A 57,281-nucleotide genomic window follows, 5' to 3' on the forward strand; every position below is an offset into this window, starting at 1 on the left:
GTCTCACGCATTTGTCAGTAAACTGTAAACAATCTCCATTTTGTTTGACCCTATAATGTTGCAAAATATTAAAATGCATATTAAAACATTTTCTTTTTTTGGGTCAACCTTACACAGTATGCTTCACACTCAGCATTAAAGGGGAAGCTCAGCATTTAACAACTTCATGTAAGATGGTTCCTCACCGTGAAAGTAGCCAAGACAAAATGTAATCCATTGGTCGGTTTTCTCTAAACAGGAACTACAGACTTCAGCTAACTTTAGCCACATCTATCTAAAAATCATCTATGGGAATGCTAGGGGCAATCATGCAATTCTCATTGCCAAAAAAACTCTATATTTGGTTTGATGTTACTTAAAAGTGATAAAAAACACTGCACAATTGACTTATCATTGATGGTTAGCTATCGGTGGCTAAATTTAGCGTGAATTTGTTTTCCAGACACAGATTAGTCCTGGACTATACAGCTCTATATAGGCCCAAAAAATTATGCACAACATAAATCTTTACATTGCATACAGTACATGGCTGAAAATGGGTGACAATGTTGCACAGGAAGTGATGCATGTCTTTCCCCTAACCAATCAAGTATTTCTGAGATCTTAAACAGCCCACAATTCTTTTCATTTTGTTAGTCAGTCATTCATAGTAACAAAGAAAAACAGTTGTTAAAGCTACAGTCAGTCCATATCAAGATGATCAGAATCTGCCTTCTTTGGGGACTTCTCTCTCAAGTGTGTAAGTGCATGTCCTAATCTCACATAGTACTTTACTGAACAGTAGAATTTAAAATCTAAAAGAATAACAATATCATATTGGAAAGTCATATCTAAAGGTAATGAAATATATTCAGTTTGGACAGCAATGTGACTGATATATCTTCAGACATTTTAAATTGCAGTAGTTTGATGACTTAATTAAGAAAAAACCCTGTTACTCAAAGGTTGAACAATGTCCATTTTCATTTCAAATTGACATCTGATTACATTCACATTTTGGCAGACCTGATTCAGACTGAAGATGCTCCTCAACCAATACCAGTGACTGCTCATCTATTTGGAGACACTGTATCTTTGCCATGTCCTAAAGCAGAATCTGAACAATTCCTGTACTGGTACAGACAAACTGTTGGCCAACTGCCCCATCTTGTCGCATCTGTGTCCTATGCATCAGAACCTGTACTTAAAGGAGAGTTTAAGAACCCACGTTTCCATGTGGAGGAATCTCAATATGGGTATAATCTCATTATCAGAAATATCAGCACATTAGATGAGGCAACATACTTTTGTGGAATTGGGACAATGTATGGGATGGACTATGGACATGCAACATTTTTGGCTGTGAAGGGTAATTTGATTTAAATTACGTATTTCAATATTCATCAAAGGTTTTTGTGTATTGTTATACATACAGTAGATGTACACTGCTTTATACTGTTGATGTTCCGAGAAAGTATAAACAATCTTGCTGCAGTATGCATAGAAAGTGGATATTCATGGATGCGTGTCATAATGGTCAAATGTAAAGACACTTGTCATTTTTGACAGATTTTTGAAATGACAACGTTACGGTATAGCTAGCAAAAGAGTGTAGAAACGGTAGCTAACTAACTTTTACTGTAAACAACTCTTAAGCTGGCTAGCTAAGCATCTTGGCTGACTGTGGGGTGAATAAATTTGAATAATTACTGACAAATAAATAAAAGGTTTACAGTTAATTAGCAATCGCACCACTATTTTCTAGCAAGCAAAGCACTGTTTCCAAAACTGCCGTGTGCCTAAAAGAATGTTTACTATTTAAAATTCTATGACATCTCCACTTTACAAGCATATGAATCATTTTCTAAATGCAATTAAACATTATAGGACACAGTCACCCTACATTGGTGCAGCAACTAGTTTCTGATCCAGTCCATCCAGGAGACTCTGTGATTCTACAGTGTACAGTACTCTCTGAGACCTGTACAGGAGAACACAGTGTGTACTGGTTCAGAGCCGGATCAGGAGAATCCCATCCAGGAGTTATTTACACCCCTGGGAACAGGAGTGATGACTGTGAGAAGAGCCCTGAGACTCCCTCTCCTACACATACCTGTGTCTACAGCCTCTCCAAGAACAACCTCAGTCTCTCTGATGCTGGCACTTACTACTGTGCTGTGGCCACATGTGGGGAGATCCTGTTTGGCAACGGAACAAACCTAAATATTGGTAAGTAATGAATATTATGTCTTATAGTGTATAAATTATAGAAGGTTTAGTAATATTTATGTGGTGCGTATACAGAGTGTACAAAACATTAAGACCATTTCCCTAATATTGAGTTGCACCCCCTTTTGCCCCAGAACAGCCTCAATTCATTGGGGCATGAACTATACAAGTTGTCGAAAGCATTCCATAGGGATGCTGGCCCATGTTGATTCCAATGCTTCCCTCAGTTGTGTCGAGTTGTCTGGATGTCCTTTGGGTGGTGGACCATTCTTGATACACATCAAGAAAACTTTTGAGCAGTTCTTGACACACTAAAACCAGTACGCCTGGCACCTACTACCATAACCCGTTCAAAGGCACTTAAATATTTTGTCTTGTTCATTAACCCTCTGAATGTCACACATACACAATCATGTCTCAATTGTCTCAAGGCTTAAAAATCCTTCTGTAACCTGTCTCCTCCCCTTCATATACACTGGTGGAAACATGTCAAACGAAGTATAGAATCAATCTTTAGGATGTTTTTAACATAAATCTTCAATAATGTTTCAACCGGAGAATTCCTTTGTATGTAGAAATGCGATGGAACGCAGCTAACTCTCACGTGAGCGCACGTGATCAGTTCATGCCACTCGACCAGACCCATGACTCATTCAGCTCTCGTTCCCCCCTCCTTCACATTAGAAGCATCAAAAAAGATTCCAGTGGAAGCCTAGTGGAAGCCTTAGGAAGTGCAATATGACCCCATAGACACTGTATATTCAATCGGCATTGACTTGAAAAACTACAAACCTCAGATTTCCCACTTCCTGGTTGGATTTTTTCTCAGGTTTTTGCCTGCCATATGAGTTCTGTTATACTCACAGACATCATTCAAACAGTTTTAGAAACGTCAGAGCGTTTTCTATCCACCTCTACTAATTATATGCATATCTTAGCTTCTGGGCTTTTAGGACTGAGTAGCAGGCAGTTTACCCTGGGCACCTTTTTTTCCAAGCTACTCAATACTGCCCTTCAGTCCCAAAGACATTAATGACATGGTGATTAAAGAGCTCAGCCATGTGCTTCTTGTTAGTAACAACCACATAATCAACTTTAAAACCTCTTGGGGATAGAGGGCAGAATTTTCACTTTTGGATAAATAGCGTGCCCAATTTCAACTTCCTGCTACTCATGCCAAGAATATAAGATATGCATATTATTAGTAGATTTGGATAGTAAACACTCTGAAGTTTCTAAATCTGTTTGAATCATGTCTGTGAGTATAACAGAACTTATGTAGCAGGCAAAACCCTGAGGACTAACTGTTCAGATTTTTTTTCTTCCATTCTCCGTTGACAACATTGTCTTTGCCATTGGATATTTAATAGGAACCCAGTTTCAGTTTCTACCGCTTCCACACGATGTCGCCAGTCTTCGGAATATGGTTGAGGTTATTCCTTTGTGCATTGAATAAGTAGACCAACTCGGAACTGGGGACACATTTGTGAGTTGCGCAAGACGTTTGGTTTCGTTCCTGTATTGAATACAGATTGCCCCGTCTACAATTTTATCGATTATTAATGTTTAAAAATACCTAACGTTGTATTACAAAAGTAGTTTGAAATATTTTGGCAAAGTTTATAGGCAACTTTTGAAATATTTTGTAGTGACGTTGTGTTTTGGTAAGCTGTTTTTTTCTGGATCAAACACGCTTTATAAATGGACATTTTCAATATATATGGACGGAATTAATCAAACAAAAGAACCAATTGTGATGTTTATGGGACATATTGGAGTGCCAACAAAAGAAGCTCGTCAAAGGTAATGCATATTTTATATTTTATTTCAGCGTTTTGTGTAGCGCCTGCTACGCTAGCTCCTTTGTTTACTGCTGGTGCAGATGGGTGCATGCTATCAGATAATAGCTTCTTATGCTTTCGCGGAAAAGCATTTTTAAAATCGGACATGTTGGCTGGATTCACAACGAGTGTAGCTTTAATTGAGTATCTTACATGTGTGATTTAATGAAAGTTTGAAAAATCTGGCGCTCTGCATTTCCCCTGGCAATTGGCCAGTTGACCCTATCCATATTAAGGGACATGGGCAGCTGTGAGGAGGAGGGTTTATTCTCCAGGTCTTTAACCTTTTTCCAGAACTTCTTGGGGTTAGACCCACAGAGAGAGAACTGCTCCTTAAAGTAACTAACTTTGGCCTTCCTAGCCTGAGTGCACTTATTTCTCATTTGCCTAAATGTCAGCCTGAGTATGCATGTGTCGAGCCTTTCGCCAAATGTAATTCTTGAGGTGGAGTAAGTGTGCCAGATCACGGTCGAACCAGGGGCTGAAACTGTTTTTAATTCTAATTTATTTTCTTTATGGTCTGTGTGTTTGTTAATACCACTGAAAATATCAAAAAAGAAGGTCCAAGCGTCTTTGATGGAGAGGATCAAGCTGATTCTATACCATTTTACAGAGGCCAGTTCATGAAGGAAGGCTTGCTCATTAAATGTTTTTAGCAAGCGTCTATGACAAATCAGGACAGGTCGTTTTACTGAGCAGCCATTACGAACACAGGCTGTAAAACAGTGATTACGAAAACACCAGACTGACACCTATCAGGATTATTTGTGAGGATAACACCAATAAGAGAAGCCTTTTCTGGGTGTTTGAAGTCATACCTTGTGGGATTGGTGATAATCTGAGAAAGGTTTAGGGAGTCCCACATCTTTAGGACTTGGTCAGGTGGTTTAAGCATGTCCCAGTTTAGATAACCTAGCAGGACAATGTTTATCTAACTCTAAATTAAAAAAAAAATGTAAAAACATGCTGAAAAATGCGGGAGCTCATCTGCTAATGACCTCTCTCTCCAGCAGCCAGAAACAAATATATACATATATATATATATATATATATATATATATATATATATGTATATATTTCTTACTATTTTATTGTAATATACATGGTGGTATATATCCCTCTTACTGTTTTATTTTAATATAAGGGTGGTATATATCTCTCTTACTATTTTATTTTAATATAAGGATAGTACATATTTCTTCGTATTTTATTTTAATATACGGGTGGTATATATCTATTTTACAATTTTATTTTAATATAAGGGTGGTATTTATCTATTTGACTATTTTATTTTAATATAATGGTGGTATATATCTCTCTTATTATTTTATTTTGATATACACATATAAGTGTGGTATATATGTTGCATACTATTTTATTTTAATTTAAGGGTGGTATATCTCCCTTACTATATTATTCTAATATAAGGGCTGTATATCTGTACTACCATTTTATTTTAATATTAGGGCTGTATATCTGTACTACCATTTTATTTTAATATGAGGGCTGTATATCTGTCCTACCATGTTATTTTAATATAAGGGCTGTATATCTGTACTACCATTTTATTTTAACATAAGGAATATGTCGACTCTTATTATTAAATTTTTTCTTCCTTTCAGAAAGATCCCTGGAACATGTAATCATTGGACTGGGAGTGACATCAGTTTTCTGCGTGATTGTGATGATTATACTCGTTTTCAGCAGAAATAAAATGACAATTTGTGAACATTATAAAGGTGAGCTCTCTGGTATTACAAACTGTCGATGAACACCTAATACATTTTACACAATACTTGTTATCAAGTAAAATATCTCTGTCTATTACCTATCTTGACTTTTGTCATGTTCATGCTTGTTTTTATTCATGTTAGCAGTGAGTGTTGCTCAGCATATTGGACATGACAACTCAACCACCGAATGTGATCAGGTAAATAAATACAATTGTTATAGTACTGGCCTGTTGGTAGGTGATATCCAATATGATACTAGATAATCTAATTATCTGGATATTATTATGACTACATTTGTATCAAAAACCAACAACATGATGATTATTCACAGGAACAAGACCCAGAGACTCTGAATTATGCTGCATTGCATTTCTCTGAGAGGAAAACTAAAAGAGGAACAAAGAAGAGAGAGACACAACAGGAGAGTGTGTACTCTAATGTCAGGTACTCAGATTGAGACTGAACATTGTTTATGTGCAGAGGAATGGATGTAGTTTAGTAAATACACTGTTCTTAATATACTGTACAATGTGTTTAAACAGTCATGACATTTTAGCCTTACTGATACAGTGATATTTTATATCAAGTAAGACAGTGGCAAAATTGTCCCTATACCCATCATGAGGTTGCCACAACCTAGCCTATGAATGAAAGTTTACAATATAGGTGCACACAGGTCGAGAGAAAGATTTGAGGTGACAGACAGTGACACATGGACAGACAGGGACACATTGCACACTTTTGCCTGCATCTAGCTGATCAGAGCAACACGGTTATGGGACGGCTTGTCCTGTCAGGTAGAGGGCCAAATACCATTGAGGTCTTTAAATCACTCCTAAAAAGTTTGACCTTTAATCTGTGTATTGTTATTTTAGACTTCCTTAGTGATTCTAAGTCCTCCTCTTGTATCGTATCTCTTGTATCTCAGCCCATTGTTTAGACATACTGTTTAACTGTGAGACAACTCATTTTCGACGACACATTCCAGGCAAATAACCCACACAGAACGTGACTTTTCCAGTCATGATTGGTTTTACTGCAATCAACTGGTTTGTTTGTAACACAATCCAGTTGATTGCAGTGAAACCAAACATTTTTATTTTTTTATTTATTTTATTTTTAGTTTGTAACACAATCAAACCTGATGGGCCATTTCGCGGGACGTATTGACTGAAAGAAACCGATTTGAAGACAACAAGTCATGACATCATTGTGCACCAATGATTTGCCCGCTGTTTCGTTGATTGACTGTCTTTTAACCCAATGACCACTGATTGTCTTGAAATCTAGCTGGGTAGATAGCCAATGAGCTGAGCTAAACGGCAATACGCCATGTTTATGTGTTGCAAGACCAACCCATGTAGTAAGCTCCAGCGTAATGTGAGTCATTCACTATTGAAGTTTCATACCGGAAGGAGAAGCACATATTACGCACTGCATTGTTTGGTAAACGCGCAGATTCAGCTGTTTATAGATCAATCATTATGGCGACTACGTCAAGGAAAGCTGAATCTATGTCTAGATATACAGATGTAGACACAATTTTAGAATAAAATGATTGGAAAGGTGAGACAGAGATTGTTGTAGGATGCTTCATTTAGCGATTGTGGAGGAATATTTTTTGAACAGGAGAGGACATCGTTTTGGACTGGTAAGTTCTTATCATGCTAATGCCCTTGTTTGAAATTAATAATATAAAATATTATTTGTGATTTTTTTCTAATTTTAGAAGCAATATATTTAAACATGTAATATCATGCAATGTGAGATGCGTGTGTCTGCAACCCCACCCCAACCCACATGAAATAGCCTATTTGAGGCTGTTGAGGAGAGGGCAGGACCACATCAATGGCCAAAGTGAAATGGAGACAGTAGATACAGCTGGTCTGTTGTAATATAATAAAGACAGTAGATCTAGCTGGTCTGTCATAATATAATAGAGACAGTAGATCTAGCAGGTAATAATAATATAATAATATATTCAACCTAATATACTCAACCTTCAACCTTCAACTCTCTATATATATCTGTTTAATATACCTGTTGATACAGGGCTCAAATGTGAAACTAATCTAACTGAACATTTTCTTTCACAGTGACACTGACTCCGAATGAGAGTCTCATCCGGTGTCCTGTGTGAATTTAAGTATGCTCTCTCTAATTCTCTCTTTCTCTCTCTCGGAGGACCTGAGCCCTAGGACCATGCGTCAGGACTACCTGGCATGATGACTCCTTGCTGTCCCCAGTCCACCTGGCCTTGCCGCTGTTCCAGTTTCAACTGTTCTGCCTGCGGCTATGGAACCCTAAACTGTTCATTTTTACTCTTATGGTGCTGTCCTGTTGCACCCTCTACAACCACTGTGATCTCCACCTGGCACAGCCAGAAGAGGACTGGCCACCCCTCATAGCCTGGTTCTTCTCTAGGTTTCTTCCTTGCCTTTCTAGGGAGTTTTTCCTAGCCACCGTGCTTCTACACCTGCATTGCTTGCTGCTTGGGGTTTTAGGCTGGGGCTATATAAATAGATTTGATTTGATAGAGGACTGAGGGTCTTCCAAATATTGAAAGTGTGTAAATAGTTGCCCATGTTATTTTGTAAATGTATATATATACATTTTTTCATACATTTTTTAATCAATAATCATTTTTTCCCCATATTTGTTTTTTTTTTTTGGGGGGGGGGGGGTGTTAGAATACTATTTTGTTATTTTGTATATAGTTATTTGTTTCAAAATGTATACCTTCACCAATTTTGCCACTTGGGTACATTTGGCTACTTGGGTGACTTCATGATAAATGTCATGTAGCACACTCATTTTGGAAGTTATCATTCTGAAACTTTGCACAAGTACTGTTGCCCTCTTACATTTTTCACTGAAAATGTCCCCATCATCCTATCTGAATGTTTGTTTTATCTTGTTCATTTTAAAGATGATGATACAAAAATACTTTCCATTTCCATTGTTTTATCTATACCAGATCTATTGTGTTATATTCTCCTACATTCAATTCACATGTACACAAACTTCAGAATGTTTTCTTTCAAATGGTACCAAGAATATGCATATCCTTGGTTCTGTGCCTGAGCTACAGGCTGTTAGATTTGGGTATGTCTTCAGGCGGAAATAGGCGGAAGTAGGGGGGAGCTGTAAGAGGTTTTTAATCCACCTGTCGTCTCAGATTTTTAAATTATACTAATAAATGAGTAAATGATAAATGAGCTTCCCTAAGACGGCTTCTGACAGTTTAAGAAGAAATTATTCAGTTGTGCAAACCCACAGATTCATTAGCTGTCTGGGTGATTGGTCTCTGACGAACCCGCAGGTAAAAAAAACGGATGTGGAGGTCCTGGGCTTGTGTGGTTACATGTGGTCTGCTGTTGTGAGGCCGGTTGGACGTACTGCCAAATTCTCTAAAACAGCATTGGAGGCAGCTTATGGTAGAGAAATGAACATTCAATTCTCTGGCAAAAGCTCTCGTGGACATTCCTTCGGTCAGCATGCCAATTGTACGCTCTCTCAAACTTGAGACGTGTGGCATTGTGTGACAAAACTGCACATTTTAGAATGGCCTTTTCTGGTCCCCAGCATGAGGTGCACCTGTTTAATGATTATGCTGTTTCATAAGCATCTTGATATGCCACACCTGTCACTTGGATGGATTATCTTGGCGAAGGAGATTAAGCTCACTAACAGGGATGGAAACAAATTTGTGTACAAAATATGAGAGGAATAAGCTTAATTGATATAGTTAGAATCAGACAAATGTATTTAAAACCTCTCATGGATAGGGGAGACGCTAGCGTCTCAACTGGCCAATTGCCGGGGGAAATGCCAGATTTAAAATAAAATGCTATAAAATTCAAACTTTCATTAAATCACACATGTAAGATACTCAATTAAAGCTACACTCGTTGTGAATCCAGCCAACATGTCAGCTTTTTAAAATGCTTTTCGGCGAAAGCATAAGAAGCTATTATCTGTTAGCCTGCATCATCTGCACCAGCAGTAAACAAAGGAGCTAGCGTAGCAGGCGCTACACAAAACGCTGAAATAAAATATAAAATATGCATTACCTTGGACGAGCTTCTTTTGTTGGCACTCCAATATGTCCCATAAACATCACAATTGGTCCTTTTGTTCGATTAATTCCGTATAAAAAATGTCAATTTATAAAGCGCGTTTGATCCAGAGAAAAACAGCTTACAAAAACGCAACGTCACTACAAAATATTTCAAAAGTTGCCTATGAACTTTGCCAAAATATTTCAAACTACTTTTGTAATACAACGTTAGGTATTTTTAAACGTTAATAATCGATCAAATTGTAGACGGGGCAATCTGTATTCAATACAGGAAAGAAAAGAAACCAGCACTGCTTTTCACGTCTTGCGCAACTCACAAAAGTGTCCCCAGTTCCAAGTTGGCCTACTTCTTCATAGCACAAAGGAATAACCTCAACCATATTCCAAAGACTGGCGACATCCAGTGGAAGCGGTAGGAACTGTGTTATTTCTGTCGCACTGCTTTGCTTTATCTTGGCCAGGTCGCAGTTGTAAATGAGAACTTGTTATCAACTAGCTTACCTGGTTAAATAAAGGTGAAATAAAAAATAAAGAAATTGTCATGCTGAAACAGGAAAGAGACTTCCCCAAACTGTTGCCAGTTTGGAAGCACAGAATCATCTAGAATGTCATTGTATGCAGTAATGTTAAGACTTCCCATCACTAGAACTAAGGGGCTCAGCCCAAACCATGAAAAACAGCCCCAGACCATTATTCCTCTTCCACCAAACTTTACAGTTGGCACTACGCATTGGGGCAGGTAGCATTCTCCTGCTATCTCCCAAACCCAGATTTGTCTGTCGGACTGCAAGATGGTGAAGCGTGATTCATCACTTCATAGAACATGTTTCCACTGTGCTAGAGTCTAATTGTGGTGAGATTTACACCACTCCAGCCGACGCTTGGCTTTGCGCATGGTTATCTTAGGCTTGTGTGTGACTGCTCGGCCATAGAAACCCATTTCATGAAGCTCCCGACTAACAGTGCTGACATTGCTTCCAGATGCAGTTTGGAACTTGGTAGTCAGTGTTGCAACCGAGGACAGACGATTTTTACGCTATGAACTTCAGCACTCGGCGCCCCGTTCTGTGACCTTGTGTAGCCTACCATTTCGCAGGCTAGGCCGTTGTTCTTTGACGTTTCCACTTTAAAATGACAGCACTTACAGTTTACCGGGGCAGCTCTAGCAGGACAGAAACTTAACTAACTGACTTGTTACAAAGGTGGCATCCTATGACAGTGCCATGTTGAAAGTCACTGAGCTCTTCAGTAAAGCAATTTTACTGCCAATGTTTGTCTATGGAGATAGCATGGCTGTGTGCGTTATTTACACACTTGTCAGCAACGGGTTTGGCTGAAATAGCTGAATCCACTAATTTGAAGGGTTGTCCACCTACATTTTTATATATAGTGCATATTTTGGTAGTGCATATTTAAACATGTTAACCCTCGCAAGGCTGCCGGCCCAGACGGCATCCCTAGCCGCGTCCCCAGAGCATGCGCAGAGCAGCTGGCTGGTGTGTTTACGGACATATTCAATCAATCCCTATCCAAGTTTGCTGTTCCCATATGCTTCAAGAGTGCCACCATTGTCCCTTTTCCCAAGAAAGCTAAGGACACTGAGCTAAATTACTATCGCCCCGTAGCGCTCTCTTCCGTCATCATGAAGTGCTTTGAGAAACTAGTCAAGGACCATATCACCTCCACCCTACCTGACACCCTAGACCCACTCCAATTTGCTTACCGCTCCAATAGGTCCACAGACGACGCAATCGCAATCACACTGCACACTGCCCTAACCCATCTGGACAAGAGGAATACCTATGTAAGAATGCTGTTCATCGACTACAGCTCAGTATTTAACACCATAGTACCCTCCAAACTCGTCATTAAGCTTGAGACCCTGGGTCTCGACCTCACCCTGTGCAACTGGGTCCTAGACTTCCTGACGGGCTGCCCCTAGGTGGTGAGGGTAGGAAACAACATCTCCACCCCGCTGATCCTCAACACTGGGCCCCACAAGGGTGCATTCTCAGCCCTCTCCTGTACTCTCTGTTCACCCATGACTGCGTGGCCATGCACGCCTCCAACTCAATCATCAAGTTTGCAGACGACACTACAGTGGGAGGCTTGATTACCAACAATGACGAGAAGGACTACAGGGAGGAGGTGAGGGCCCTCGGAGTGTGGTATCAGGAAAATAACCTCACACTCAACGTCAACAAAACAAAGGAGATGATCTTGGACTTCAGGAAAGAGCAGAGGGAGCAGTCCCCTATCCACATCGACGGGACAGTAGTGGAGAAGGTGGAAAGTTTTAAGTTCCTCGGCGTACACATCACGGTCAAACTGAAATGGTCCACCCACACAGACAGCGTGGCGAACAGCGCCTCTTCTACCTAAGGAGGCTGAAGAAATTTGGCTTGTCACCACAAACACTCACAAACTTTTACAGATGCACAATCGAGAGCATCCTGTTGGACTGTATCACCGCCTGGTATGGTAACTGCTCCGCACACAACCATAAGGCTCTCCAGAGGGTAGCATCACCGGGGGCAAACTACCTGCCCTCCAGGACACCTACTCCACCCGTAGTCACAGGAAGGCCAAAAAGATCATCAAGGACAACAACCACCCGAGCCACTGCCTGATCACCCCGCTATCATCCAGAAGGCGAGGTCAGTACAGGTGCAGACTGGGACCGAGAGACTGAAAAACAGCTTCTATCTCAAGGCCATCAGACTTAAACAGCCATCACTAACCATGAGTGGTTGCTGCCATCATACTGACTCAAATCTCTAGCCACTTTATAATAAAAAATTGATGTAATAAATGTATCACCTGTTAAGCAATGCCACTTTATATAATGTTTACATACCCTACATTACTCATCTCATATGTATATACTGTACTCTATACCATCTACTGCATCTTGCCTATGCTGTTCGGCCATCGCTCATCCATATATTTTTATGTACATATTCTTATTCATTCCTTATACACACTTGTGTGTATAAGGTAATTGTTGTGAAATTGTTAGATTACTTGTTAGATATCACTGCATGGGCGGAACTAGAAGCACAAGCATTTCGCTACACTCGCATTAACATCTGCTAACCATGTGTGAGACAAATAAAATTGTATTTGATTTTATCAACTACTGTATGTAGGTTACAAATGTTTACTGAGGAACATGACAATATGGCAATGACCAATAGACTACCAAGCTAGATGCAAAATAATCTGGTAGCTATTTCTGCATTTGCATTTTATGAGCTATTCACAGAATAAAGATGATTTGATGGGAAAATTTCAAGCTAGCTGATTAGATAGATGATTAGGTTTAGAATACCCAAGCAAATGCTGGCCACGTAGCAAGCCAACTACATAGAGGCTAATGTACATAGCCTGTTGCCTACTGTACATGATTAAGAAATATATTGCCTGTAGCCTACTGTACATGATTAAGGAATATATTGCCTGTTGCCTACTGTACATGGAGGAGGAACGTATTGCCTGTAGTCTACTGTACATGGAGGAGGAACGTATTGCCTGTAGCCTACTGTACATGATTAAGGAATATATTGCCTGTTGCCTACTGTACATGATTAAGGAATATATTGCCTGTTGCCTACTGTACATGATTAAGGAATATATTGCCTGTTGCCTACTGTACATGGAGGAGGAACGTATTGCCTGTAGCCTACTGTACATGATTAAGAAATATATTGCCTGTAGCCTACTGTACATGATTAAGGAATATATTGCCTGTTGCCTAATGTACATGATTAAGGAATATATTGCCTGTAGCCTACTGTACATGATTAAGGAATATATTGCCTGTTGCCTACTGTACATGATTAAGGAATATATTGCCTGGAGCCTACTGTAAATGGAGGAGGAACGTATTGCCTGTAGCCTACTGTACATGGAGGAGGAACGTATTGCCTGTAGCCTACTGTACATGATTAAGAAATATATTGCCTGTAGCCTACTGTACATGATTAAGGAATATATTGCTAGTAGTCTACTGTACATGAGGAGGAGGAACGTATTGCCTGTAGTCTACTGTACATGGAGGAGGAACGTATTACCTGTAGTCTACTATACATGGAGGAGGAACGTATTGCCTGTAGTCTACTATACATGGAGGAGGAACGTATTGCCTGTAGTCTACTATACATGGAGGAGGAATATATTGCCTGTAGTCTACTGTACATGGAGGAGGAACGTATTGCCTGTAGCCTACTATACATGGAGGAGGAATATATTACCTGTAGTCTACTGTACATGGAGGAGGAACGTATTGCCTGTAGCCTACTGTACATGATTAAGAAATATATTGCCTGTAGCCTACTGTACATGATTAAGGAATATATTGCTAGTAGTCTACTGTACATGAGGAGGAGGAACGTATTGCCTGTAGTCTACTGTACATGGAGGAGGAACGTATTACCTGTAGTCTACTATACATGGAGGAGGAACGTATTGCCTGTAGTCTACTATACATGGAGGAGGAACGTATTGCCTGTAGTCTACTATACATGGAGGAGGAATATATTGCCTGTAGTCTACTGTACATGGAGGAGGAACGTATTGCCTGTAGCCTACTATACATGGAGGAGGAATATATTACCTGTAGTCTACTGTACATGGAGGAGGAACGTATTACCTGTAGTCTACTATACATGGAGGAGGAACGTATTGCCTGTAGTCTACTATACATGGAGGAGGAACGTATTGCCTGTAGTCTACTATACATGGAGGAGGAATATATTGCCTGTAGTCTACTGTACATGGAGGAGGAACGTATTGCCTGTAGCCTACTATACATGGAGGAGGAATATATTACCTGTAGTCTACTGTACATGGAGGAGGAACGTATTACCTGTAGCCTACTGTACATGGAGGAGGAACGTATTACCTGTAGTCTACTGTACATGGAGGAGGAATATATTACCTGTAGTCTACTGTACATGAAGGAGGAACGTATTGCCTGTAGTCTACTATACATGGAGGAGGAATATATTGCCTGTAGTCTACTGTACATGGAGGAGGAACGTATTGCCTGTAGTCTACTGTACATGGAGGAGGAACGTATTACCTGTAGTCTACTGTACCTGGAGGAGGAACGTATTACCTGTAGTCTACTGTACATGGAGGAGGAACGTATTGCTTGTAGTCTACTGTACATGGAGGAGGAACGTATTACCTGTAGTCTACTGTACCTGGAGGAGGAACGTATTACCTGTAGTCTACTGTACATGGAGGAGGAATATATTGCCTGTAGTCTACTGTACATGAAGGAGGAACGTATTGCCTGTAGTCTACTATACATGGAGGAGGAATATATTGCCTGTAGTCTACTGTACATGGAGGAGGAATATATTACCTGTAGTCTACTGTACATGGAGGAGGAACGTATTACCTGTAGTCTACTGTACATGGAGGAGGAACGTATTACCTGTAGTCTACTGTACCTGGAGGAGGAACGTATTACCTGTAGTCTACTGTACATGGAGGAGGAATATATTACCTGTAGTCTACTGTACATGGAGGAGGAACGTATTGCCTGTAGTCTACTGTACATGGAGGAGGAACGTATTGCCTGTAGTCTACTGTACATGGAGGAGGAACGTATTGCCTGTAGTCTACTGTACATGGAGGAGGAACGTATTACCTGTAGTCTACTATACATGGAGGAGGAACGTATTGCCTGTAGTCTACTATACATGGAGGAGGAATATATTGCCTGTAGTCTACTGTACATGAAGGAGGAACGTATTACCTGTAGTCTACTATACATGGAGGAGGAACGTATTGCCTGTAGTCTGCTATACATGGAGGAGGAATATATTGCTAGTAGTCTACTGTACATGAGGAGGAGGAACGTATTGCCTGTAGTCTACTGTACATGGAGGAGGAACGTATTACCTGTAGTCTACTATACATGGAGGAGGAACGTATTGCCTGTAGTCTACTACACATGGAGGAGGAATATATTGCCTGTAGTCTACTGTACATGAAGGAGGAACGTATTGCCTGTAGTCTACTGTACATGGAGGAGGAATATATTGCCTGTAGTCTACTGTACATGGAGGAGGAATATCTTACCTGTAGTCTACTGTACATGGAGGAGGAACGTATTGCCTGTAGTCTACTGTACATGGAGGAGGAACGTATTACCTGTAGTCTACTGTACATGGAGGAGGAACGTATTGCCTGTAGTCTACTGTACATGGAGGAGGAATATATTACCTGTAGTCTACTGTACATGGAGGAGGAACGTATTGCCTGTAGTCTACTGTACATGGAGGAGGAACGTATTGCCTGTAGCCTACTGTACATGGAGGAGGAATATATTACCTGTAGTCTACTGTACATGGAGGAGGAACGTATTGCCTGTAGTCTACTATACATGGAGGAGGAACGTATTGCCTGTAGTCTACTGTACATGGAGGAGGAACGTATTGCCTGTAGTCTACTATACATGGAGGAGGAACGTATTGCCTGTAGTCTACTGTACATGGAGGAGGAACGTATTGCCTGTAGTCTACTATACATAATTAAGGAATATTTTACCTTTAGTCTACTGCACATGGAGAGGGACGTATTGCCTGTAGTCTACTATACATGATTAAGGAATATTTTACCTGTAGTCTACTGTACATGGAGGAGGAACGTATTACCTGTAGTCTACTGTACATGGAGGAGGAACGTATTGCCTGTAGTCTACTGTACATGGAGGAGGAATATATTACCTGTAGTCTACTGTACATGGAGGAGGAACGTATTGCCTGTAGTCTACTGCACATGGAGAGGGACGTATTGCCTGTAGTCTACTATACATGATTAAGGAATATTTTACCTGTAGCCTACTGTACATGGAGGAGGGACGTATTACCTGTAGTCTACTGTATATGGAGGAGGAACGTATTACCTGTAGTCTACTATACATAATTAAGGAATATTTTACCTTTAGTCTACTGCACATGGAGAGGGACGTATTGCCTGTAGTCTACTATACATGATTAAGGAATATTTTACCTGTAGCCTACTGTACATGGAGGAGGGACGTATTACCTGTAGTCTACTGTATATGGAGGAGGAACGTATTACCTGTAGTCTACTATACATGGAGGAGGAACGTATTGCCTGTAGTCTACTGTACATGGAGGAGGAACGTATTACCTGTAGCCTACTGTACATGGAGGAGGAACGTATTACCTGTAGCCTACTGTACATGGAGGAGGAACGTATTACCTGTAGTCTACTATACATGGAGGAGGAACGTATTACCTGTAGCCTACTGTACATGGAGGAGGAACGTATTACCTGTAGTCTACTATACATGGAGGAGGAACGTATTACCTGTAGTCTACTGTACATGGAGGAGGAACGTATTACCTGTAGTCTACTATACATGGAGGAGGAACGTATTACCTGTAGTCTACTATACATGGAGGAGGAACGTATTACCTGTAGCCTACTGTACATGGAGGAGGAACGTATTACCTGTAGTCTACTGTACCTGGAGGATGAACAGGCCTGCATCTGTTAAACCCAATGTCACCCTCAGAATAGGAGAGAATTTCCTCTTGGTCAAATGCAGGGTTTCTTAAACTTTAGGCCTGGACCCAAAGTGGGCCCTGGGCATGTCAGAGGTGGGTCACAAGTTATGAAAATATACTGTATTTATAATCACATTTCTTAACTTGGGTACTTGGAGGACAAATTGGGTCATGGGAGTAGGGTCAATTACTCATTTGAGTCTCGAGCTGAAAAGTTTAAGAAATGGTCTCGAGAGTGGTTTCCTGAGCAGTCCCCTGGTTACTACCTGTTTACCCTGGCACTTGAGATCTTTAAGAAAATCAACCGAGTCTACGTAAATGATCCCAGACCCCTTTGATACATGACCTCACAGAACCCCTTAACAAAAATATCCTGTTTTTTTGTACTGAATGCATCTCAATCCACCGCATCCGCCTATGCAATACTTCAGCATCTACAGTGAAAGGTGACAGAGCTACATCAGTGTTTGTCAGACCATGAGACATCCCGCAAATTCGTCTTCTCACAAAATTGTCTGTAGCATCCGAACGGTTTGGCCTATATTAACTATTATGAAATGATGAGATTCTCACAAACACTATGGTGTTCTCCGTTTTGCTCTACGACCCCCACAAGCATCTTGGGACTTGTCTGAAGTCAGTACAGCCGATCTGACAACTTCTGTCTGTAGTTTGGGCTACATACTGGTTTGACCCCTCTGTTTAAAGATGAGACTCTCACAAACTCATACAATTCAGTTGTTTTGCTATAGGAGGCCTACAGGCCTCACAAGACTTGTCTGAAGCTCCCCCGGTACCATTTGAAAAAATGTATGGAACTATATATTGAGACCAGTGGAGGCTGCTGAGGGAGGACGGCTCATTTAAATGGCTGGAATGGAGCGACTGGAATGGCATCAGACACGTGTTTGATATATTTGATACCATTCCACTGCTTCCTCTCCACGAGTCTATCTTCCCCAGTTAAGGAGCCACCAACCTCCTGTGATGGAGACCAAGAACAAGGGGTAAAATCAATGTATAAAGCGTTCTTATATCTCTCAGATGTAGGATAGACACCTTTCAATGCATTTGTATGGGCTAATAGCAGAGGCCAAAAATACATTTTCATCAAATATATATATATATATATATTTTTACATATTTTGGGATACTTCAAAGGGTTTTTAAAATATGCCATAAGGCTTGGGACTACTTAGCCCTCCTCCACAGTTTAGGTAGAGCTTAGACTCGTAAGGTTAACAAAAACGTAATGTTAAAGTCTAAGTGCATTTTCAGTGAGATCTTTTCATGCCAAAAATAATTCAATGAAACAGGACAAGTAAACAGGACAGGCAAAATATAGCAATTGTACTGTGCAGACAGAAATGCATTGATTTAGTTAGTTAGACAAATGTATTTGTGTCTATCCACAATAATACAATAATGCACAATTCAGATTTTGCAAATCACATCGAGACCACATTTGAGATACTAAAAACAATCATGGTCAAACATGGTACAAGCAACATCTATAGCACATTACGGCATCTATACACATGTATCCATACAACAAAAAAGTACAGTGGATAAAAGGACAATTAAACAGTCAAAACATACAACATATGAGGCACTGTAGTACACAGTAACATGAAAGCTAAGGTTGTGACCTTATGACATAACAGGCATGTCAGGTTCACAGAAGAAATGGGTCACGGGTTGGAGCATTTTACAGGAAGTATTGAACACTATGTTCCAGCCAATGAGGTATGTTTTCAAGTTTGAATACTTGGTCTTGGGTTCTCATTTAAGCACAGACCAAATCAACACTACCAGTCTAGAGGCTACATACCATGATGGTCAGATTAGGGGTTGCTGTGATTATTCTCAGTGCAGTGTGTAAGTACAATTTCATCACTTCATCATAATACATTAAAAATATTGTTTTTCCTGTGCTGTGCAATTCAATATAGTCCAAGGTTCTTGAAGGGTAGGATAAATTGACATTTAGAACGTTCAACCAACCCACATACCATCTAAAAATAAATAATAAACAAAGTAAGCAGAAGAAAAGTAAAACATCTGGAATGATTTTCACAACTTGATTTTCAATTATTTGAAATGTTTTTACAGACTATTGTTTTCTCTTAACATTTGTCCTTGTCTGTGTGATAAATACAGTATGCTTGTGTTTCTGTTTCCATTTGATTTAGATGTAGACCATGTTAACCTGCTAAGTCCAGTGACCACTGTTCAACTTGGTGATCCTGTAACCCTGCTATGTGTTTTCCCAGAAGAGGAATTCAACGATGAACAAATGCACTGGTACAAGCAAACTGTGGGAGGAATTCCACAACTTGTCTCATCGATGCATAAATATTTAACAGAGCCTGTGTTTCACTCTGGATTTAAAAATTCACACTTCAGCGTAACTTTGGCTCAAAGGATGTTTCGCCTTACTATCATGAAGTCGATCCCAGAAGATGAAGCCATGTACTATTGTGCAATTGGAAGAGTGATGACTGTGAACTTTAGAGATGGCACATTTCTGTCTTTAAAAGGTAAAATAATTGTACTTTCTATTTTGAAGTTATGTCAATCGGACAATAACTTTTTAAAAAGTAATAAGACAAAAAAATTGCTGGGCACTTTTGTGATTTCTCAGCTAACAGAAAGATTGCAGAAAAATATGTTAATCTGAAATTATTTGAATGTCTGATAATTACTCTATGTTCTGATTAATTTAGGAAACGGTCAGAGGTCTGACAACCAGACAGTGGAACAGCAGCCAGAGTCTGACCCAGTCCATCCAGGAGACTCTGTGACTCTGCAGTGTACTGTACTCTCTGAGACCTGTACAGGAGAACACAATGTGTACTGGTTCAGAGCTGGATCAGGAGAATCCCATTCAGGAGTAATTTACACCCCTGGGAACAGGAGTGATGATTGCGAGAAGAGCCCTGAGACTCCCTCTACTACACAGAGCTGTGTCTACAGCCTCTCCAAGAACAACCTCAGTCTCTCTGATGCTGGAACTTACTACTGTGCTGTGGCCACATGCGGGGAGATCCTGTTTGGCGACAGAACAAAACTTAACATCATTAAAGGTACAACTTCTTGTTAAATTGATAAAGCACCTTACACTTCTTTATCTAAACATTTAAGCATATTTTAATGATACGATTATTTAGTAGTTAAAATGGGTCAAAGTGAGAAAAAAATTGTGTTGTCAACTATGCATCCTTAACATAAAACATAGCAAGCATGTTGAATGTATTTTAATACCAGGAAACACAGTGGATCCCATTGTCCTCAGCTTGGGAGCAGCAGTGGCTGTGTGTGTGATTGTCATTTTTATTCTCGCTTGTACCAAAAACAAGAGACAAACATGTGATCATTGTAAAGGTAAGTCATTTTAGACATGCAGAACATATCTATTGTTTTGTGTCAAATGTGTTTGCAATGAGAATTTTAAAGTAAAATCTCACCTCATGGGCTGACACCGTTGAATGGTATACTGTATATTCCGTCTCCATTTTCATGCTTGGATTTCTATCTGTTGATACAGCAAGTGTCTCTCAGCATATTCACCATGATGATAACCTCTCATCAGAGCAGTCAAGTAGTCAGGTATGTAACATCTATATTATCCAATGTGTGAAACAAGAGGTACATTGCCTGTTACACAGGAGTGTGTATATTAGTGTATATGTGTATATTTGTGAATAAATCACTAAGTACAGCAGTAACCCATGAGATGTTGCGTCAGAGTTGTTTGTCATAGAGAAAACCTGTTTTTAAATATAGTTCATTATAACCTGCACCTATAATTTGGCAAGCTCTCAGTTGATCAAAAATGTTGTTGATAGTTTTATTAAAATGTTTAGTTACATTTTAGATGTGGGGCTTTAAGATGTTAAATTACCCTCATATCCGCTAGCTTATTTATTGTTCAGAAATCTGTAGCGTGAATCTGTAGTGTAAATATTATATTTAACAATGTCAACATGCTTTGAACATCAGTTTAGGTTTTGGTTATTACAAAGTAAATGATTTAGAAATGTTTTTGTTTCATTTGTCTTTAATGCCCGTAGCCTGTAATTAACTAGTATGAAAAAATATGACACTAAGACCAGGATTCAACGTGATCCAAGTTAGATCCGTGTTATAGCTTGAAATGAAAAAATAATACTTTCTGAGCTGACATCTGGACTGTTTACCATGAATGCGATATCCATAAATGTCAGAGAAAATGATTTTAAAAGCTGCATTGTTGGCAGTCCTGCGCCCTCTGCTAAGATTTGAATCCTAGCTTCCGCATGAACATTCCCCTTACCGTATTATCGATAATGTTATTATTTTATTTCTCTGTTATTGTGCACAGTGGAGTTATTATTTACTGTACTCTATTCCTTAGGTGCCAAACACAGATATTTTGAATTATGCTGCATTGCATTTCTCTGAGAAGAAAACTAAAAGAGGAAGAAAGAAGAGAGAGACACCACAGGAGAGTGTGTACTCTGATGTCAGGTACTCAGACTGGGACTGATCTTTGTTTCAGATACAGCACTGACAAAATTATGTCAGTCAAGTGTCTCTATTTAGACACAATTTAAGTGTTTTGGTAAATCAATCGCAGGACAATGCTTTCGGATTAACTTTCACAATAGTACAATACAATATCCAAATACAATACCATAGACAATGGAATTACAACCATGTTTCTGCTCAAAATATCTTCTGGAGTGGTCAACTTATTCTGAGCTAGCTGGGTTTTCATCTTTAAATGTCTATGTACACTTTTGATAAAAAGTTTTAGAACACTTACTCATTCAAGGGTTTTTCTTTATTTGTATTTTTCTTTTACATTGTAGAATAATAGTGAAGACATCAAAACTGTGAAATAACGCATATGGAATGATGTAGTAAACAAAAAAAGTGTTAAACTAATCAAAATATATTTGAGATTTGAGATTCTTCAAATAGCCACCCTTTGCTTTGATGAAACCTTTGCACATATGTTCGTAACATTGTGTAAAATGTTGTCATGGAACAATATCATATTGGGTTGATATGTGCAGAATAGTTTTTGTTCCATACATTATCACGTATCTAATTATAGCAATAAATGAATGTTGTAGGATTATCATTGTCATTTAATATCACTGAATATTTCTAGTATAGTGTCTTTGGTTTGTTATTCATTTCACAAGAGGTCAAATTCTTACTGTCTGTCATAGTTAAATTATGGACATAACCATTTCATTCATGATTATTCAAGTTTTTCATGTCATAAGAAGCATTTTTGTACCATCATGTACATTCATATTTTTGTGTAATATCTCTTTAAGGTAATAATTTAACTTTATGAAGTCAATTTACATTATGCTAAGATCTTACTGAGGAGAGGCAACTAGGATGAGTGGGCTACTCCTCATAGAGGTTGACCTAGTAAACCATGTAAAGGGCATTATGGTCAAATAGAGATATGTATCGGTCGAATAGAGTATGGTATCAATTAGTAGGCCTAAAGCATTCAACCGACAGACTGGGAAACATTATAGAACTGTTGGCCCAGATACACATCACTGGTCTTTTGATTGCGCTAACTGCTTATTAGTTGGAAATGGAATAGGACATGTTGAACTTTTTCCACAGAGATCCTGTTTGGCAAAGTAAAAAAAATGGATATTGGTCGTTTCTGAATATGATATTGTGAGTTGTTATATTCAAATAATGATGTCTCATGTAGGAGAGTGCTTACAGAAACACAATGTGTTAAAGGGGACAGTCTGGCATTCAATTAAAGTTAATGATATATAGAAATGGATTATGAAATAACATTTTGTGGCTTATAGAAGTCACATGAGCTTGTTTTACTCCATTGTTTGTAAATAATGTTATTGTAAACACACACTTTTTAGACTCAAAATATGGTGTTGTGACTTTACTTTCATTATTCTCATGACTGTATTTATTTAATCCACTAACTATGTTCAATTGTTACCCGATAAAAGTGCCTTCCTCACCATCTTAAATAATCATGCCCCATTCAAAAACTGTAGAACCAGGAACAGATATAGCTCTTGATTCTCTCCAGACCTGACTGCCCTTATCCAGCACAAAAACATCCTATGGCGTTCTGCATTAGCATTGAACAGCCCCTGTGATATGCAACTTTTCAGGGAAGTTAGGAACAAATATTCACAGGCAGTTAGGAAAGCAAAAGCTAACTTTTTCAAGCAGAAATTTGCATCCAGTATCACAAACTCAAAAAAGTTCTGGGACACTGTAAAGTCCATGGAGAATAAGAGCACCTCCTCCCAGCTGCCCACTGCACTGAGGCTGGGCAACACAGTCACCACCAATAAATCCACTACAATTGAGAATTTCAATAATAATTTTTCTACGGCTGGCCATGCTTTCCACCTGGCTACCCCTACCCTGATCAAAAGCCCTTCACCCGCCACAGCAACTCGCCTAAGCCTCTCCCACTTCTCCTTCACCCAAATCCAGACAGCTGATGCTCTGAAAGAGCTGCATAATATTGACCCCTACAAATCAGCCGGGCTAGACAATCTGGACCCACTCTTTCTTAAAAATATCTGCCGAAATTGTTGCAGCCCCTATTACTAAAATGTTCAACCTCTCTTTCGTATCATCTGTGGTTCCCACAGACTGTAAAGCTGCCGCGGTCATCCCCTTCTTTAAAGGGGGAGACACTCTATACCCAAACGGCTACAGACCTATATCTATTCTACCCTGCCTTTCAAAGATCTTTGAAAGCCAAGTTAACATACAGATTACCGACCATTTAGAATCCCACCATACCTTCTCCGCTATGCAGCCACTCCTCAGTAAAAGGCACAAGACAGCCCTCTTGGAGTTTGCCAAAAGGCACCTAAAGACTCTCAGATCATGAGAAACAAGATTCTCTGGTCTGATGAAACCAAGACTGAATTCTTTGGCCTGAATGCCAATTGTCACGTCTGGAGGAAACCTGGCACCATCCCTACAATGAAGCACGGTGGTAGCACCATCGTGCTGTGGTGATGTTTTTCAGCAGCAGGGACTGATAGACTGGTCAGGTTTGAGGTAAAGATGAAAGGAGCAAAGTAAAGAGAGATCCTTGATGAAAACCTGCTCCAGAGCCCTCAGAATCTCAGACTGGGGTTAAGGTTTACCTTCCAACAGGACAACGACCCTAAGCACACAGCCAAGACAACGCAGGAGTGGCTTCGTGACAAGTCTCTGAATGTCCTTGAATGGCCCAGCCAGGACCAAGACTTGAACCTGATGGAACATCTCTGGAGAGACCTGAAAATAGCTATGCAGCAACACTCGTCATCCAACCTGACAACGCTTGGGAAGATATGTAGAGAAGAGTGGGAGAAACTCCCCAAATACAGGTGTGACAAGGTTGTAGCGTCGTACCAAGAAGACTAAAGGCTGTAATCGCTGCAAAAGGTGCTTCTACAAAGTACTGAGTACAAGGTCTGAATACTTTTACATTTTTTATACATCTGCAAAAATGTTGGAAAACCTGTTTTTGCTTTGTCATTATGGGGTATTGTGTGTAGATTGATGAGGGGGAAAAAACAATTTAATCCATTTTAGAATGGAATAAAAGTCCAGGGGTCTGAATAGTTTCCGAATGTAGATTAAGCCTAGTCATGGACTAAGCTCTTTCTGTCACGTCTACTCCTGTGTTCGCCTTCACAGGTGTACATAACACCGGTCCTGGGATCCATTATTACGCACACCTGGCATCAATCATTAAGCGCACCTGTACGTCTATCATGAGGCACACAAGTACCTCTCCTATACCTTGCACTCCCTTAGGTTCCTTCCCCAGTCTGTATTGTTCCTGTGTTCATGCGTAGATGCTACTGTTATGTTGTTTCGTTCCATGTTTGTTGTTTTATTAAACGTTTCACCTGCTTCTCGACTCACAGCGTTTTCGTTACATATTCAATGTAAAAACTCTACTGAGAATGTTTTGAATTGTGATCTTGGATTAATCTGAGTCTTGGATATATTGCATCACTGAGCAATATCTCGTTGTAATGTAGGCCAACAAATTAGTGCACACCATAAATCTTTAGATTGCCTACAGTACATGGCTGAAAACGGATGGAAACGTTCAACAGGAAGTGATGCATGTCTTTCCCCTAACCAATCAAGTCATTCTTAGATTTTAAACATCCCACAATTATTTTCATTTTGTCAGTCAGTCATTCATAGTAACAAAGAAAAACAGTTGTTAAAGCTACCATACATCAAGATGATCAGAATCTGCCTTCTTTGGGGACTTCTCTCTCAAGTGTGTAAGTGCATGCCCTAATCTCACATAGTACTTTACTGAACAGTAGAATTTAAAATCTAAAAGAACAACAATATCGTATTGGAAAGTCATATCTAAAGATAATGAAATATATTCAGTTTGGACAGCAATGTGACCGATATATCTTCAGACATTTTAAATTGCAGTAGTTTGATGACTTAATTAAGAAAAAAACCCTGTTACTCAAAGGTTGAACAATGTCCATTTTCATTTCAAATTGACATCTGATTACATTCACATTTTGGCAGACCTGATTCAGACTGAAGATGCTCCTCAACCAATACCAGTGACTACTCGTCTATTTGGAGACAATATATCTTTGCCATGTCCTAAAGCAGAATCTCAACAATTGCTGTACTGGTACAGACAAACTGTTGGCCAACTGCCCCATCTTGTCGCATCTGTATCCTATGCATCAGAACCTGTACTTAATGGAGAGTTTAAGAACCCACGTTTCAAAGTGGAGACATCTGAATATGTGTATAATCTCATTATCAGAAATATCAGCACATTAGATGAGGCAACATACTTTTGTGGAATTGGGACAATGTATGGGATGGACTATGGACATGCAACATTTTTGGCTGTGAAGGGTAATTTAATTTAAATTGTGCATTTCAATGTTCACCAAGTGTTTTTGTGTATTGTTATACATACAGTAGATGTACACAGCCATGTACAGTAGATGTTCAGAAAGTATTAACAATCTTGCTGCAGTATGCTTAGAAAGTGGATATTCATGGATGCGTGTCATAATGGTCAAATGTAAAGACACTTGTCATTTTTGACAGGTTTTTGAAATGACATCGTTACGGTATAGCTAGCAAAAGAGTGTAGAAACGGTAGCTAACTAACTTTTACTGTAAAGAACTCTTAAGATGCCTAGCTAAGCATCTTGGCTGACTGTGGGGTGAATACATTTGAATAATTACTGACAAATAGAAACTGCACCTCTCTTTTATAGCAAGCAAAACGCTGTTTCCAAAACTGCCATGTGCCTAAAGGAATGTTTTCTATTTAAAACTCTATGACCTCTCCACTTTACAAGCTAATGAATAATTATGTTCTCAATACAATGACACAATATAGGACACAATCACCCTACATTGGTGCAGCAACCAGTTTCTGATCCAGTCCATCCAGGAGACTCTGTGACTCTACAGTGTACAGTACTCTCTCAGACCTGTACAGGAGAACACAGTGTGTACTGGTTCAGAGCCGGATCAGGAGAATCCCAGCCTGGAGTCATTTACACCCCTGGGAACTTGAGTGATGCGTGTAAGAAGAACCCTGAGACTCCCTCTCCTACACAGAGCTGTGTCTACAGCCTCTCCAAGAACAACCTCAGTCTCTCTGATGCTGGGACTTACTACTGTGCTGTGGCCACATGTGGGGAGATCCTGTTTGGCAACGGAACAAACCTAAATATTGGTAAGTAATGAATATTATGTGTTATAATGTTGAAAATACAGAAGAAAGTTTAGTCATATTAAAAGTGGTGCATGTACATTGAGTGTTCAAAACATTAAGAACATCTTCCTAATATTGAGTTGCACCCCCTTTTGCCCTCAATTTGTTGGGGCATGGACTCTACACGTTGTCGAAAGTGTTCCACAGGGATGCTGGCACATGTTGACTCCAATGCTTCCCACAGTTGTGTCATTTTGGCTGGATGTCCTTTGGGTGGTGGACCATTTTTGATCCACACGTGAAACTGTTGAGCGTGAAAAACCCAGCAGCATTGCAGTTCTTGACACACTAAAACCAGTCCGCCTGGCACCTACTACCATAACCCGTTCAAAGACACTTAAATATTTTGTCTTGTTCATTAACCCTCTGAATGTCACACATACACAATCATGTCTCAATTGTCTCAAGGCTTAAAAATCCTTCTGTAACCTGTCTCCTCCCCTTCATATACACCGATTGAAGTGGATTTAACAAGTGACATCAATAAGGGATCATACCTTTCACCTGGATTCACCTGGTCAGTCTGTCAAGGAAAGAACATCTTCTCATAATGTTTTATACAGTCAGTGTACAGCACAGTGGTTGAGGTCAATGTGCCTTTTGCTATAACAATATTCTCATCATTGACCAGAAATGAATGTTCAGCTGAAAATTCTTAGATGCTGTAAACAAAATACAACCTGCTAATAACTTATTTAAAGAAATACAAAATTCATATTTTGACAAATCTCTCCTTCAAAATGTGGCTACAATCAATCCACATCTTTCATATGATAATAATACCAATTTTATGGAATGTGTATAGTGCTTTTCATTACAAAATTCATCTCAAAGCGTTAAAAAGCTAAATAAAATGACAAACACAACAAATATAAATTCAGACGATGGAGATAGAATGTCCTTAGGTAGATTAGGATGACGGAGATGGAGATTGAATTTCCGTTGTCACATTTGAATGATGGAGATGGAGATTGAATGTCCTTAGGCAGATTAGGATGTTGGAGATTGAATGTCCTTAGGCAGATTAGGATGATGCAGTTGGAGATTGAATGTCCTTAGGCAGATTAGGATGTTGGAGATTGAATGTCCTTAGGCAGATTAGGATGATGCAGTTGGAGATTGAATGTCCTTAGTCATACTAGGAAAAGGGTGTGGAGGAAGTTTGGGCTGGAAAGGCAGGATAGAGACAAAAGACAGAGCCCCTCATCAGAACATCACACACACTACTCCTGCATTTAGTTCCTCCATGGAAGCCGCTCCTTTCTGTAGGTACTGGTCGTCCATTACCAAAAATGTGCCACTGTTTCTGAAAGTGCAGGGAAAGTCACCAGAAATCAACAGTTGTTAGGAACAGACACTGATCCTCCTCTGCCATCTTCAGAAACATTTTTATTTTAATATAAGGGTGGTATCTATATATATCTTATTATTTTTTGAGTCATATAAATGGTGTTATATATTTCTTACTATTTTATTTTAATGTAATGGTGGTATGTATTTCTATTATTATTTTATCTTACTATATGGTTGGTATATATGCCTCTATCTATATTATTTGAATATATGGGTGAAATAGATCTCTCATACTATTTTATTTTAATTTAACGGTGGCATATATCTCTTTTATTATTATATTTTAATATAAGGGTGGTAAATATATATTTATATATATCTCTTACTGTTTTATTTTTATATAAGGGCGGTATTTTTCTCTTACTATTTTATTATAATTCAAGGGTAGTTATATCTCTCTTCCTATTTGATATTAATATGACGGTGGTATACATGTATATCGACTCTCATTATTAAGTTTTTTATTCCTTTTAGAAAGATCACTGGATTATGTAATCATTGGACTGGGAGTGACATCAGTTTTCTGTGTGATTGTGATCATTATACTCGTCTTCAGCAGAAATAAAATGACAATTTGTGAACATTATAAAGGTGAGCTCTCTGGTATTACAAACTGTAGATGAACACCTAATACATTTTACACAATACTTGTTACCAAGTAAAATATCTCTGTCTATTACCTATCTTGACTTTTGTCATGTTCATGCTTGTTTTTATTCATGTTAGCAGTGAGTGTTGCTCAGCATATTGAACATGACAACTCAACCACCGAATGTGATCAGGTAAATAAATACAATTGTTATAGTACTGGCCTGTTGGTAGGTGATATCCAATATGATACTAGATAATCTAATTATCTGGCTATTATTATGACTACATTTGTATCAAAAACCAACAACATGATGATTATTCACAGGAACAAGACCCAGAGACTCTGAATTATGCTGCATTGCATTTCTCTGAGAGGAAAACTAAAAGAGGAACAAAGAAGAGAGAGACACAACAGGAGAGTGTGTACTCTAATGTCAGGTACTCAGATTGAGACTGAACATTGTTTATGTGCAGAGGAATGGATGTAGTTTGGTAATAAACTGTTCTTAAAATACTGTACAATGTGTTTAAACAGTCATGACATTTTAGCCTTACTGATACAGTGATATTTTCTATCAAGTAAGACAGTGGCAAAATTTTCCCTATACCCATCATGAGGTTGCCACAACCTAGCCTATGAATGAAAGTTTACAATATAGGTGCACACAGGTCGGGAGAAAGATTTGAGGTGACAGAGAGTGACACATGGACAGACAGGGACACATTGCATACTTTTGCCTATCATCTAGCTGATCAGAGCAACACGGTTATGGGACGGCTTGTCCTGTCAGGTAGAGGGCCAAATACCATTGAGGTCTTTAAATCACTCCTGAAAAGTTTGACCTTTAATCTGTGTATTGTTATTTTAGACTTCCTTAGTGATTCCAAGTCCTCCTCTTGTATTGTATCTCTTGTATCTCAGCCCATTGTTTAGACATACTGTTTAACTGTGAGACAACTCATTTTCGACGACACATTCCAGGCAAATAACCCACACAGAACTTGTCTTTTCCAGTCATGATTGGTTTCACTGCAATCAACTGGTTTCTTTGTAACACAATCCAGTTGATTGCAGTGAAACCACACATTTTTATGTTTGTAACACAATCAAACCTGATGGGCCATTTCGCGGGACGTATTGACTGAAAGAAACCGATTTGAAGACAACAAGTCATGACATCATTGTGCACCAATGATTTGCCCGCTGTTTCGTTGATTGACTGTCTTTTAACCCAATGACCACTGATCGTCTTGAAATCTAGCTGGGTAGATAGCCAATGAGCTGAGCTAAACGGCAATACGCCATGTTTATGTGTTGCAAGACCAACCCATGTAGTAAGCTCCAGCATAATGTGAGTCATTCGCGATTGAAGTTTCATACCGGAAGGAGAAGCACATATTACGCACTGCATTGTTTGGTAAACGCGCAGATTCAGCTGTTTATATATCAATCATTATGGCGACTAAGTCAGGGAAAGCTAAATCTTTGTCTAGATATACAGATGTAGACACAATTTTAGAATAAAATGATTGGGAAGGTGAGACAGAGATTGTTGTAGGATGCTTGATTTAGCGATTGTGGAGGAATATTTTTTGAACGGGAGAGGACATCGTTTTGGACTGGTAAGTTCTTATCATGCTAATGCCCTTGTTTGAAATTAATAATATAAAATATTATTTGTGATTTTATTCTAATTTTAGAAGCAATATATAAACATGTAATGTCATGCAATGTGAGATGCGTGTGTCTGCAACCCCACCCTAACCCACATAAAATAGCCTATTTGAGGCTGTTGAGGAGAGGGCAGGACCACATCAATGGCCAAAGTGAAATGTAGACAGTAGATACAGCTGGTCTTTTGTAATATAATAAAGACAGTAGATCTAGCTGGTCTGTCATAATATAATAGAGACAGTAGATCTAGCAGCTAATAATAATATAATAATATATTCAACCTAATATACTCAACCTTCAACTCTCTATATACAGTGCCTTGCGAAAGTATTCGGCCCCCTTGAACTTTGTGACCTTTTGCCACATTTCAGGCCTCAAACATAAAGTTATAAAACTGTATTTTTTTGTGAAGAATCAACAACAAGTGGGACACAATCATGAAGTGGAACGACATCTATTGGATATTTCAAACTTTTTTAACAAATCAAAAACTGAAAAATTGCAAAATTATTCAGCCCCCTTAAGTTAATACTTTGTAACGCCACCTTTTGCTGCGATTACAGCTGTAAGTTGCTTTGGGTATGTCTCTATCAGTTTTGCACATCGAGAGATGTGTTGATACAGGGCTCATATGTGAAACTAATCTCTCCTCTACAACCACTGTTATCTCCACCTGGCACAGCCAGAAGAGGACTGGCCACCCCTCATAGCCTGGTTCTTCTCTAGGTTTCTTCCTTGCCTTTCTAGTGAGTTTTTCCTAGCCACCGTGCTTCTACACCTGCATTGCTTGCTGCTTGGGGTTTTAGGCTGAGGCTATATAAATAGCTATATAAATAGATTTTACTGATATTTGGAAGACTGAGGGTCTTCCAAATATTGAAAGTGTGTAAATAGTTGCCCATGTTATTTTGTAAATGTATATATATATTTTTTTTTCATATATTTTTTAATCAATAATATATTTTTTTCCATTATGGTTTTTCCATGTATTTTTGTATTTTTTTTTTTTTTTTTTTTTGGGGGGGGGGGGTGTTAGAATACTATTTTGTTATTTTGTATATAGTTATTTGTTTCAAAATGTATACCTTCACCAATTTGGCCACTTGGGTACATTTGGCTACTTGTGTGGGACACCTGGGTGACTTCATGATAAATGTCATGTAGCACACTCATTTTGGAAGTTATCATTCTGAAACTTTGCACAAGTACTGTTGCCCTCTTACAGTTTTCACTGAAAATGTCCCCATCATTCTATCTGAATGTTTGTTTTATCTTGTTCATTTTAAAGATGATGATACAAAAATACAAATAAAAAACGTATGTTTTTTTCCCATTGTTTTATCGATACCAGATCAATTGTGTTATATTCTCCTACATTCAATTCACATGTACACAAACTTCAGAATGTTGTCTTTCAAATGGTACCAAGAATATGCATATCCTTGGTTCTGTGCCTGAGCTACAGGCTGTTAGATTTGGGTATGTCTTCAGGCGGAAATAGGCGGAAGTAGGGGGGGGAGCTGTAAGAGGTTTTTAATCCACCTGTCGTCTCAGATTTTTAAATGATACTTTACAGCAAAAGCAATCCAAGCGTTTGTGTAAGTTTATCGATAGCATGACAAAACATTATGTACACTAAGAATTAAGTAGCTAGGTCCCGAAAATCAGAAAAGCAATCAGATTAATTGTTTACCTTTGATGATCTTCTTGATGTTTTCACTCACGAGACTCCCAGTTACACAACAAATGTTCCTTTTGTTCCATAAATATTATTTTTATATCCAAAATACCTCTGTTTGTTTGTCGCGTTATGTTCAGAAATCCACATGAAAGAGCAGTCACGACAACGCAGACAAAATTTCAAAATAATATCCATAATGTCCACAGAAACATGTAAAACGTTTTTTATAATCAATCCTCGTTTTTAAAATATATATTCGATAATATATCAACCGGGAGTGTAGGTTTTTCAATAGGACATGGAGAAAAAATGGTTGCTTTACTCTGTTGTGCAAAATTCACTCTGAAAGCCCCCACCTATCCACTTAGGCAATGTGATCTTTCTCGCTAATTTCTTCAAAATAAAAGCCTGAAACTATGTCTAAAGACTGTTGACACCTTAGGGAAGCAATAGAAAAAGGAATATGGTTGATATCCCTTTAAATGGAGGATAGGCATAGGAACAGAGAGGTTTCAAAATAAGTGGCACTTCCTGATTGGATTTTCCTCAGGTTTTCGCCTGCAATATCAGTTCTGTTATACTCACAGACAATATTTTGACAGTTTTTGAAACTTTAGACTGTTTAGACTCTCATCCACGCGCGTCAAAACACAACAGCCAAAATGGGTGCCACTTCGACAAACTACAAATTCTAGCTAATTTAAAAAAAACAAGCCTGAAACTCTTTCTAAAGACTGTTGACATCTACTGGGAGCCTTAGGAACTGCAATCTGGGAGGTATTCCATTGATTTCCCCATAGACAGGCATTTTAAATGATGTCACCTCACCCCCAAAAATTCCAGGATGGATTCTCCTCAGGTTTTCACCGACTATATCAGTTCTGTTATACTCACAGACATTTTAACCGTTTTGGAAACTTTAGAGTGTTTTCTACCCAATACTACCAATTATATGCATATCCTAGATTCTGGGCCTGAGTAACAGGAAGATTATTTTGGGTACCTCATTCATCCAAACTTCCGAAAACTGCCCCCTAGCCCGGAGAAGATATCTCTGTGTATTCAAATCGCTAAATGCAATTGTGTTCGTTGTCCGTAGCTTGTGCCTGCCAATACTATATACCCACCACCACCATGTGGCACTCTGTTCACGACATTTACGTCAATGTGAGCATTTCTCCACTGAAGTTGGTTACGACACCGAACTGCAGTAAGGTCAACGAACTGCAGTGAGGACAACGAGAATACAGATGAGCTTCCTAGAATCTAGAATCTAGAATTTCATTGTATGCAGTAATGTTAAGACTTCCTATCACTAGAACTAAGGGGCTCAGCCCAAACCATGAAAAACAGCCCCAGACCATTATTCCTCTTCCACCAAACTTTACAGTTGGCACTACGCATTGGGGCAGGTAGCATTCTCCTGCTATCCCCCAAACCCAGATTTGTCAGTCGGACTGCAAGATGGCGAAGCGTGATTCATCACTTCATAGAACATGTTTCCACTGTGCTAGAGTCCAATTGTGGTGAGATTTACACCACTCCAGCCGACGCTTGGCTTTGCGCATGGTGATCTTAGGCTTGTGTGTGACTGCTCGGCCATAGAAACCCATTTCATGAAACTCCCGACTAACAGTACTGACATTGCTTCCAGATGCAGTTTGGAACTTGGTAGTCAGTGTTGCAACCGAGGACAGACGATTTTTACGCTATGCACTTCAGCACTGGGCGCCCCTGTGACCTTGTGTAGCCTACCATTTCGCAGGCTAAGCCGTTGTTCTTTGACGTTTCCACTTTAAAATGACAGCACTTACAGTTTACCGGGGCAGCTCTAGCAGGACAGAAACTTAACTAACTGACTTGTTAGAAAGGTGGCATCCTATGACAGTGCCATGTTGAAAGTCACTGAGCTCTTCAGTAAAGCCAATTTACTGACAATGTTTGTCTATGGAGACAGCATGGCTGTGTGCGTTATTTACACACTTGTCAGCAACGGGTGTGGCTGAAATAGCTGAATCCACTAATTTGAAGGGTTGTTCACCTACATTTTTATATATAGTGCATATTTTGGTAGTGCATATTTAAACATGTTAACCCTCGCAAGGCTGCCGTCCCAGACGGCATCCCTAGCCGCGTCCCCAGAGCATGCGCAGAGCAGCTGGCTGGTGTGTTTACGGACATATTCAATCAATCCCTATCCAAGTTTGCTGTTCCCATATGCTTCAAGAGTGCCACCATTGTCCCTGTTCCCAAGAAAGCTAAGGACACTGAGCTAAATTACTATCGCCCCGTAGCACTCTCTTCCGTCATCATGAAGTGCTTTGAGAAACTAGTCAAGGACCATATCACCTCCACCCTACCTGACACCCTAAACCCACTCCCATTTGCTTACCGCTCTAATAGGTCCACAGACGACGCAATCGCAATCACACTGCACACTGCCCTAACCCATCTGGACAAGAGGAATACCTATGTGAGAATGCTGTTCATCGACTACAGCTCAGCATTTAACACCATAGTACCCTCCAAACTCGTCATTAAGCTTGAGACCCTGGGTCTCGACCTCACCCTGTGCAACTGGGTCCTGGACTTCCTGACGGGCTGCCCCCAGGTGGTGAGGGTAGGAAACAACATCTCCTCCCCGCTGATCCTCAACACTGGGCCCCACAAGGGTGCATTCTCAGCCCTCTCCTGTACTCTCTGTTCACCCATGACTGCGTGGCAATGCACGCCTCCAACTCAATCATCAAGTTTGCAGACGACACTACAGTGGGAGGCTTGATTACCAACAATGACGAGAAGGACTACAGGGAGGAGGTGAGGGCCCTCGGAGTGTGGTGTCAGGAAAATAACCTCACACCCAACGTCAACAAAACAAAGGAGTTGATCTTGGACTTCAGGAAAGAGCAGAGGGAGCAGTCCCCTATCCACATCGACGGGACAGTAGTGGAGAAGGTGGAAAGTTTTAAGTTCCTCGGCGTACACATCACGGTCAAACTGAAATGGTCCACCCACACAGACAGCGTGGCGAACAGCGCCTCTTCTACCTCAGGAGGCTGAAGAAATTTGGCTTGTCACCACAAACACTCACAAACCTTTACAGATGCACAATCGAGAGCATCCTTCCTGTTGGACTGTATCACCGCCTGGTACGGTAACTGCTCCGCACACAACCATAAGGCTCTCCAGAGGGTAGCATCACTGGGGGCAAACTACCTGCCCTCCAGGACACCTACTCCACCCGTTGTCACAGGAAGGCCAAAAAGATCATCAAGGACAACAACCACCCGAGCCACTGCATGATCACCCCGCTATCATCCAGAAGGCGAGGTCAGTACAGGTGCAGACTGGGACCGAGAGACTGAAAAACAGCTTCTATCTCAAGGCCATCAGACTTAAACAGCCATCACTAACCATGAGTGGTTGCTGCCATCATACTGACTCAAATCTCTAGCCACTTTATAATAAAAAATGGATGTAATAAATGCATCACCTGTTAAGCAATGCCACTTTATATAATGTTTACGTACCCTACATTACTCATCTCATATGTATATACTGTACTCTATACCATCTACTGCATCTTGCCTATGCTGTTCGGCCATCGCTCATCCATATATTTTTATGTACATATTCTTATTCATTCCTTTACACTTGTGTGTATAAGGTAATTGTTGTTACTTGTTAGATATCACTGCATGGGCGGAACTAGAAGCACAAGCATTTCGCTACACTCGCATTAACATCTGCTAACCATGTGTGAGACAAATAAAATTGTATTTGATTTTATCAACTACTGTATGTAGGTTACAAATGTTTACTGAGGAACATGACAATATGGCAATGACCAATAGACTACCAAGCTAGATGCAAAATAATCTGGTAGCTATTTCTGCATTTGCATTTTATGAGCAATTCACAGAATAAAGATGATTTGATGGGAAAATTTCAAGCTAGCTGATTAGATAGATGATTAGGTTTAGAATACCCAAGCAAATGCTGGCCACGTAGCAAGCCAACTACATAGAGGCTAATATACATTGCCTGTTGCCTACTGTACATGATTAAGAAATATATTGCCTGTAGCCTACTGTACATGATTAAGGAATATATTGCCTGTTGCCTACTGTACATGATTAAGGAATATATTGCCTGTTGCCTACTGTACATGGAGGAACGTATTGCCTGTAGCCTACTGTATATGATTAAGGAATATATTGCCTGTAGCCTACTGTACATGATTAAGAAATATATTGCCAGTTGCCTACTGTACATGATTAAGGAATATTGCCTGTAGTCTACTGTACATGATTAAGGAATATATTGCCTGTAGCCTACTGTACATGATTAAGGAATATATTGCCTGGAGCCTACTGTAAATGGAGGAGGAACGTATTGCCTGTAGCCTACTGTACATGATTAAGAAATATATTGCCTGTAGCCTTCTGTACATGATTAAGGAATATATTGCCTGTAGTCTACTGTACATGAAGGAGGAACGTATTGCCTATAGTCTACTGTACATGGAGGAGGAACGTATTACCTGTAGTCTACTGTACATGGAGGAGGAACGTATTACCTGTAGTTTACTGTACATGGAGGAGGAATATCTTACCTGTAGTCCACTATACATGGAGGAGGAACGTATTGTCTGTAGTCTACAATACATGGAGGAGGAACGTATTACCTGTAGTCTACTATACATGGAGGAGGAACGTATTACCTGTAGTCTACTGTACATGGAGGAGGAACGTATTACCTGTAGTCTACTGTACATGGAGGAGGAACGTATTGCCTGTAGTCTACTGCACATGGAGGAGGAACGTATTACCTGTATTCTACTATACATGGAGGAGGAACGTATTACCTGTAGCCTACTGTACATGGAGGAGGAACGTATTACCTGTATTCTACTATACATGGAGGAGGAACGTATTACCTGTAGCCTACTGTACATGGAGGAGGAACGTATTACCTGTAGCCTACTGTATATGATTAAGGAATATATTGCCTGTAGCCTACTGTACATGATTAAGAAATATTTTGCCAGTTGCCTACTGTACATGATTAAGGAATATATTGCCTGTAGTCTACTGTACATGATTAAGGAATATATTGCCTGTAGCCTACTGTACATGATTAAGAAATATTTTGCCAGTTGCCTACTGTACATGATTAAGGAATATATTGCCTGTAGTCTACTGTACATGATTAAGGAATATATTGCCTGGAGCCTACTGTAAATGGAGGAGGAACGTATTGCCTGTAGCCTACTGTACATGATTAAGAAATATATTGCCTGTAGCCTTCTGTACATGATTAAGGAATATATTGCCTGTAGTCTACTGTACATGAAGGAGGAACGTATTGCCTATAGTCTACTGTACATGGAGGAGGAACGTATTACCTGTAGTCTACTGTACATGGAGGAGGAACGTATTACCTGTAGTTTACTGTACATGGAGGAGGAATATCTTACCTGTAGTCCACTATACATGGAGGAGGAACGTATTGTCTGTAGTCTACAATACATGGAGGAGGAACGTATTACCTGTAGTCTACTATACATGGAGGAGGAACGTATTACCTGTAGTCTACTGTACATGGAGGAGGAACGTATTACCTGTAGTCTACTGTACATGGAGGAGGAACGTATTGCCTGTAGTCTACTATACATGTAGGAGGAACGTATTACCTGTAGTCTACTGTACATGGAGGAGGAACGTATTGTCTGTAGTCTACTGTACATGGAGGAGGAACGTATTACCTGTAGTCTACTGTATATGGAGGAGGAACATATTACCTGTAGTCTACTATACATGGAGGAGGAACGTATTGTCTGTAGTCTACAATACATGGAGGAGGAACGTGTTACCTGTAGTCTACTATACATGGAGGAGGAACGTATTACCTGTAGCCTACTGTACATGGAGGAGGAACAAATTACCTGTAGTCTACTGTACATTGAGGAGGAACGTATTGTCTGTAGTCTACTGTACATGGAGGAGGAACGTATTACCTGTAGTCTACTATACATGGAGGAGGAACGTATTACCTGTAGCCTACTGTACATGGAGGAGGAACGTATTACCTGTATTCTACTATACATGGAGGAGGAACGTATTACCTGTAGCCTACTGTACATGGAGGAGGAACGTATTACCTGTAGCCTACTGTACATGGAGGAGGAACGTATTACCTGTAGTCTACTATACATGGAGGAGGAACGTATTGCCTGTAGTCCATTGTACATGGAGGAGGAACGTATTGCCTGTAGCCTACTGTACATGGAGGAGGAACGTATTGTCTGTAGTCTACTGTACATGGAGGAGGAACGTATTACCTGTAGTCTACTATACATGGAGGAGGAACGTATTACCTGTAGCCTACTGTACATGGAGGAGGAACGTATTACCTGTAGTCTACTGTACATGGAGGAGGAACGTATTACCTGTAGTCTACTGTACATGGAGGAGGAACGTATTACCTGTAGCCTACTGTACATGGAGGAGGAACGTATTACCTGTAGTCTACTGTACATGGAGGAGGAACGTATTACCTGTAGTCTACTGTACATGGAGGAGGAATATATTACCTGTAGTCTACTGTACATGGAGGAGGAACGTATTGCCTGTAGTCTACTATACATGTAGGAGGAACGTATTACCTGTAGTCTACTATACATGTAGGAGGAACGTATTACCTGTAGTCTACTGTACATGGAGGAGGAACGTATTGCCTGTAGTCTACTGTACATGGAGGAGGAACGTATTACCTGTAGCCTACTGTACATGGAGGAGGAACGTATTGTCTGTAGTCTACTATACATCGAGGAGGAACGTATTACCTGTAGTCTACTGTACGTGGAGGAGGAACGTATTACCTGTAGTCTACTGTACATGGAGGAGGAATGTATTGCCTGTAGTCTACTGTACATGGAGGAGGAATGTATTGCCTGTAGTCTACTGTACATGGAGGAGGAATGTATTGCCTGTAGTCTACTGTACATGGAGGAGGAATGTATTGCCTGTAGTCTACTGTACATGGAGGAGGAACGTATTGCCTGTAGTCTACTGTACATGGAGGAGTAACGTATTACCTGTAGTCTACTATACATGGAGGAGGAACGTATTACCTGTAGTCTACTGTACATGGAGGAGGAACATATTACCTGTAGTCTACTGTACATGGAGGAGGAACATATTGCCTGTAGTCTACTATACATGGAGGAGGAACGTATTACCTGTAGTCTACTGTACATGGAGGAGGAACATATTGCCTGTAGTCTACTATACATGGAGGAGGAACGTATTACCTGTAGTCTACTGTACATGGAGGAGGAACGTATTGCCTGTAGTCTACTGTACATGGTGGATGAACAGGCCTGCATCTGTTAAACCCAATGTCACCCTCAGAATAGGAGAGAATTTCCTCTTGGTCAAATGCAGGGTTTCTTAAACTTTAGGCCTGGACCCAAAGTGGGCCCTGGGCATGTCAGAGGTGGGTCACAAGTTATGAAAATATACTGTATTTATAATCACATTTCTTAACTTGGGTACTTGGAGGACAAATTGGGTCACGGGAGTAGGGTCAATTACTCATTTGAGTCTCGAGCTGAAAAGTTTAAGAAATGGTCTCGAGAGTGGTTTCCTGAGCAGTCCCCTGGTTACTACCTGTTTACCCTGGCACTTGAGATCTTTAAGAAAATCAACCGAGTCTACGTAAATGATCCCAGACCCCTTTGATACATGACCTCACAGAACCACTTAACAAAAATATCCTAAGGACGATGTCCATGCCCTCGCGGAAATCTAATTAACTCAATAAAAATTTTCCCATAAAAATGTGTCAATTTAAGCTAGAGATATGTTTTTTTTTGTACTGAATGCATCTCAATCCACCGCATCCGCCCATGTAATACTTCAGCATCTACAGTGAAAGGTGACAGAGCTACAGCAGTGTTTGTCAGACCATGAGACATCCCGCAAATTCGTCTTCTCACAAAATTGTCTGTAGCATCCGAACGGTTTGGCCTATAATAACTATTATGAAATGATGAGATTCTCACAAACACTATGGTGTTCTCCGTTTTGCTCTATGACCCCCACAAGCATCTTGGGACTTGTCTGAAGTCAGTACAGCCGATCTGACAACTTCTGTCTGTAGTTTGGGCTACCTACTGGTTTGACCCCTCTGTTTAAAGATGAGACTCTCACAAACTCATACAATTCAGTTGTTTTGCTATAGGAGGCCTACAGGCCTCACAAGACTTGTCTGAAGCTCCCCCGGTACCATTTGAGGCATTTGGAGGCTGCTGAGGGAGGACGGCTCATTTAAATGGCTGGAATGGAGCGACTGGAATGGCATCAGACACATGTGTTTGATATATTTGATACCATTCCACTGCTTCCTCTCCACGAGTCCATCTTCCCCAGTTAAGGAGCCACCAACCTCCTGTGATGGAGACTGTTTATGGACAAGAACAAGGGGTAAAATCAATGTATAAAGCGTTCTTATATCTCTCAGATGTAGGATAGACACCTTTCAATGCATTTGTATGGGCTAATAGCAGAGGCCAAAAATACATTTTCTTTAAATATATATATATATATTTTTTGCATATTTTGGGATACTTCAAAGGGTCTTAAAAATATGCCATAAGGCTTGGGACTACTTAGCCCTCCTCCACAGTTTAGGTAGAGCTTAGACTCGTAAGGTTAACAAAAACGTAATGTTAAAGTCTAAGTGCATTTTCAGTGAGATCTTTTCATGCCAAAAATAATTCAATGAAACAGGACAAGTAAACAGGACAGGCAAAATATAGCAATTGTACTGTGCAGACAGAAATGCATTGATTTAGTTAGTTAGACAAATGTATTTGTGTCTATCCACAATAATACAATAATGCACAATTCAGATTTTGCAAATCACATCGAGACCACATTTGAGATACTAAAAACAATCATGGTCAAACATGGTACAAGCAACATCTATAGCACATTACGGCATCTATACACATGTATCCATACAACAAAAAAGTACAGTGGATAAAAGGACAATTAAACAGTCAAAACATACAACATATGAGGCACTGTAGTACACAGTAACATGAAAGCTAAGGTTGTGACCTTATGACATAACAGGCATGTCAGGTTCACAGAAGAAATGGGTCACGGGTTGGAGCATTTTACAGGAAGTATTGAACACTATGTTCCAGCCAATGAGGTATGTTTTCAAGTTTGAATACTTGGTCTTGGGTTCTCATTTAAGCACAGACCAAATCAACACTACCAGTCTAGAGGCTACATACCATGATGGTCAGATTAGGGGTTGCTGTGATTATTCTCAGTGCAGTGTGTAAGTACAATTTCATCACTTCATCATAATACATTAAAAATATTGTTTTTCCTGTGCTGTGCAATTCAATATAGTCCAAGGTTCTTGAAGGGTAGGATAAATTGACATTTAGAACGTTCAACCAACCCACATACCATCTAAAAATAAATAATAAACAAAGTAAGCAGAAGAAAAGTAAAACATCTGGAATGATTTTCACAACTTGATTTTCAATTATTTGAAATGTTTTTACAGACTATTGTTTTCTCTTAACATTTGTCCTTGTCTGTGTGATAAATACAGTATGCTTGTGTTTCTGTTTCCATTTGATTTAGATGTAGACCATGTTAACCTGCTAAGTCCAGTGACCACTGTTCAACTTGGTGATCCTGTAACCCTGCTATGTGTTTTCCCAGAAGAGGAATTCAACGATGAGCAAATGCACTGGTACAAGCAAACTGTGGGAGGAATTCCACAACTTGTCTCATCGATGCATAAATATTTAACAGAGCCTGTGTTTCACTCTGGATTTAAAAATTCACACTTCAGCGTAACTTTGGCTCAAAGGATGTTTCGCCTTACTATCATGAAGTCGATCCCAGAAGATGAAGCCATGTACTATTGTGCAATTGGAAGAGTGATGACTGTGAACTTTAGAGATGGCACATTTCTGTCTTTAAAAGGTAAAATAATTGTACTTTCTATTTTGAAGTTATGTCAATCGGACAATAACTTTTTAATAAGTAATAAGACAAAGAAATTGCTGGGCACTTTTGTGATTTCTCAGCTAACAGAAAGATTGCAGAAAAATATGTTAATCTGAAATTATTTGAATGTCTGATAATTACTCTATGTTCTGATTAATTTAGGAAACGGTCAGAGGTCTGACAACCAGACAGTGGAACAGCAGCCAGAGTCTGACCCAGTCCATCCAGGAGACTCTGTGACTCTGCAGTGTACTGTACTCTCTGAGACCTGTACAGGAGAACACAATGTGTACTGGTTCAGAGCTGGATCAGGAGAATCCCATTCAGGAGTAATTTACACCCCTGGGAACAGGAGTGATGATTGCGAGAAGAGCCCTGAGACTCCCTCTACTACACAGAGCTGTGTCTACAGCCTCTCCAAGAACAACCTCAGTCTCTCTGATGCTGGAACTTACTACTGTGCTGTGGCCACATGCGGGGAGATCCTGTTTGGCGACAGAACAAAACTTAACATCATTAAAGGTACAACTTCTTGTTAAATTGATAAAGCACCTTACACTTCTTTATCTAAACATTTAAGCATATTTTAATGATACGATTATTTAGTAGTTAAAATGGGTCAAAGTGAGAAAAAAATTGTGTTGTCAACTACGCATCCTTAACATAAAACCTAGCAAGCATGTTGAATGTATTTTAATACCAGGAAACACAGTGGATCCCATTGTCCTCAGCTTGGGAGCAGCAGTGGCTGTGTGTGTGATGGTCATTTTTATTCTCGCTTGTACCAAAAACAAGAGACAAACATGTGATCATTGTAAAGGTAAGTCATTTTAGACATGCAGAACATATCTATTGTTTTGTGTCAAATGTGTTTGCAATGAGAATTTAAAAGTAAAATCTCACCTCATGGGCTGACACCGTTGAATGGTATACTGTATATTCCGTCTCCATTTTCATGCTTGGATTTCTATCTGTTGATACAGCAAGTGTCTCTCAGCATATTCACCATGATGATAACCTCTCATCAGAGCAGTCAAGTAGTCAGGTATGTAACATCTATATTATCCAATGTGTGAAACAAGAGGTACATTGCCTGTTACACAGGAGTGTGTATATTAGTGTATATGTGTATATTTGTGAATAAATCACTTAGTACAGCAGTAACCCATGAGATGTTGCGTCAGAGTTGTTTGTCATAGAGAAAACCTGTTTTTAAATATAGTTCATTATAACCTGCACCTATAATTTGGCAAGCTCTCAGTTGATCAAAAATGTTGTTGATAGTTTTATTAAAATGTTTAGTTACATTTTAGATGTGGGGCTTTAAGATGTTAAATTACCCTCATATCCGCTAGCTTATTTATTGTTCAGAAATCTGTAGCGTGAATCTGTAGTGTAAATATTATATTTAACAATGTCAACATGCTTTGAACATCAGTTTAGGTTTTGGTTATTACAAAGTAAATGATTTAGAAATGTTTTTGTTTCATTTGTCTTTAATGCCCGTAGCCTGTAATTAACTAGTATGAAAAAATATGACACTAAGACCAGGATTCAACGTGATCCAAGTTAGATCCGTGTTATAGCTTGAAATGAAAAAATAATACTTTCTGAGCTGACATCTGGACTGTTTACCATGAATGCGATATCCATAAATGTCAGAGAAAATGATTTTAAAAGCTGCATTGTTGGCAGTCCTGCGCCCTCTGCTAAGATTTGAATCCTAGCTTCCGCATGAACATTCCCCTTACCGTATTAATGTTAATGTTATTATTTTATTTCTCTGTTATTGTGCACAGTGGAGTTATTATTTACTGTACTCTATTCCTTAGGTGCCAAACACAGATATTTTGAATTATGCTGCATTGCATTTCTCTGAGAAGAAAACTAAAAGAGGAAGAAAGAAGAGAGAGACACCACAGGAGAGTGTGTACTCTGATGTCAGGTACTCAGACTGGGACTGATCTTTGTTTCAGATACAGCACTGACAAAATTATGTCAGTCAAGTGTCTCTATTTAGACACAATTTAAGTGTTTTGGTAAATCAATCGCAGGACAATGCTTTCGGATTAACTTTCACAATAGTACAATACAATATCCAAATACAATACCATAGACAATGGAATTACAACCATGTTTCTGCTCAAAATATCTTCTGGAGTGGTCAACTTATTCTGAGCTAGCTGGGTTTTCATCTTTAAATGTCTATGTACACTTTTGATAAAAAGTTTTAGAACACTTACTCATTCAAGGGTTTTTCTTTATTTGTATTTTTCTTTTACATTGTAGAATAATAGTGAAGACATCAAAACTGTGAAATAACGCATATGGAATGATGTAGTAAACAAAAAAAGTGTTAAACTAATCAAAATATATTTGAGATTTGAGATTCTTCAAATAGCCACCCTTTGCTTTGATGAAACCTTTGCACATATGTTCGTAACATTGTGTAAAATGTTGTCATGGAACAATATCATATTGGGTTGATATGTGCAGAATAGTTTTTGTTCCATACATTATCACGTATCTAATTATAGCAATAAATGAATGTTGTAGGATTATCATTGTCATTTAATATCACTGAATATTTCTAGTATAGTGTCTTTGGTTTGTTATTCATTTCACAAGAGGTCAAATTCTTACTGTCTGTCATAGTTAAATTATGGACATAACCATTTCATTCATGATTATTCAAGTTTTTCATGTCATAAGAAGCATTTTTGTACCATCATGTACATTCATATTTTTGTGTAATATCTCTTTAAGGTAATAATTTAACTTTATGAAGTCAATTTACATTATGCTAAGATCTTACTGAGGAGAGGCAACTAGGATGAGTGGGCTACTCCTCATAGAGGTTGACCTAGTAAACCATGTAAAGGGCATTATGGTCAAATAGAGATATGTATCGGTCGAATAGAGTATGGTATCAATTAGTAGGCCTAAAGCATTCAACCGACAGACTGGGAAACATTATAGAACTGTTGGCCCAGATACACATCACTGGTCTTTTGATTGCGCTAACTGCTTATTAGTTGGAAATGGAATAGGACATGTTGAACTTTTTCCACAGAGATCCTGTTTGGCAAAGTAAAAAAAATGGATATTGGTCGTTTCTGAATATGATATTGTGAGTTGTTATATTCAAATAATGATGTCTCATGTAGGAGAGTGCTTACAGAAACACAATGTGTTAAAGGGGACAGTCTGGCATTCAATTAAAGTTAATGATATATAGAAATGGATTATGAAATAACATTTTGTGGCTTATAGAAGTCACATGAGCTTGTTTTACTCCATTGTTTGTAAATAATGTTATTGTAAACACACACTTTTTAGACTCAAAATATGGTGTTGTGACTTTACTTTCATTATTCTCATGACTGTATTTATTTAATCCACTAACTATGTTCAATTGTTACCCGATAAAAGTGCCTTCCTCACCATCTTAAATAATCATGCCCCATTCAAAAACTGTAGAACCAGGAACAGATATAGCTCTTGATTCTCTCCAGACCTGACTGCCCTTATCCAGCACAAAAACATCCTATGGCGTTCTGCATTAGCATTGAACAGCCCCTGTGATATGCAACTTTTCAGGGAAGTTAGGAACAAATATTCACAGGCAGTTAGGAAAGCAAAAGCTAACTTTTTCAAGCAGAAATTTGCATCCAGTATCACAAACTCAAAAAAGTTCTGGGACACTGTAAAGTCCATGGAGAATAAGAGCACCTCCTCCCAGCTGCCCACTGCACTGAGGCTGGGCAACACAGTCACCACCAATAAATCCACTACAATTGAGAATTTCAATAATAATTTTTCTACGGCTGGCCATGCTTTCCACCTGGCTACCCCTACCCTGATCAAAAGCCCTTCACCCGCCACAGCAACTCGCCTAAGCCTCTCCCACTTCTCCTTCACCCAAATCCAGACAGCTGATGCTCTGAAAGAGCTGCATAATATTGACCCCTACAAATCAGCCGGGCTAGACAATCTGGACCCACTCTTTCTTAAAAATATCTGCCGAAATTGTTGCAGCCCCTATTACTAAAATGTTCAACCTCTCTTTCGTATCATCTGTGGTTCCCACAGACTGTAAAGCTGCCGCGGTCATCCCCTTCTTTAAAGGGGGAGACACTCTATACCCAAACGGCTACAGACCTATATCTATTCTACCCTGCCTTTCAAAGATCTTTGAAAGCCAAGTTAACATACAGATTACCGACCATTTAGAATCCCACCATACCTTCTCCGCTATGCAGCCACTCCTCAGTAAAAGGCACAAGACAGCCCTCTTGGAGTTTGCCAAAAGGCACCTAAAGACTCTCAGATCATGAGAAACAAGATTCTCTGGTCTGATGAAACCAAGACTGAATTCTTTGGCCTGAATGCCAATTGTCACGTCTGGAGGAAACCTGGCACCATCCCTACAATGAAGCACGGTGGTAGCACCATCGTGCTGTGGTGATGTTTTTCAGCAGCAGGGACTGATAGACTGGTCAGGTTTGAGGTAAAGATGAAAGGAGCAAAGTAAAGAGAGATCCTTGATGAAAACCTGCTCCAGAGCCCTCAGGATCTCAGACTGGGGTTAAGGTTTACCTTCCAACAGGACAACGACCCTAAGCACACAGCCAAGACAACGCAGGAGTGGCTTCGTGACAAGTCTCTGAATGTCCTTGAATGGCCCAGCCAGGACCAAGACTTGAACCTGATGGAACATCTCTGGAGAGACCTGAAAATAGCTATGCAGCAACACTCGTCATCCAACCTGACAACGCTTGGGAAGATATGTAGAGAAGAGTGGGAGAAACTCCCCAAATACAGGTGTGACAAGGTTGTAGCGTCGTACCAAGAAGACTAAAGGCTGTAATCGCTGCAAAAGGTGCTTCTACAAAGTACTGAGTACAAGGTCTGAATACTTTTACATTTTTTATACATCTGCAAAAATGTTGGAAAACCTGTTTTTGCTTTGTCATTATGGGGTATTGTGTGTAGATTGATGAGGGGGAAAAAACAATTTAATCCATTTTAGAATGGAATAAAAGTCCAGGGGTCTGAATAGTTTCCGAATGTAGATTAAGCCTAGTCATGGACTAAGCTCTTTCTGTCACGTCTACTCCTGTGTTCGCCTTCACAGGTGTACATAACACCGGTCCTGGGATCCATTATTACGCACACCTGGCATCAATCATTAAGCGCACCTGTACGTCTATCATGAGGCACACAAGTACCTCTCCTATACCTTGCACTCCCTTAGGTTCCTTCCCCAGTCTGTATTGTTCCTGTGTTCATGCGTAGATGCTACTGTTATGTTGTTTCGTTCCATGTTTGTTGTTTTATTAAACGTTTCACCTGCTTCTCGACTGCTTCAGACATTTTAAATTGCAGTAGTTTGATGACTTAATTAAGAAAAAAACCCTGTTACTCAAAGGTTGAACAATGTCCATTTTCATTTCAAATTGACATCTGATTACATTCACATTTTGGCAGACCTGATTCAGACTGAAGATGCTCCTCAACCAATACCAGTGACTACTCGTCTATTTGGAGACAATATATCTTTGCCATGTCCTAAAGCAGAATCTCAACAATTGCTGTACTGGTACAGACAAACTGTTGGCCAACTGCCCCATCTTGTCGCATCTGTATCCTATGCATCAGAACCTGTACTTAATGGAGAGTTTAAGAACCCACGTTTCAAAGTGGAGACATCTGAATATGTGTATAATCTCATTATCAGAAATATCAGCACATTAGATGAGGCAACATACTTTTGTGGAATTGGGACAATGTATGGGATGGACTATGGACATGCAACATTTTTGGCTGTGAAGGGTAATTTAATTTAAATTGTGCATTTCAATGTTCACCAAGTGTTTTTGTGTATTGTTATACATACAGTAGATGTACACAGCCATGTACAGTAGATGTTCAGAAAGTATTAACAATCTTGCTGCAGTATGCTTAGAAAGTGGATATTCATGGATGCGTGTCATAATGGTCAAATGTAAAGACACTTGTCATTTTTGACAGGTTTTTGAAATGACATCGTTACGGTATAGCTAGCAAAAGAGTGTAGAAACGGTAGCTAACTAACTTTTACTGTAAAGAACTCTTAAGATGCCTAGCTAAGCATCTTGGCTGACTGTGGGGTGAATACATTTGAATAATTACTGACAAATAGAAACTGCACCTCTCTTTTATAGCAAGCAAAACGCTGTTTCCAAAACTGCCATGTGCCTAAAGGAATGTTTTCTATTTAAAACTCTATGACCTCTCCACTTTACAAGCTTCTGAATAATTATGTTCTCAATACAATGACACAATATAGGACACAATCACCCTACATTGGTGCAGCAACCAGTTTCTGATCCAGTCCATCCAGGAGACTCTGTGACTCTACAGTGTACAGTACTCTCTCAGACCTGTACAGGAGAACACAGTGTGTACTGGTTCAGAGCCGGATCAGGAGAATCCCAGCCTGGAGTCATTTACACCCCTGGGAACTTGAGTGATGCGTGTAAGAAGAACCCTGAGACTCCCTCTCCTACACAGAGCTGTGTCTACAGCCTCTCCAAGAACAACCTCAGTCTCTCTGATGCTGGGACTTACTACTGTGCTGTGGCCACATGTGGGGAGATCCTGTTTGGCAACGGAACAAACCTAAATATTGGTAAGTAATGAATATTATGTGTTATAATGTTGAAAATACAGAAGAAAGTTTAGTCATATTAAAAGTGGTGCATGTACATTGAGTGTTCAAAACATTAAGAACATCTTCCTAATATTGAGTTGCACCCCCTTTTGCCCTCAATTTGTTGGGGCATGGACTCTACACGTTGTCGAAAGTGTTCCACAGGGATGCTGGCACATGTTGACTCCAATGCTTCCCACAGTTGTGTCATTTTGGCTGGATGTCCTTTGGGTGGTGGACCATTTTTGATCCACACGTGAAACTGTTGAGCGTGAAAAACCCAGCAGCATTGCAGTTCTTGACACACTAAAACCAGTCCGCCTGGCACCTACTACCATAACCCGTTCAAAGACACTTAAATATTTTGTCTTGTTCATTAACCCTCTGAATGTCACACATACACAATCATGTCTCAATTGTCTCAAGGCTTAAAAATCCTTCTGTAACCTGTCTCCTCCCCTTCATATACACCGATTGAAGTGGATTTAACAAGTGACATCAATAAGGGATCATACCTTTCACCTGGATTCACCTGGTCAGTCTGTCAAGGAAAGAACATCTTCTCATAATGTTTTATACAGTCAGTGTACAGCACAGTGGTTGAGGTCAATGTGCCTTTTGCTATAACAATATTCTCATCATTGACCAGAAATGAATGTTCAGCTGAAAATTCTTAGATGCTGTAAACAAAATACAACCTGCTAATAACTTATTTAAAGAAATACAAAATTCATATTTTGACAAATCTCTCCTTCAAAATGTGGCTACAATCAATCCACATCTTTCATATGATAATAATACCAATTTTATGGAATGTGTATAGTGCTTTTCATTACAAAATTCATCTCAAAGCGTTAAAAAGCTAAATAAAATGACAAACACAACAAATATAAATTCAGACGATGGAGATAGAATGTCCTTAGGTAGATTAGGATGACGGAGATGGAGATTGAATTTCCGTTGTCACATTTGAATGATGGAGATGGAGATTGAATGTCCTTAGGCAGATTAGGATGTTGGAGATTGAATGTCCTTAGGCAGATTAGGATGATGCAGTTGGAGATTGAATGTCCTTAGGCAGATTAGGATGTTGGAGATTGAATGTCCTTAGGCAGATTAGGATGATGCAGTTGGAGATTGAATGTCCTTAGTCATACTAGGAAAAGGGTGTGGAGGAAGTTTGGGCTGGAAAGGCAGGATAGAGACAAAAGACAGAGCCCCTCATCAGAACATCACACACACTACTCCTGCATTTAGTTCCTCCATGGAAGCCGCTCCTTTCTGTAGGTACTGGTCGTCCATTACCAAAAATGTGCCACTGTTTCTGAAAGTGCAGGGAAAGTCACCAGAAATCAACAGTTGTTAGGAACAGACACTGATCCTCCTCTGCCATCTTCAGAAACATTTTTATTTTAATATAAGGGTGGTATCTATATATATCTTATTATTTTTTGAGTCATATAAATGGTGTTATATATTTCTTACTATTTTATTTTAATGTAATGGTGGTATGTATTTCTATTATTATTTTATCTTACTATATGGTTGGTATATATGCCTCTATCTATATTATTTGAATATATGGGTGAAATAGATCTCTCATACTATTTTATTTTAAAATAAGGGTGGTATATATTTATTTTACTATTTTGTTTTAACATAAGGGTGAAATGTATCTCTCCTACTATTTTATTTTAATTTAACGGTGGCATATATCTCTTTTATTATTATATTTTAATATAAGGGTGGTAAATATATATTTATATATATCTCTTACTGTTTTATTTTTATATAAGGGCGGTATTTTTCTCTTACTATTTTATTATAATTCAAGGGTAGTTATATCTCTCTTCCTATTTGATATTAATATGACGGTGGTATACATGTATATCGACTCTCATTATTAAGTTTTTTATTCCTTTTAGAAAGATCACTGGATTATGTAATCATTGGACTGGGAGTGACATCAGTTTTCTGTGTGATTGTGATCATTATACTCGTCTTCAGCAGAAATAAAATGACAATTTGTGAACATTATAAAGGTGAGCTCTCTGGTATTACAAACTGTAGATGAACACCTAATACATTTTACACAATACTTGTTACCAAGTAAAATATCTCTGTCTATTACCTATCTTGACTTTTGTCATGTTCATGCTTGTTTTTATTCATGTTAGCAGTGAGTGTTGCTCAGCATATTGAACATGACAACTCAACCACCGAATGTGATCAGGTAAATAAATACAATTGTTATAGTACTGGCCTGTTGGTAGGTGATATCCAATATGATACTAGATAATCTAATTATCTGGCTATTATTATGACTACATTTGTATCAAAAACCAACAACATGATGATTATTCACAGGAACAAGACCCAGAGACTCTGAATTATGCTGCATTGCATTTCTCTGAGAGGAAAACTAAAAGAGGAACAAAGAAGAGAGAGACACAACAGGAGAGTGTGTACTCTAATGTCAGGTACTCAGATTGAGACTGAACATTGTTTATGTGCAGAGGAATGGATGTAGTTTGGTAATAAACTGTTCTTAAAATACTGTACAATGTGTTTAAACAGTCATGACATTTTAGCCTTACTGATTAAGTGATATTTTCTATCAAGTAAGACAGTGGCAAAATTTTCCCTATACCCATCATGAGGTTGCCACAACCTAGCCTATGAATGAAAGTTTACAATATAGGTGCACACAGGTCGGGAGAAAGATTTGAGGTGACAGAGAGTGACACATGGACAGACAGGGACACATTGCACACTTTTGCCTATCATCTAGCTGATCAGAGCAACACGGTTATGGGACGGCTTGTCCTGTCAGGTAGAGGGCCAAATACCATTGAGGTCTTTAAATCACTCCTGAAAAGTTTGACCTTTAATCTGTGTATTGTTATTTTAGACTTCCTTAGTGATTCCAAGTCCTCCTCTTGTATTGTATCTCTTGTATCTCAGCCCATTGTTTAGACATACTGTTTAACTGTGAGACAACTCATTTTCGACGACACATTCCAGGCAAATAACCCACACAGAACTTGTCTTTTCCAGTCATGATTGGTTTCACTGCAATCAACTGGTTTCTTTGTAACACAATCCAGTTGATTGCAGTGAAACCACACATTTTTATGTTTGTAACACAATCAAACCTGATGGGCCATTTCGCGGGACGTATTGACTGAAAGAAACCGATTTGAAGACAACAAGTCATGACATCATTGTGCACCAATGATTTGCCCGCTGTTTCGTTGATTGACTGTCTTTTAACCCAATGACCACTGATCGTCTTGAAATCTAGCTGGGTAGATAGCCAATGAGCTGAGCTAAACGGCAATACGCCATGTTTATGTGTTGCAAGACCAACCCATGTAGTAAGCTCCAGCATAATGTGAGTCATTCGCGATTGAAGTTTCATACCGGAAGGAGAAGCACATATTACGCACTGCATTGTTTGGTAAACGCGCAGATTCAGCTGTTTATATATCAATCATTATGGCGACTAAGTCAGGGAAAGCTAAATCTATGTCTAGATATACAGATGTAGACACAATTTTAGAATAAAATGATTGGGAAGGTGAGACAGAGATTGTTGTAGGATGCTTGATTTAGCGATTGTGGAGGAATATTTTTTGAACGGGAGAGGACATCGTTTTGGACTGGTAAGTTCTTATCATGCTAATGCCCTTGTTTGAAATTAATAATATAAAATATTATTTGTGATTTTATTCTAATTTTAGAAGCAATATATAAACATGTAATGTCATGCAATGTGAGATGCGTGTGTCTGCAACCCCACCCTAACCCACATAAAATAGCCTATTTGAGGCTGTTGAGGAGAGGGCAGGACCACATCAATGGCCAAAGTGAAATGTAGACAGTAGATACAGCTGGTCTTTTGTAATATAATAAAGACAGTAGATCTAGCTGGTCTGTCATAATATAATAGAGACAGTAGATCTAGCAGCTAATAATAATATAATAATATATTCAACCTAATATACTCAACCTTCAACTCTCTATATACAGTGCCTTGCGAAAGTATTCGGCCCCCTTGAACTTTGTGACCTTTTGCCACATTTCAGGCCTCAAACATAAAGTTATAAAACTGTATTTTTTTGTGAAGAATCAACAACAAGTGGGACACAATCATGAAGTGGAACGACATCTATTGGATATTTCAAACTTTTTTAACAAATCAAAAACTGAAAAATTGCAAAATTATTCAGCCCCCTTAAGTTAATACTTTGTAACGCCACCTTTTGCTGCGATTACAGCTGTAAGTTGCTTTGGGTATGTCTCTATCAGTTTTGCACATCGAGAGATGTGTTGATACAGGGCTCATATGTGAAACTAATCTCTCCTCTACAACCACTGTTATCTCCACCTGGCACAGCCAGAAGAGGACTGGCCACCCCTCATAGCCTGGTTCTTCTCTAGGTTTCTTCCTTGCCTTTCTAGTGAGTTTTTCCTAGCCACCGTGCTTCTACACCTGCATTGCTTGCTGCTTGGGGTTTTAGGCTGAGGCTATATAAATAGCTATATAAATAGATTTTACTGATATTTGGAAGACTGAGGGTCTTCCAAATATTGAAAGTGTGTAAATAGTTGCCCATGTTATTTTGTAAATGTATATATATATATTTTTTTCATATATTTTTTAATCAATAATATATTTTTTTCCATTATGGTTTTTCCATGTATTTTTGTATTTTTTTTTTTTTTTTTTGGGGGGGGGGGGGGGGTGTTAGAATACTATTTTGTTATTTTGTATATAGTTATTTGTTTCAAAATGTATACCTTCACCAATTTGGCCACTTGGGTACATTTGGCTACTTGTGTGGGACACCTGGGTGACTTCATGATAAATGTCATGTAGCACACTCATTTTGGAAGTTATCATTCTGAAACTTTGCACAAGTACTGTTGCCCTCTTACAGTTTTCACTGAAAATGTCCCCATCATTCTATCTGAATGTTTGTTTTATCTTGTTCATTTTAAAGATGATGATACAAAAATACAAATAAAAAACGTATGTTTTTTTCCCATTGTTTTATCGATACCAGATCAATTGTGTTATATTCTCCTACATTCAATTCACATGTACACAAACTTCAGAATGTTGTCTTTCAAATGGTACCAAGAATATGCATATCCTTGGTTCTGTGCCTGAGCTACAGGCTGTTAGATTTGGGTATGTCTTCAGGCGGAAATAGGCGGAAGTAGGGGGGGGAGCTGTAAGAGGTTTTTAATCCACCTGTCGTCTCAGATTTTTAAATGATACTTTACAGCAAAAGCAATCCAAGCGTTTGTGTAAGTTTATCGATAGCATGACAAAACATTATGTACACTAAGAATTAAGTAGCTAGGTCCCGAAAATCAGAAAAGCAATCAGATTAATTGTTTACCTTTGATGATCTTCTTGATGTTTTCACTCACGAGACTCCCAGTTACACAACAAATGTTCCTTTTGTTCCATAAATATTATTTTTATATCCAAAATACCTCTGTTTGTTTGTCGCGTTATGTTCAGAAATCCACATGAAAGAGCAGTCACGACAACGCAGACAAAATTTCAAAATAATATCCATAATGTCCACAGAAACATGTAAAACGTTTTTTATAATCAATCCTCGTTTTTAAAATATATATTCGATAATATATCAACCGGGAGTGTAGGTTTTTCAATAGGACATGGAGAAAAAATGGTTGCTTTACTCTGTTGTGCAAAATTCACTCTGAAAGCCCCCACCTATCCACTTAGGCAATGTGATCTTTCTCGCTAATTTCTTCAAAATAAAAGCCTGAAACTATGTCTAAAGACTGTTGACACCTTAGGGAAGCAATAGAAAAAGGAATATGGTTGATATCCCTTTAAATGGAGGATAGGCATAGGAACAGAGAGGTTTCAAAATAAGTGGCACTTCCTGATTGGATTTTCCTCAGGTTTTCGCCTGCAATATCAGTTCTGTTATACTCACAGACAATATTTTGACAGTTTTTGAAACTTTAGACTGTTTAGACTCTCATCCACGCGCGTCAAAACACAACAGCCAAAATGGGTGCCACTTCGACAAACTACAAATTCTAGCTAATTTAAAAAAAACAAGCCTGAAACTCTTTCTAAAGACTGTTGACATCTACTGGGAGCCTTAGGAACTGCAATCTGGGAGGTATTCCATTGATTTCCCCATAGACAGGCATTTTAAATGATGTCACCTCACCCCCAAAAATTCCAGGATGGATTCTCCTCAGGTTTTCACCGACTATATCAGTTCTGTTATACTCACAGACATTTTAACCGTTTTGGAAACTTTAGAGTGTTTTCTACCCAATACTACCAATTATATGCATATCCTAGATTCTGGGCCTGAGTAACAGGAAGATTATTTTGGGTACCTCATTCATCCAAACTTCCGAAAACTGCCCCCTAGCCCGGAGAAGATATCTCTGTGTATTCAAATCGCTAAATGCAATTGTGTTCGTTGTCCGTAGCTTGTGCCTGCCAATACTATATACCCACCACCACCATGTGGCACTCTGTTCACGACATTTACGTCAATGTGAGCATTTCTCCACTGAAGTTGGTTACGACACCGAACTGCAGTAAGGTCAACGAACTGCAGTGAGGACAACGAGAATACAGATGAGCTTCCTAGAATCTAGAATCTAGAATTTCATTGTATGCAGTAATGTTAAGACTTCCTATCACTAGAACTAAGGGGCTCAGCCCAAACCATGAAAAACAGCCCCAGACCATTATTCCTCTTCCACCAAACTTTACAGTTGGCACTACGCATTGGGGCAGGTAGCATTCTCCTGCTATCCCCCAAACCCAGATTTGTCAGTCGGACTGCAAGATGGCGAAGCGTGATTCATCACTTCATAGAACATGTTTCCACTGTGCTAGAGTCCAATTGTGGTGAGATTTACACCACTCCAGCCGACGCTTGGCTTTGCGCATGGTGATCTTAGGCTTGTGTGTGACTGCTCGGCCATAGAAACCCATTTCATGAAACTCCCGACTAACAGTACTGACATTGCTTCCAGATGCAGTTTGGAACTTGGTAGTCAGTGTTGCAACCGAGGACAGACGATTTTTACGCTATGCACTTCAGCACTGGGCGCCCCTGTGACCTTGTGTAGCCTACCATTTCGCAGGCTAAGCCGTTGTTCTTTGACGTTTCCACTTTAAAATGACAGCACTTACAGTTTACCGGGGCAGCTCTAGCAGGACAGAAACTTAACTAACTGACTTGTTAGAAAGGTGGCATCCTATGACAGTGCCATGTTGAAAGTCACTGAGCTCTTCAGTAAAGCCAATTTACTGACAATGTTTGTCTATGGAGACAGCATGGCTGTGTGCGTTATTTACACACTTGTCAGCAACGGGTGTGGCTGAAATAGCTGAATCCACTAATTTGAAGGGTTGTTCACCTACATTTTTATATATAGTGCATATTTTGGTAGTGCATATTTAAACATGTTAACCCTCGCAAGGCTGCCGTCCCAGACGGCATCCCTAGCCGCGTCCCCAGAGCATGCGCAGAGCAGCTGGCTGGTGTGTTTACGGACATATTCAATCAATCCCTATCCAAGTTTGCTGTTCCCATATGCTTCAAGAGTGCCACCATTGTCCCTGTTCCCAAGAAAGCTAAGGACACTGAGCTAAATTACTATCGCCCCGTAGCACTCTCTTCCGTCATCATGAAGTGCTTTGAGAAACTAGTCAAGGACCATATCACCTCCACCCTACCTGACACCCTAAACCCACTCCCATTTGCTTACCGCTCTAATAGGTCCACAGACGACGCAATCGCAATCACACTGCACACTGCCCTAACCCATCTGGACAAGAGGAATACCTATGTGAGAATGCTGTTCATCGACTACAGCTCAGCATTTAACACCATAGTACCCTCCAAACTCGTCATTAAGCTTGAGACCCTGGGTCTCGACCTCACCCTGTGCAACTGGGTCCTGGACTTCCTGACGGGCTGCCCCCAGGTGGTGAGGGTAGGAAACAACATCTCCT

At 39.4% G+C, this 57,281-nt stretch overlaps 5 protein-coding genes across 7 annotated transcripts; all 5 read left to right on the forward strand.

Moving 5' to 3' along the window:
- Positions 1-659: 659 nt before the first annotated feature.
- On the forward strand, positions 660-29,669 carry sirpb2 (signal regulatory protein beta 2). Of its 3 annotated transcripts, none has more exons than XM_036942640.1 (6): positions 660-739; positions 1,004-1,348; positions 1,867-2,208; positions 5,672-5,788; positions 5,924-5,979; positions 6,114-6,817. In XM_036942640.1, the coding sequence occupies exons 1-6, from the start codon at positions 697-699 to the stop codon at positions 6,237-6,239; spliced, it is 1,029 nt and encodes a 342-aa protein (XP_036798535.1). In that variant the 5' UTR covers positions 660-696; the 3' UTR covers positions 6,240-6,817.
- LOC118938750 lies at positions 19,210-20,811 on the forward strand. The gene is made up of 4 exons (XM_036943627.1): positions 19,210-19,291; positions 19,606-19,953; positions 20,140-20,499; positions 20,681-20,811. Exons 1-4 carry the CDS (start codon positions 19,246-19,248, stop codon positions 20,809-20,811), a joined length of 885 nt encoding a protein of 294 aa, XP_036799522.1. The 5' UTR covers positions 19,210-19,245.
- LOC118938751 lies at positions 20,988-27,260 on the forward strand. The gene is made up of 3 exons (XM_036943628.1): positions 20,988-21,022; positions 25,926-26,329; positions 26,826-27,260. Exons 1-3 carry the CDS (start codon positions 20,988-20,990, stop codon positions 27,173-27,175), a joined length of 789 nt encoding a protein of 262 aa, XP_036799523.1. The 3' UTR covers positions 27,176-27,260.
- Positions 29,670-41,781: 12,112 nt separating the features above from the next.
- LOC110489478 lies at positions 41,782-43,713 on the forward strand. Its single transcript, XM_036943630.1, has 5 exons — positions 41,782-41,863; positions 42,178-42,525; positions 42,712-43,071; positions 43,253-43,369; positions 43,703-43,713. Exons 1-5 carry the CDS (start codon positions 41,818-41,820, stop codon positions 43,711-43,713), a joined length of 882 nt encoding a protein of 293 aa, XP_036799525.1. The 5' UTR covers positions 41,782-41,817.
- A 3,580-nt stretch (positions 43,714-47,293) lies between these two features.
- Positions 47,294-49,315, forward strand: LOC118938752. Its single transcript, XM_036943631.1, has 3 exons — positions 47,294-47,373; positions 47,981-48,384; positions 48,881-49,315. Exons 1-3 carry the CDS (start codon positions 47,294-47,296, stop codon positions 49,228-49,230), a joined length of 834 nt encoding a protein of 277 aa, XP_036799526.1. The 3' UTR covers positions 49,231-49,315.
- Positions 49,316-57,281: the final 7,966 nt, after the last annotated feature.

This window comes from Oncorhynchus mykiss, chromosome 14 (assembly GCF_013265735.2).
Source record: "Oncorhynchus mykiss isolate Arlee chromosome 14, USDA_OmykA_1.1, whole genome shotgun sequence".
NCBI classification, from domain to species: Eukaryota; Metazoa; Chordata; class Actinopteri; order Salmoniformes; family Salmonidae; genus Oncorhynchus; species Oncorhynchus mykiss.

What these genes read in the sequence shown, in the direction of transcription:
- sirpb2 (XM_036942640.1), top strand. Translation starts at nt 697, where the DNA reads ATGATCAGAATCTGCCTTCTTTGGGGACTTCTCTCTCAAGTGT. An exon ending in CGGAACAAACCTAAATATTG is followed by an intron (nt 2,209 to 5,671) that starts GTAAGTAATGAA and finishes TCTTCCTTTCAG; the next exon opens with AAAGATCCCTGGAACATGTA. An exon ending in CAACCACCGAATGTGATCAG is followed by an intron (nt 5,980 to 6,113) that starts GTAAATAAATAC and finishes GATTATTCACAG; the next exon opens with GAACAAGACCCAGAGACTCT.
- LOC118938750 (XM_036943627.1), top strand. Translation starts at nt 19,246, where the DNA reads ATGATGGTCAGATTAGGGGTTGCTGTGATTATTCTCAGTGCAGTGT. An exon ending in GATTATTCTCAGTGCAGTGT is followed by an intron (nt 19,292 to 19,605) that starts GTAAGTACAATT and finishes CATTTGATTTAG; the next exon opens with ATGTAGACCATGTTAACCTG. An exon ending in CACATTTCTGTCTTTAAAAG is followed by an intron (nt 19,954 to 20,139) that starts GTAAAATAATTG and finishes TGATTAATTTAG; the next exon opens with GAAACGGTCAGAGGTCTGAC.
- LOC118938751 (XM_036943628.1), top strand. Translation starts at nt 20,988, where the DNA reads ATGATAACCTCTCATCAGAGCAGTCAAGTAGTCAG. An exon ending in CAGAGCAGTCAAGTAGTCAG is followed by an intron (nt 21,023 to 25,925) that starts GTATGTAACATC and finishes TGTTACTCAAAG; the next exon opens with GTTGAACAATGTCCATTTTC. An exon ending in AACATTTTTGGCTGTGAAGG is followed by an intron (nt 26,330 to 26,825) that starts GTAATTTAATTT and finishes GACACAATATAG; the next exon opens with GACACAATCACCCTACATTG.
- LOC110489478 (XM_036943630.1), top strand. Translation starts at nt 41,818, where the DNA reads ATGATGGTCAGATTAGGGGTTGCTGTGATTATTCTCAGTGCAGTGT. An exon ending in GATTATTCTCAGTGCAGTGT is followed by an intron (nt 41,864 to 42,177) that starts GTAAGTACAATT and finishes CATTTGATTTAG; the next exon opens with ATGTAGACCATGTTAACCTG. An exon ending in AAAACTTAACATCATTAAAG is followed by an intron (nt 43,072 to 43,252) that starts GTACAACTTCTT and finishes TTTTAATACCAG; the next exon opens with GAAACACAGTGGATCCCATT.
- LOC118938752 (XM_036943631.1), top strand. Translation starts at nt 47,294, where the DNA reads ATGCAGCAACACTCGTCATCCAACCTGACAACGCTTGGGAAGATATGT. An exon ending in GAGAAACTCCCCAAATACAG is followed by an intron (nt 47,374 to 47,980) that starts GTGTGACAAGGT and finishes TGTTACTCAAAG; the next exon opens with GTTGAACAATGTCCATTTTC. An exon ending in AACATTTTTGGCTGTGAAGG is followed by an intron (nt 48,385 to 48,880) that starts GTAATTTAATTT and finishes GACACAATATAG; the next exon opens with GACACAATCACCCTACATTG.